Raw genomic sequence first — 72,089 nt, 5'->3', positions numbered from 1 at the left:
CTCAAAAATAAATAAACGTTAAAAAAAAAAATTAAAAAAAAAAAAGGGGGCGCCTGGGTGGCTCAGTCGGTTGGGCGTCCGACTTCAACTCAGGTCACGATCTCACGGTCCGTGGGTTCGAGCCCCGCGTCGGGCTCTGGGCTGATGGCTCAGAGCCTGGAGCCTGCTTCTGATTCTGTGTCTCCCTCTCTCTCTGCCCCTCCCCCGTTCATGCTCTGTCTGTGTCTCAAAAATAAACAAACATTAAAAAAAAATTTTTTTTAAATCTATGAACAATAATCTTTCTACCAATTTTCCTAGACACACTTATGCTAGTCTACTTGGAAGTAATGAATCTTTGGGTTTTACCATAAAATGAAAAATTCCAAAACACATAGGCCTCAATGTGCTGAAAACACTGTAACAATAGATTAAAGGCTAAAGTACAAAACATTCTAAGTATAATTATTATTAGCTCCATTTTACAAGAAGCTTTACATAGCAAAGAAACTACGGTAAGAAAGTTCACGTAATTTGCCCAAAGTAATAAAGCTAGAAAGTGACAGAGCTAGAATTCAAACCCAGGTTTGTATAAGCCTATGCTCCCTACTGCCACCATCCACGGCCTCCCTGATTCTCACCTGGTAAACATATTATCCTTGTCCACAATTCTAAAACCTCTACAGAAATGCATGCATATTTATTTAAACCTACTGTTAACTGTATTCATTAATTTGCCATAGTTTCTAAAGTAAAATCATTAAAAAGTTACCTGAAGAGTTACCACTAGAAAAATTCAAGAAAGGCAACAAATTTTCATAAAATTGTGACAGGTCAACAACATAATTTACACAACCAAACCTTCATTCATCAGAAGTGATCCTTCTTAAATTGATGTGAACAAAGTAAAATGAGAAAAATGTTTTTAAATTTTAAGAAAATTCAAATATGACAAACCACCAGCCTAAAGGCTAAAGAATTTATTTCACAAGATCATGTTACCTTCAATACTTAAGGATTGATTTGTGAATATTATTATTATAGTCTACTCTTTATCTGAGGTTTTATGATCAGCCAAACAGGAAAAAAATGTAATCATAACTTGCACAATTTTGAATTTCTGAATAACTATTATCTCTCATGTACCAGTGTTTCATATTTCTTTATATAAAAGCATGTCTAAAAATAGGTCAAGAGTAACATTCCCCAAACATAAATTCTTCAATCTATTAGAGTTTGAACTTAAATCTCTAATTTTTTAATGTATAAGACAGTTAAAAATAATATATTCTTTTGCTGTTATCAGACACTTTCATTAGATTAGTAACAAGACAATGTAAGAATCATTGTCTAAGATATGTCAAATAATAGAACAAGTCTTACCTCCATTGCTAAAGCAGCTGTCTGTTGGTCATAGTGATTCAGAAGATTAGGCATGAAGGTAGTATTATAAGGCAAATCTTGGCACATCCTCAAGGTAATAGGTTCGCAAGAAAACAAACTGTGCCCACCTATATGCCCCACAAATATAGTCAAGGGCCAAACGTAGAAGACAATCCAACTCATAGCCATCCTTCCTGGATCTGAATGAGATTCGGATGATGAGGCCTACTCAATATGTATTTTAGATCTTTATACACCTGCAGGTCTCAGCTTGAAAGTTTTTCTTCTATATCTTACTGTTAAGTTCTTCAAACAGTTAAATACTCTGCACCGTCAGAGGTTTGTTAGCTTGATCTCACAAAAGGCATTTGTTTTTGGTTTCACAATATGGGAAAATGACATCATCTTGTCTCTTCTTTTCATTTTATTACATAGGGCACATTTGGCCAACATATCAAGTTGATCAACCACATTCCCAAACAACAGATTCCATCTTAGGAGAAGAGCTATTTCTTCCTCTGATTGAAATATCTGAGAAGTATTTTTTAATGAAAGAAATTAATTTCCTCTCAAAATCTTTGATGAGTTCAGTGACGTTGCAGGATACAAAATCAATATACAAAAATCTTTGTTTCCGTACACCAACAATGAACTAAGAGAAAGAGAAATAAAACAATCTTTCATGAAAGATGTCATACTGACCTAATAGATAAAATACATGAGTATTTCAGAGACACAGTAGAGTTTTTGTACTTATCATTTATGCTATAGATATACTAAGACAATCCTCAACCAGAATTTAAAGGCAAATTTTCTTCCCTCAATTGCCAACATACGGTTTTATTTCTTATCCAGAATGGCAGTTTTTCATTTGTCACAGATATAACTGATCCATTTTAAAAAATGCTTATGCTATTGTCCTAATTTAAATATGCCATAATTGGAACTATTAAATTTAAAATTTACTTTATGTGTTTTAATCATTAATAGTACATTTTTACATGAACTGGCTTGGCAGAATGTATTTGTGAAAAAGGTGAAATATAAATAAATTGAAAGATATGAATTCAAGTCCCTTACTAGCTGTGTAAGTGTAAACGTACTATTTAACTTCTCTGAACTCAGAATTTTTCTTCTGAAAATACTACCTCCTTTACAAGGTGACATATGAGTGAACTGAGATAATATATGTAAACATACTTTATAAAATGGTAAAGCAGCATCAAAGATTAGGTAATTTTATTACTGAATCACAGTTATACAAAGGCTACCTCCATCAACCAATAGTGAACTGGCAAATAGAAGGTTCTAAAGTACTATCAGGAAATTTTTCCAACATTACATCATCTTTTTAGATAGTACAAAAACTTTGTACCATAGATGTAGAAATATTTGACTAACAAATGTTTCATTGCACAGCCAGGCTCCAAAGAATAAAAATCATCCCTAAAAACAACAACAACAAAAAAAAAACACAGCAGGAATAGGATTCCCAGTTATGATTTCCACTAAGCTTTATAGTATTTTCACTTGCTCCTACTTTTCCAGGGGCAAGATACATATCTTATTTGGAGCTGAGAGGTAGTGGACAGGGTAGAAGGTAGGTCTGGTAGGAAGAAAGCATATACTAAGTTGTTATACTTCCACTTGGCTTAATAATGATGTTGAATTTACTTTAATTTCATTTTGTTTTATATGCATTGAGTATTTCTAAGTTTGTTGTGGAAAGCCTGAGCTCGGAAAACATGAGAATGGTCAGGTTCAGAAATTCTCAGAGACACAGGTTAATAAGACAACTTAAATACTAGGGCCCATGACAGTTTAGATCTTGAGACCTGGACTGGTTTCACTGAAGCAGGGAAAGAAACTGTTCTTTGTTCACTCTCAATGCTTGGGACCTCTGCATCCCAAGCTTTAGTTATTAGGCAGAAAAAACTATTCGGATAAAATAAAGCAGTGGTTCAATCTTTCTAGTTTCTTCCTGTAGTACATAGTATTGAGTGGAGGAAGGGAAAAGGAGAGTCTAAGAATTAGAATTTGGAATATTAAGGTTATGAGCCTATCTTTGCTCCAAATGACTAATCTCTCTATACAAAATCTCTAAGTTAGAGATCTTTGCGACAGCTTCTTGGCCTGCCATATTTTTCCTTCCTTCAAACTGGCCCCAGAAATGTGGGGTCTGGCTATATAAAACTGGTAGTAAACATAATCATTTACAATTAAGCTTAATTACATGCAACACAGTAACAATCATGCATACCATTAAATGTGTGTCAAAAAAAACTACTGAAAGCTTTATCAGTTTACAACATTAAAATATCCGTGTAAGTTCAGTCTTTGTAGTTTGCTGCTTATGCAGCATGTTCATCTGCTTAGAACTTAAAAAAAAAAAAAAAAAAAAAACTACTAAAGAGAACACTGCTCCTTACTGAATATATATATAGTAATACCAAAAATTTTTTGAAGTTCATTTAAACTGAAGAGTTTTTAAAATTTCACTGTTTCAAATTTGTGGTTCAAAGACAACTACCATATAAAAGAAGGAATGAAAAATACCTGAGTTTTTAAAACTAGATGAGACACCTCCTGATACTTCTTCCCACTTTATTTTACCTGATTTCCTCTCGGTTACTTCTTTTCCTCATGTAGAAGTGAAGCTTCCCACCGCCTTCTAAAATGGTTTCCTTTGTGTACCACAACATCCAAATTACCATATATCAAAACACTCCTGTAAAATCTATTGTTAGGCTGAAGTAGGATGACAATCTTAATATTTTAAGACTGTAGTTTATGATTATTGAAATAAGAAAAAAGTGAACTCAATAAGACAAAAAGAGTAAAAATCTTACTTTATATTTCCTCCAAATCAGAGGTTCTCTCTAATTTTAATGTGTAGCAGATTCATGAATCCCCTCACAAGTCTAAGAAATCTGAATCTCTGGAAAATGAACTGCATTTTCTAACCAATCATCTCAGATACTATTACAAGTTAAGTGGCCCGTAAGTCATGTTTTGAGATATGCTATCCTAAAAGAGTAACAGAGTATAGGTGTATTTAAAAATAATTAAATGCTTAGCAAAATACATAAAACAAATTTAAAAAATAAAAGCAAATAAAGAATAACACTTTAATAGAAAAATGGGAGAACATAAACTTATAACCGAACTGCAAATAACCAACAAATATGTGAAAAGGTATTCAACTTTACTCATAAAAAAAATGCAAATATGAGAGAACATTTTCACCACTCAGGCAAAAAGAACAACGAAGAGAACACAGGATGGGAGAGGGTACAGAAAAAAAGAACACTTTCAACATTCTAACAACTTGAAATACTACTGTAAACTGGTTGGTATTTTTAAAAAATGGCTACTTACATCAAAAGCCCTTAAAACGTGCACAATTTGATGCAATAAATATATTCTCTATTCTAAGTAAACACACAAGTACATATGATGCATAAACAAAATGTTAGAGTAACACTGTTTATAAAATAAAAAACTAGCTGGGGGGCCTGAGGGGCTCAGTCAGTTAAGCAATCCCGCTCTTGATTTCTGCTCAGGTTATGATTTCACAGTTTGTGAGTTTGACCCCACACTGGGCTCTGCACAGGCAGCATGGAGCCTGCTTGGGTCAGTTTCTCTCTCTCTCTCTCTCTCTCTCTCTCTCTCTCTCTCCCTCCCTCCCTCCCTCCCTCTCCCTCTCCCTCTCTCTCTCTCTCTCTCTCTCTGCCTACAGCATGGAGCCTGCTTGAAATTCTCTCTCTCCCTCTGCCTCTGTTCCCTCCCCCACTTGCAGTGTAGTGCTCTTTCTCAAAAAAGAAAAAAAAAAAAAAAACCTTGAAACAACCTAAAAGCCTACCAATAAGGGACTTGTTAAAAACAAACAAACAGGGGCGCCTGGGTGGCGCAGTGGTTAGGCGTCCGACTTCAGCCAGGTCACAATCTCGCAGTCTGTAAGTTCGAGCCCCGCGTCGGGCTCTGGGCTTATGGCTCAGAGCCTGGAGCCTGTTTTGGATTCTGTGTCTCCCTCTCTCTCTGCCCCTCCCCCGTTCATGCTCTGTCTCTCTCTGTCCCAAAAATAAAATAAAATAAAAAAAAAAGAGAGAAAAAACAAACAAACAAACAAAAAAACTATGGTACAGGGGCGCCTGGGTGGCTCAGTTGGTTAGGTGTCTGACTTTACCTCAGGTCATAATCTCACGGTTCAGGAGTTCGAGCCCCACATTGGGTTCTGTGCTGACAGCTCTGGGCCTGGAGCCTGCTTTGGATTCTGTGTCTCCCTGTCTCTCTGACCCTCCCCTGCTAGCGTGCTCTCTCTCTCTCAAAAATAAATAGATATTTTAAAAAATTAAAAAACAAAATAAAACACTAAGGTACAGGGGTGCCTGGGTAGATCAGTTGGTTGAGTGCGAAACTCTTGATTTTGCCTCAGGTCATGATTCCAGGTCATGGGATTGAGCCCTGTGTAAGTCTCTGTGCTGAGCATGGAGCCCGTTTAGGATTTTCTCCCTCCCTCCCTCTCTCTTTCTCTCCCCCACTCTCCCAGCTCACTTCTGTGTATGTGTTCTCTCTCTCTCTCAAAAAACAAAAAAACCCACTATGGCACAACCACGTAGTGAAATATTACGTAGTCACTAAAAACAATGAGCAAGATCTGTATCTACTGACATGGTAAGACAGTAACAATAGGTAAAAAATAAAATTAAAACAATTTCCTAAACAGCATATATATCCCATTTTTGCGAAAAAAAAAATGCACAGAATAAAACTATTTCAATTACTTAAAAAATAAAATAAATGCTCTGAGATTTTATGAAAGAACCTATGGTATATTACTCTGTGTATGAAATAATTAGCTCTGCTAAATCTATAAATGTGTACTGACTGGCTAACAAGAATAAACATTGGTGAATCACTGATTTATTGGCTGCTAATTGAGCAACAAGCCAGGGGACACTCTAAATGCCCTACTGCAGGTAGAAAGAAAAGCAAAAGAGCAATGATCAATTTAGTTTGAGTAAAAACTGATTTTTGTTAAGTTTATTTATTTTGAGAGAGAGAAAGAGAGACAGACAGACAGACAGACACAGAATCCCAAGCTGACTCCCTGCTGTCAGTGCAGAGCCCTATGCAGGGCTCGAATTCACGAAGCATGAGATGATGACCTGAGCTAAAATCAAGAGTTGGACACTTAACTGAGTCACCAGGGGCCCCAAAACTGTTTCTCAATATATATATTTTTTAACATTTATTCATTTGAGACAGAGCGTGAGTGGGGGAGGGGCAGGGAGAGAGGGAAACATAGAATCCAAAATCCACACAGAATCCAGAGCTGACAGCTCAGAGCCCTATGTGGGGCCAGAACCCACAAACCGTGAGATCATGACCTGAGCCGAAGTCAGATGCTTAACCAACTAAGCCACCCAGGCAGCCACCTGATTTTCAATATTAAAAAAATCAGATGACCTATCAGCTGAATCAAATGGTATGCACATTTTAAAAGAACTCTTCAGGGGTGCCTGGGTGGCTCGGTTGCTTAAAGTGTCCAACTCTTGATTTCAGCTCAGGTCATGATCTCAGGGTTCATGGGATCAAGCCCCACATCGGGCTCTGCACTGACAGTGCAGAGCCTGCTTGGGATTCTCTCTCTCAAAATAAACAAACACTAAGAAAAAAACCAAACAAACAAAATAAAAGGGGGCACCTGGTGGCTTGGTCAGTTAAGTGTCCAACTTCAGCTCAGGTCATAATCTCATAGTTCGTGAGTTCAAGCCCCACATCAGGCTGTGCGCTGACAGCTCGGAGCCTGGAGCCTGCTTCAGTTTCTGTGTCTCCCTGTCTCTCTGCTTCCCCACCCCTGTTCCTGCTCTGTCTCTCTCTATATATTCAAAGTAAATATTAAAAAAAAATTTTTAATAAATAAAAGAACTTTTGATACATATTCCAAATCTCTCTTTAGTAACAATGAGATACTGCTTCTAAACAGGATTGTGTGGGTAACAAAAGTGATTTTAAGGTTTTCCTAAAGTACAACCTAGGAAAAAGTTGCAAGTTGAAGTTACAGATCTATAGAAAATAGAGAAGATCATGGACCCAAAGAGGTCCTGCCAATGTAACAGCAACTCTTAAACAAAGATTAACAGTCATTTTGGCATTCTTACTGATATTACATTGTTTACTATAGGAATCTGCAATATCTCAAATAAATAAAGGAACCTGCTAAGTTAACATAATTGGAGTAAACACCATCAGAGACCAGGGCTCATCAGAAAGTGAGTGATATAGCAATAGCTGTTCATGCCCTACTTGTAGCAAAAGACACACACTCCTTTGCAAAGCAATGAAAGATGCTTGGAAAACTAAGTTACTTGATTATCGTTCCATTAGAAAACAAAAGGACTTGACACTTCTAATTTTCATGAAAGTGTAACATCAGAAATCTGATCTTACCAGCTTTCCTTTGAATATTAATTTTAAAAGCCCTTAAAATAGGGGCACCTGGGTGGCTCAGTTGGTTAAGCTCCAACTTCAGCTCAGGTCATGATCTCACAGTTCGTGGTTTGAGCCCCCGCATCAGGCTCTGTGCTGACAGCCTGGAGCCTGCTTCAGATTCTGTCTCTCTCTCTCTCTCTCTGTCCCTCCCCCACTCATGCTCTGTCTCTCTCTCTCTCTCAAATATAAACATTAAAAATTTTTAAAAATAAATAAAAAATAAAAGCCCTTAAAATAAAATAAGCCAAGTATCTGTCCTGAAAAACAGCAATAAAGGGGTAGGAGGGGCGCCTGGCATAGCTCAGCTGGTTGAGCATCTGACTCTTAATTTTGGCTCAGGTCATGATCCCAGAGTCATGGGATCAAGCCCTGTGTGTGGCTCCACACTGAGCTTAGAACCTGCTTAAGATATTCTCTCTCTCTCTCTCTCTCTCTCTCTCTCCCCCCCCATCCCTCTCTCCCTCTCAAAATAAAAAAAGGGGAGGGGGGTAGGAGATGCAACTTTTAGGAGGCTGTTTTCAGGCTGGCTACAAAGCCAGACCCAAAAAACACAGGTGGGAAAAGCAGGATGCAGCAACTGAAGAGGAAAGCAGACTGAATCCAGAAATACTGACAAAGTAGGCCCTGAGGGCTGTCAAGAGGGTCCCGCAAAAGATTATGTTCAGTAATTCTATTTCAATTCACACTGTCTGTACAGAAAGTGATCCATTTCATCATTCTCAGTTCAGATTTAATTTTCTTGACACCTTATATGTATATACAACGTTTTGCATTTCCAATTCAGAAATACCATCCAAAGGTTGTCTCACACACAGGGGCTACAGTGGGAACAGGAGGGATATTCTTTGTCTTCTTTCAGTTTCCCAAGAATGCACTGCAAGGACCAGCAATGACTATTTCTTGATAATGAAGTTCCTCCTCCAAGGAAAATTACTGTATTGTTAGAGAAAATATACAGTCAAAGCATATTCACTGTTCTAAGTGTTACTTTCCTTTTCCTAAAATCCGTATGTCCTTCGGCCATTTGTTTTCCACATCTTATTATCTAAAAAATAAATTCAGTCTCAAAATTTTGTTTCCTGGTTGCTGAGTTTATATAGTTTCATATTTAATTCAAGGGCCTCAATTCCTATTAATCTCAGAATGAGAATTTCTTTTCAGGTCTATTTCATCTAATTTTTAAAGTCCATCTGTGCCACAAATAACCTAATCATACAATGTGCTCAGTGATGACAGGGTTTAAAAACCCAAACAAGAAAAACAAATACATTTAGGTTCAAAATCAAAATGAATGGTAGACATCAAAATATAGTCTAAAGAAAACGGAAAAGCTTTTACAACCAACTTGAAAACAAAATGGAAAGTTAAAGGGGTGCCTGCCTGGTTCAGTGGGTAGAGCATGTGACTCTTAATCTTGGAGTTGTGAATTCAAGCCCCACATTGAGTATAGAGATTTTTTTTTTTAATCCAGGGGTACCTGGGTGGCTCAGATTAGGCATCGACTTCAGGTCAGGTCATGATCTCGTGTCTCATGAGTTCGAGCCCCATGTCAGGCTCTATGCCAACAGCTTGGAGCCTGCTTCGAATTCTGTGTCTCCCTCTCTGTCTCTCCCCTGTTCACACTCTGTCTCTCTCTCAAAAATAAAACAATTTAAAAATTTTTTTAAATTAAATCTTTAAAAAAAGGAAAAGTTAAAAGATGGCCAGATTCTGAACTAAAAAAAAAAAAAAAAAAAACCTCAGATTGCAATTCTAGCCCAGCTTCCTCTTCCAATTAAAATCTATTAATCAGGGGCGCCTGGGTGGCGCAGTCGGTTAAGCGTCCGACTTCAGCCAGGTCACGATCTCGCGGTCCGTGAGTTCGAGCCCCGCGTCAGGCTCTGGGCTAATGGCTCAGAGCCTGGAGCCTGTTTCTGATTCTGTGTCTCCCTCTCTCTCTGCCCCTCCCCCGTTCATGCTCTGTCTCTCTCTGTCCCAAAAATAAATAAACGTTGGAAAAAAAAAATTTTAAATAAATAAATAAAATAAAATCTATTAATCAGAAAACTCTCTAATATCAAGCCCGATTTTTCCCTTAGCAAGGCTGTATGGTTTGTATGCTTTGGCTATAAAATTATTTCAGTAAGATAAAATTTAGAGACCAGGATTTCAGTTAAAACCTCTTTCCTGGCCAGTAAAGAGTTGTCACTTTTTTTCCCAAATCTATATTGAATAATTTCTTCAACATGTACTTTCCAAATCATTCTTTTTATTTGATTTATTGCTCTTTTATGTGGGCAGCTACAGCTTTAAGTAGCCATAGTTCTAGAGTTTTAGGGGTTAAAAATACCATAAAGACAACATCACCTCTGTGAAAAATAAAGATGTACCACATGTCTCCTAAAGAAAATAAAATCAACAGCAGCCTAACATCAACAAATTAATATGCTCAGAATTACTTTTGAGTATACAATCTGATAGTTTTACTAACAAACTAATATGAAATTTAAGATAGGTAGAGTTTTTCCTGAAGCCAAATGGGAAACAGAGGACTTATTATGAGTTAAACTCCTTTCTCCTTCTCTAATGGCAAAGCCTTCCACGCTGTACAATACAAAGGAAGAATGTGCACTTTATTAAGTTGCTCTCAACATTCCCTACTTCAAATATTTCAATCATGGAACTCCCAAGAAAAACCCACCTAAATAAATGCCCAAAGCACAAAATAAAGCTCAAAGGAATACAGCAGCTAAAATGGGGAAATGAATGATAGAGCTCACAGTCATTTCTTCTATTAATGGGACACTCTTACAGATTTAGAAGAGGTGTAGAGGTAGAGAATATTAGTAAGTGGATGAGATTCAAAAAAAAAAAAAAGTAGGAAAGGAAAGGGAGGATGGTAGGTTTTATTATTTACTTACTCTACTAATAGTTTCAAAACATTTGGGGGGCTGAGGAGGAACATGTTATTTCACTAAATAAAAGGCAACAGGGTAAGAAAAGGGCTGCATCTTAATTAAATCTTGAGCTCCATCCTTCCAAGCCAGCCCAGTTAAGCTTTCACACCTCTTTCCTACACTCCCTAATTCTGAATCTTTTTACCTTTTTGTGGTAGCTTGTGGCTTAGTAGTTCACGTAAATGCCTTGTTTATTTTTTCCCCTGGAGGAAAAAGATAGTATTGATTTGCTTAAAAGTATGTATGGAAAGCATTATCTTTCTTAATAACAGAATTAAGGATTTGTCTATTCCTTAGACTGTCAGCACACCACTGAAGACTAAAAGAGGCTGAAGAGGGAGGTAACATCCCTCATGTCAGTCAGGTCTTTGTTTCCTTGCTCTTGTGGTGTTGGCTCTGCAAAGTAACCCAATTCCCATAAATAAACATTACAGGTCTATCAAAGCTACTTTTATGAAATAAGATTTTAAGATACTTTTATTTTTTATAGCTGTTAGTCTGCTCTGCTGCTGCATCTGCCCAAATTTAGGGAACCAAAATTAAAAATTTCATTTTAATACAGGGCAAAAAATTGGATTTCTTTTATTGAGTAGATAACTTTCAACTTCAAATCTCTCCCGTGCCTAAATTGATGGCATGCGCTTTTGTTCTAAAAAAAAAAAAAAAAAAAAAAAAAAAAAAAAAAAAAAAAGGAAAGAAAGAAAAGAAAGAAAAAAGAAAAGCTTTCTCCTAGAGAGGAGCCGCCTAACTCCAAGTCTCCTGAGATTTAACGAGCCTCTAGGAAGATGTTAAAATGTCTTGAAACGTTTTTACAGCACCTTTATTTGCGAGGCCGTCTATTAATTACCCAGCAGTACCCCCACGGCAAATGCACATTAGCATAAAAGAGGGCAGCTGGGGGAAGCGTTGGGGAGGGAGCGCAGACTTTGCAAACTGATGGGATGGAGAGGACAACTTTTAGGCACTGGAAAGAAGAGGTCGGCCAAATGCCAACACAACATCTAAACCTGAAGCAATTCTAACGTGGGTCTCCGGCCGGCCCCAGACGCCCAGGGCGCCAGAGCCCTGGATGCATTGTCCTCCCCCCGGCCGCCGCCGCGTCCTCCACCCACGCTCCGGCGAGCGGGGAGCGCCACACGCCCCCGCGGCGCCGACCCAGGGAGCGGGCGCCTATCGCGGACGCCCTCCTCCACCAAGGATTTGGGCAAGGGGGAGGCGGAAGGGGAGCCGCGGTCCACACTCGCACAGGTTGCCCAGCGCGGGCTTAGGAGACAGAGGGTTAATAATCTCCCGGGCGTCTGCCCACCTCAGCCCTCACCCCAAACTCGGCTCCTCCGCACCCCCTCGGCCCGCCGTCGGTCCCAAGGAGCCCCTCCGACGCCCCGCCACAGCCTGGCGCCGAAGGCTTTTGTTTTGGCCGCGACGAGAATAACGATCCCTGAGGAGGAGGAGGTGCCGGAGCTGCTGGTGGCTCCTCAGCACAGGGTTAGGCAGAAGAGCGGGCAGCCGCGGCGGCACCTCCTCATTTCCCACACTCCCCGCGCCCTTTTCCAGCTAAGCGGGACTGGGGAACCGCTCGCCTCGTCGCTCACCTCACATCTCGGGGCCGGGCTCCAAGGGGGCTGTAGCGCCGGCCGGGGGCGGCCACGGGTCCCTCAGGTAAACGGAGCCAGCGAGGACCGCCGACGCGCGCGCCGCTTCGGAGCAACCGCGAGCTTTCGTGAGCGCCGGAGCGCGCGGCCCCGGGAGCGAGCGCGCGCGCGCACGCACGGCGCAGGCGCGCTGCGCACACTCGGCCGCACGCACCCATTTTGAGACCCACTTGGAGGTGCCGGCTCGGAGCTCTCGGCCGGGCTCTGCCTCGTGTTTGGGTGACGCCTTGCGCTAGTTATCCCGCTCCGGCGGAGTGGTTTCGAGCTCTGGAAGCGTTTCTCTGAAATGCGCTCAGCCCTCTTTGCAAAGCCCTCCCTCCCCCGCTGAAAAAGCGTGGCGACTCTTTACCCAAACTGGGGATTCTGTTATTGCAAGACCACCAAAACCTGTTCTACGAACGAGGGTGCTGACCTAGGGATCCGGGGTTGAAGGTGGTCAAGAGTAGGAATACAGGTGTTGAGGGTGGCACTGGGTGCAGATAGGAGTAGGCATCTGACCTGTTGCAGAGCTTCACGCTTAAACAACAGACTAGACAAGATACTTGCCTAGGAGCAGTTTATATCCCCTTTGCCAGCACCTTAGTGCACAGGTGGAGATTGTGGTTATTGGTAGCATTTCCCATCTTTTTCTGCATAAGCCATTTCAGAGCTGAAAGAGTTTTTAAAGGTCATCTAAACTCAACCTCTCATTTTTCAGACGAGGAAAATAGCACTCAGAAGGGTTAAATGACATCCAAAGTCACGCAGCTTTTTAAGAAAAAGTCTGGATTCATTCAAGGCCAGGCAGTTCTTTTTTACTATACTGTTTTCCTTTTTGTCCCTTTTCAAGCTAGACTTAATAGGCATCATCTTGTTCTGTTGATAGCCATGGAACTTAAAGTATATTGATCCTGTTGCACAACAATGTGAATGTACTTGCCACTACTCAACTGTACATTTAAACAATGGCTAAAATGGTAAATTTGTGTTAAGTGTATTTTATCACAGTTTTTAAAAGGCACTGAATAAGTGTTAAGTAATGAGTATTGAGCTTAGGCAGCCATAAATATAGTTTAACATCAGAAGGTGAGCTATGGGGAAAAGCAAAATTTAATATATGAAGCAACATTTTCAATTTTCATAATAAATACTTGTGCAGTAACAGTTTTGGTTTTTTGTTTGTTTTTTAAAGTAATACTGATCCTCAGGCTGATTCTAAGCAAGACAGTGTGTCCTGTTGAGCCAACACTGGCTCTACTGAGGAGGAGTGAGGAGGCAAATAGTGTATGTGAAAATCTGTATGCGGTATGTACTTCCACATCCCTTGTCCCTGCAGAACCTCTGAAGATGTGCAGCTAGATGTACTTTTATGCAGTTTGCACACCATCCTGTGAAAACTGTGAGGCATAGGACATATCATAGCTCACATGGGAAGTGAGAGTGATGTAGAAATTATCACTGCGTGTGTCAACATGATTAAATCTCAGAAATATAACATTGAAAAAAGTGAACTACAAGATATGTAAATTATGGTATCGCTTTAAAAACAGCCATATTGTTTGAGATCAAACATGCATCTATAAAAAGCATAAAAACTGGAAAAGGAGGCTACACACCAATTTCATAGATGGTGGTTGCCTCTAGGCAAGCGGGAAGGGAAATAAGATCTGGAAAATGTACAAAAGGAGGCTTCAACAGTTAATCACACACATGAAACGAAAATGTTAATGTTTTTTAAATTTTTGGTGGGGATACAAGGGTGTTTCTATGTAGTCTCTACATTTTTCTTTATGTTTGAAGTAATGTTGAAGTATTTCAGACATTGAACTGATGTGCTCACTGTGAATATAGCCTGAATGTTGTCATTCAGAACAGAAGGTAAGGAGTGTCTTCAGTTAGATGATAAGGTGACAGACAAGAGGAAGCCTAGAGAGTGCTGGTTGAGAGGATAGTCAAAAGGGAGCTTATTTTCACGTATAAGATTATTCAAATTAAACAGGGGTAACATGAGATGGTTTCTTTTATCCCATCTCTCTTTCATTCAATGTTGTAACCACCAATAGAAAGTCTTTAATGAGTGAGAACTTCGCAGAGAGACATAGCACTCAAACGGAATGTTGTTAAAACTGGTCTCTTGATGAACCCGTTTTGAAACCATAAATGTTAACTGGCAATGCTGCACATGGTAATTTAGTATTGCATCTACTACCTCCCCCGAGGTCTCCACCCCCCACCAAAGGCTTTGTTTACTCATTTATATACAACCTGATCATGTGGAAAAACCACAAGGCTGGAATTCAAACAACCTGGGTTCTAATTTCAATTTGGCCACTCACAGACCCTTTGTTAAGTCAAGGAAAGCAACAATCTCTATGAGCTTCACTCTCCTAAGCTGGAGGTATGCAAATGTTGCCGATTTCAAAACTACAAAACACAATACAAACATAGGTTTACATTTAAGTTGGAGGAGAATATATTCTTACCTATTTTAGGAATGTAAGGTAGTGAAGTTTTGGGGTTTTTTTGTTTTGTGTTTGTTTTTGGGATTTTTTGGTTATTGTTTTTGCTTGCTGCCCATAGGAACTGCTTTATATTTATCATGGAGCTCCTTCTGAAATTTTGAATTTTTGGTTGTTTTCTAGCACTTGTTTATAAGTTCTATCACAACAGTTATCAGTGTGGGCCTTATATTAGGTATTTACACATTGCATCTTCCAGTCTTCCTCATTTTTTTATCCTTGTGTTCTCACCCTGCCCTTTATTACGTGGTGGGTACTCAATAAATTTAATTAGACTGGATTGTAAAATTTTCTAAATTTGGAGTTATTCTTACTAAGCCATGCCATCTGCTGGTTCTCCGGTGTATCTGTCAGTCAGCCTGAATTCCTCTTGAAATTCAGGATGAAGCATTTGTGAATTTGTGTGTTGGGCAATTTTCCCGTGTCCTCCCACTTCCTTTTGCAGGTGCTTTTCTTTAATTGAACCAGTCGCGAATTCTTTTTCCTCCTACCCTCTTTTACCTGTTGGCCACTCTTAAAACCTGGAAAAGTGGAGTTTGCATTTCGGAGCCTCGGAATGACCAGAGAAATATAATTGGGCATGCTCAGTTGGTTGTCCTGATTTGGAACACAAATATGTCTTGAGTGCTTGTCAATTCTGTTTGATTCAGGATCAGATGCATTTTCCTCCCAGCATTATATTGGGAGATTGCAGCCCCTCCCAACCTCTTGCGCTCTTGCTTTTTAATTTTATCCGTGTGCCCAATTTTGGAGCCAGCCCTTCTGAATCTCTTGGCCAATCAAGAGACCACACATTGTTGCCTAAGAGACCCCGGATGCCAGCGAAAGGATTTATAGATGGTGATTGGACTACTGACTGGAAAGAAGGGTGGGGGCTGGACAGAGTCAAAGGAAAAGCTGCCATGGCAACACCAGAGCTTGAGGCTTGAAGAAGGAGATGAGCTAAAGAGGTGAGAGCAGTGGGCAGTGCATGAAAAAGATGGAGACTTTTTTGAGAGCTCCATTCTAAGATCCTCCTGGGCCTCTCACAAGCCTTGTTAGTGTTCCTGGGGATTACATTTCGCTCCGTTTCAGCTGCAGTTAAAGTACCAGATGCCTCGTACTTGCGAAATTAACAACAACAATGAATTATTTCTATACCTAGCGAACACTCGCTCTTTGTATTGCAGTATAGTTTTTGCTTTGTCTCTACCCAGTTGAATGAAAGATGAATTCGTATTTAAATCTGACTATATACCTTGTTGCCTGATAATTTCCTGATACTATCTGATATCTTCTTCTCTGATGATACTGGAGTGCACAATGAGTTGTGTGTTGGCAGAGAAACTCAATCTTATTCTCTGTGTATTCCAAATAAAAATCCGATAACCTTGAGTATAATTCCAGTGCTCAACTCATAATGTTCTGAGTTTTATCCTACATTCCTATTAGTTTTCGTCTTTAAACTGCTTCCCCACTATTGTATTCATTCAGTTGATTTAACAAATATTTGAGTACCAATTATGTAGTACTGGGATTCAGATTCAGGTGAGCAATGTAAGAAAATGACATGGGCCAAGAAGCCTCAGAATTTTGTACTAGTTGTTTTGTACCAAAGTTCAGTGTGTCTGGGTGGATAGTGCATGGTGTGAGGGGCTGGGAGATGAGGCTGAAAAGGTCAATTGAGGTAAATTCTTAGTGGACCTAGACTTCCATGCTAAGGAGTCTGGTTATGCTGTAGCCCTCAGAGAGCCTCTGAAGGTTTTTGAGCTGAAAAGTGACACAATCAACTGGTCCTTCAAAAAATACTTCCATTAGTAGAATGGTGGTTACCAGAGGCTGGGGGATGGGGAAAATGGGGAAACATTGATCAAAGGGTACAAACTTTCAGTTATAAGATGAGTAAGTTCTGGAGATCTAATGTCCAGCATGGTGACTATAATTAATAATAATGTTTTATACTTGAAACCTACTGAGTAGATCTCAAGTGTTCTCACCACACACACACACACACACACACACACACACACAAATGGTAGCTATGGGAGATGATGGATGAATAATACTTTGTAATCATTTCACAATATATACATACACCAAAACATTAAGTTGTACATCTTAATTACATACAATTTTTATTTATAAAAAATAAAACAAAAAAGCAACCCTTTCTGACAATAGATTGCATGGTATATTAAAGCAGAGACTCTTATCTTTGTACCCCCTAACTCGGGGCTAATAGGTCCTTAGTATAATTGAATAATGGTGACAGTGTGAAGAATGGCTCAGAAAATGGGATTGGAGATTTGTGACCACTGTAACTTTACCAGAGGACCCATCCTTGCTGTTGGACATGGAACTAGAACCATACCATACATTGGGGGTTAGGGCCAAAGACCCTCTATCTTCCTTTTTATTCAAAGAAAACTTAAAGGTCAACATTCCAGGATAGCAATTAAGGTGGAAAGAGGTCACACACACACACACACACACACACACACACACACAACAGCAAGCTTTATATGTGTAAGGAGAGGAAGACAACTTGCTTTGTCTTGCTGAAAGAGTGGGGATAGTTATTTCTTGTGCATGTTATATACAAGTGTCTGTCTTTGTAATAGTACTGAGTGTTTATACCATGAACATGTGTGTGCATGCAGATATGTATACTGCCCATCTGGAATGGAAGGAGGAGGAAAACACAAAAGGATAATGATGAAGGCAAGGGCAGGACAACCCCATTTGAATGCTTCAGCAGAACTGTATTACCAAGAGGGCTGTTTCTCCTGGCCAGACCTATCTCCTTAAAGCCAAGTTAATTGAAGAGAAGCTAATTTAAATAATTTCTAGCTGTTAGGCACCAGGAAAAAGAGAATAGCCAGTGCAGGGCCTTAGGGAGGCCCAAGAGAAGTTACTTTGCCCTAATTCTGAAATTGTACCTAGCTTGTTTCCTATACAAACTGGAAAGTTCTCAGCTTACCGCAGGAATTTTTCACCTGGGGTAAGCAAAATGTTATATTCATGTGCATTTTTCTACAGAAAGGATTCCTAGCTGTTATCATATTCTCAAATATCTTTATGGCCCTCAAAAAAAAAAGATTAAAAATAACAACTGGTTTAAAGAGAAAAAAGGTCAGACATAAATAAGAACAATACAAAAAGAAATATGTAATTTTTAACTGGGCGGATCTAGGCTCCGAGACCATGCTTTGTATCTATAATTTGCCCACTCACGTACTTTTATAGCTGCCAATTAATAATACTGTAATGAAATAATTTCCTATACCTTTTGCAATTTGGCTAAACATGTGTGACTCAGATAATTAGCTGTTAGAGGTAGGGAAGAACGTGAGTGCTGATCTGGGTCCTCTTTATATCAGTGGTATGGTGGCAGTAGGCTACTGCCAAGAAGGAATTGTGTAATGATGAAAACCTTGTGGTTTTAAAATATTGGCTTTCTCTTCAGCTATAACTCAACCCTAAGAGAGAATATTACCTGTCGAGTGAAAACCTCAAAGATTTCAGATCTAGCATTTGGGGGAGCCCCATATCAGCCTAAAAGTAATGGTTTTTTTTAATTGTCCAAATTGTCCAGCCTTTGCTACCGTAGAATAATTTTTGGAGCCCATAAATCAGGCACGCAAGCCCTAGCTGCCTCGGTCACTACTGCTTTTTAATATGCAACCCATCTTTAAAGAACAAGGAAGGCAGAAGCAAACAGAAACACTGAGGATATATATTGAAACTACCATCAGTCTGCTTCAAATGGTTCCCACCTTAAAATATTTTGCTATGGCTCTCTAATGGGTTTCGAGACACTCTGTAAATGACAGGAAGTTCTAAGAAAGGTTGCAAGGAAGCTACCACTTCTTGAGACCGCTCATCTGTCAGACACTCTGCTGGACCAGTTTAATCTTCAAAACAGTGGTTGATGGTAGATGCAGATAGATTAAATGCTCACATAGATTGGGGGTCCCTGTGTGGCTCATGCAGTTAAGCATCCAACTCTTAATATCTGCTCAAGTCATGATCTCATGGTTCATGAGTTCACGCCCCAAGTTGGGCTCTGCACTGATAGTGCAGACCCTGCTTGGGATCCTCTCTCTCCCTCTCTCTGCCCCTACCCTTCTCTGTCTGTCTCTCAAAATAAATAAATAAACATTTTTTATGACATGCTCAGATAGATCGAATAACTTGTAAAAAGTTATACAGCTAGTAGGTTTTAGAGCCAGGATCAAACCTGTATGAGGTAAAAAGTTTTGTAATTTTTTAATGTAAGCAAATGTAATATTTTCAATGAAGCAAATAAGTGAAAGAGGAAATTTATTGCAAGAATATCAGGTGGCTCACAAAATGGACAAGAAAAGACAGGGGGCTTCTGAGGGGTGAGGCAGTGGGAGCAAATTAACAGAACATCAGTGCTATTGTGAACAACCTTTCAGTTGTTAGGTAAGGATGAGCTAGCACCAGTCCAGCCCAGCTGGCCTAGCTTGGTCTTATGACCCCATCTTGCCTGGGAAAGGGGAAGCCACCTTGATGAACCAACCCAGCAGACTCTAAACAATGAGAAGAAAGTAATTCTTCATGGAAATTAAAGGGTTTGTTTTCTTTTTTAATTTTTTTAATGTTTATTTATTTTTGAGAGAGACAGAGCACGAGCAGGGGAGGAGCAGAGAGAGAGGGAGACACAGAATCCGAAACAGGCTCCAGGCTCCGAGCTGTCAGCATGGAGCCCGACATGGGGCTCAAACTCACAAACCGTGAGATCATGACCTGAGCCGAAGCCGGCCACTCAACCAACCGAGCCACCCAGGCACCCCTAAAGGGTTTTAATCAAATGAAGGCAGACATATACTGGGCATCTAAAAATAGTACATTTTCCAACCCAAATCTGTCCATCTCTAAAGGCTTGGCTTTGTCCATTATACCATTCTACTTTTTTTTTTTAATTTATTTATTTTGAGAGAGAGAGGGAGAGAAAGTGCACATAAGCAGGGAGGGGCAGAGAGAGAGAATGAGAGAGAATCCCAAGCAGGCTCCACACTCAGCACAGAACCTGACACAGGGCTTGATCCCACAACCCTGGGATCATGACCTGAGCCAAAAGCAAGAGTCGGTCACTTAACTGACTGCACCACCTAGGTGCCCTTACACCATTCTACTTCTTAAATATGGTGTCAAGCTAGAACCCTTGTTACTTAGAGATCAGAAGGAGGAGAGGAAGAAAGACACAGGGGCAAAGATGGAGTGCTTTATACTGCACTATGGTTTTATAAGTTAAAATACTTCTTTCTGGCAAATGGGGTATATTTTTACCTGGGAATGATTTTAAACAGACCTGATCTGATTTCTAGTTCCAGCAGTTCCTGCTTCTGTAAACTTTGGCAGGGTGTGTAACTTCGGTGAGCCTCATTTTCTTCATGTGTAAAATGGGCTAAAATCTACAACCTCACCAGATTGTTGTGAGCTTTAATTAAGCATGCATGTAAAGTGCTTGACATGTAAAATGATCCCAGTAAATGTTCTTCCCCCCATTTCCCTCTTTCAACATACTAAAAGATGGTATGGTATTAGTATTTTTCATATTCTGAAGATTATATGATTCATTTCTTCTGATAGGTATGGTTTTTCTTATGGAAAGTATTCAGTTATTTCATGATGGCATTTGCACCTCCAAAAAGCATAGATGGCCCCAAAATGCAGACAAAGATGAGTACCTGGACACCCCTAAACCATCAGCTTTTGAATGACCGGGTAAGTGACCAGAGCTATTTTATCAATGAATCCATGCCTTAAGGCTGGGGGGGGGGGGGGGAGTATTAAAATGTTAGTTATCAAAATATGAACAGGAATTGTTTAGGATTGTGTAATGGGTTAAAATAAAAGACAGATGTAGGATTTTTTCCAAAAGCTTTTATTGAGCTCTTGCTATATGGGCAAAGCTGGTTGTAGACAGAATCTTTGCCCATGATGAAAATGTCTTAGATTTGCTCTTTCTTCTACTGTCGCTGCTCCTCTCTCTCTCATCCCAAGTGCCTTTTTTCTCCCATCACTGGTTCTCTGCTGGAATAGCCAGGAATGAGAGAGAAGAGGGTACTCTGTGAGGAGTTCCCCAAAAAGATTTTCTTGCTATAGTTGCGGTTACTGGATAATGGTGGACATTTAACCAAATAAATAAAATGAGTAAATCTCAACTGATGACTCACATTACTAGGCTTCTCCTAAAAAGTTTCTTTCTTACCTGCATTCTGGGGAAGCACGAGTAGAATACACCAAAGGACTGCAGAGATGGGAAGCTGAGTATCATGCTGGGGTGTGAGATTGGCCAGCCTCTGGGGATTTCCATTCCTGCTTCAGTTGGAGGCAGAATTTACCAACAGGCCTGTGAGCTCCTATTATCAATACCTATTCCAAGGACCACACCTCGTTGGCAGTAAAATACAATCAACATCAATAAAACTGACTTCATTATCTTGCTCCTACACACCAGTTCCTCCTCCTGGTAAAAGGCATCACTTTACACCAAGTCACTCGAGCCAGAAATCATCCTTCTCCCTGCCAGCTCTGGGTTGGTTTTCTCCAATTTACAAGCTCATAACTTAGCCTGTTATTGATGGCATAGAAGACATTACTGTTTCATAGTAAAACACAAGATTCTTGGAGAGACAAAGAACTTCGTTACTCACAGTGCAGCAAGCAGCTGTAGCATCATGTTTGCATTGTTTCTTGCCCACCTTGTCCCACAAGAATGCTATAGAAGGCCCAGAAAAATACTACACACCATGGATTTGTAGCACAAACCCTTACTGAGGAACAGTAAACCCACTGCTTTTCTTTCTTTCTTTTTTTTTGATCCAAGTTAGTTAACATATAGTGTAATAATGATTTCAGGAATAGAATTTAGTGATTCATCACTTACATATAACACCCAGTGCTCATCCCAAGTGCCCTCCTTAATGCCCATCACCCATTTAGCCCATCCCCCCCACCCAACACCCCACCAGCAACCCTTAGTTTGTTCTCTGTATTTAAGAGTCTCTTATGGGTTGTCTCCCTGTTTTTGTCTTATTTTTGCTTCCCTTCCCTTATGTTCATCTGTTTTGTTTCTTACGTTCCTTATATGAGTGAAATCATATGATATTTGTCTTTCTCTGACTGACTTATCTCGCTTAGCATAATACATTCTCATTCCATCTATATTGTTGCAAATGGCAAGATTTCATTCTTTTTGATCACCAAGTAATATTCTGTTGTATATGTATATACCACATCTTCTTTATTCATTTATCAGTCAATGGACATTTGGGCTCTTTCCATACTTTGGCTATCATTGATAGCACTGCTATAAACATTGGGGTCATGTGCCCCTTTTAATCAGCATTTTTGTATCCTTTGGATAAATACCTAGTAGTGCAGTTGCTAGGTCAGAGGGTAGTTCTGTTTTTCATTTTTTGAGGAACCTCTATACTGTTTTCCAGAGTGGCTGTACTAGTTTGGAAGGAATCCATTGCTTTTGTAGTAAGCAGTAAGCAAGTCTGCTCTTGGTCCCAAAAGGAGACAGTACCTCATTACTCAAAGTTGCCTTGCTCCAAACATAACTTGGAGAAATGGCCCAAGGAAAGAGCAATGACTCTCAGTATTCCAACACATTTAGGAGTATGAGAGGGAGGCCCAGGGAGGTATGTCTTCCAGCACCCCCTCATTTCCATATCCAATTCATTTTCAAGTTCTAGGAGACTTCCTTTTCATCCAGGCCTCTCTCCATTATTCATCTATATGCCTCCAGCTTCACCTTGTCAGTTTACACTCTCATCACCCTTTGCCTGATGCAGTGCTGTAACCCCTAACTGGCTTCACTCCCTCTAGTCCTACCAGTCCGTCTTCTGCACTGGTCCCAGGATGATTTTTCTAAAATATCAAACTAAAAAAAATTAAAATAAACATAAATAAAATTTTAAAGTAAAATACCAAGCTAATCCTATTATGTAAAACTGATAACACACCCTGCTCCAAAGAGTAAATTCCAAACCCCTACACATAGCATTGAGGATCTTTCTTAAGTTGACCTCAACCAACCTCTCAGTTCCTACCCCTGCCACTGCTTCCTCCCATCCTATGTCCAGGCTAACTAAGTGGCCTCCAGATGAGCCATTGTTGCCCCCTCTAAGCACTAACTCCAATACGATTTTCTCTGGAAAGCCTTCTCCTGCTTGCTTTTCTTTGCTCTCATCACTGTTTACCAACTTTCCCACTCAACTGCAATGTGTTGAGTTGAGATTCTGTCTTTTCTCTCTGTATTTCCAGTGTCTGATAACATTCCTGAAGCACAAAAGATGGAGTCAGAATTCAGCCATCCTCCCTGGGACCTCCTTCAACTGACTCTCTTGCCTTCTAGTCCCTAAATCCCTCCTTTCTTAGTCTGGATTTGACCCTTGCCCTCTAAACCTAACTGATGTGCTAATCACTCTGGCAAAGCAAGAGCTTCAGTCCTGACCCCTCCTGTTCAGTACTTTCCTGTTTCTACTCTTCTGGTGTGAAACCTGAGTGACTTTGGGAGACAGATAAGCAGCCAGCACAGCAATCAGAACAATGAGAAATAAAAGGGAGAGAGACTGAAAAGGAAAAAGATTTTTTAAAAAGTGAGGAAAGAAGAATGAGACATAGAATAAAAGGAGGGACCAGGAGAAACAAAAGGAAGGCAGAGAATGAGAGAGAGAAATCCAGCCTTCATCTGGCCATGAACACAAGTCTATTGGGAGTATTTTTTATTCAGCTCAACAACTGTTTATTGAGCACCTGTTTGTAAATGTTCATAACTTTCCAACAGTTTATATCACAGCTTCTCTGCTTTCCCCCCTAAAAGTTCAATGTTTAGATTTGAAATCTGTTTCCACATAGAATTGTGAAGATTTTACACATATGTGAAAAAGTGACTTGAATTGAAATACATATTTGTTGGATGCCTTTATTTTCAGAAATTTTCTTTGAAAAATTGGAAGTCTTGATCGATTTAGCAGCTATGGAGAAAAAAAGTGTCTTAGTTGCCTGATTGCCTGTTGCAGGTTGGTTTACTAGAGAAGCAGACTCTGGTATAGCATATAGAGCATCCACTGTGGAAGGCTTTCTGGATCAGCACTAAGGAAGGGAAAGGAGTAGAGGTAGGTGAGGGGGGAAAGAGAGGAGAAGGGAGAGAAGGTCGCAAGTTTGAGGCCTGGCACCGTAGCCACCAGCCTTTATACTTCCATACTGGAGTGCCTAGCTGGCTCAGTCAGTGGAGCATCCTACCCTTGATCTTAGGGTCATGAGTTGGAGTCCCACACTGGGTGTAGAAATCACATACATACACTTCTACACCGACCATTCAGTAGATGCTAGCTGCCCCGTGGAAGAGCCTGACCTTGGACAAAGCAGAGCTCTCAACCTCATGGTTAACAGCCAGCAGCACTCCCCAGCAGGTGGAATAAACCCAGGGCAGTACATCACAGCAAGCATTACATTGTCTTATCTTGGTCTTTGAAAAGGTTTTGTCTAGAAATGATAATTTCTAGAGATAATATTTATTTTGTTCTTTAGAGCTCTCATTTTTTACCACAAATTACTTTTCGGTTTAGTTAGATTTTAGTTTGGAGTAAAATTATTTTTTTAAATCTTTGCATGTGTATATACACATATGTATCTATTTATATAAATGTGCATAGACACACACATAAAATTTGTATATGGGTATATCAAACTATTAATAGTCGTTTCCCCCAAAGAGGTGGATGGCACTGGGGGAGGTGGTCCTGTAAAATGAAAGCTTTCATTTTTTGCTTTCCATAGTGCAATAAAATTACAAATCTTAAAACAATTTTAAAATTATGTAAATAAAAATAAAGAACAGTAACTGTGAATTGGAAATTCTGGTTTCAGATCACCGATAATTTCCTGCATGACTTGAATAAGTCACTTACTTTCTCTGGGTTTTACCATCATCCTTTATAAAATGAGTATGTTCAAAAAAAAATAAAAAATAAAATGAGTATGTTCGACCAGATTACCTTGGAGGTTGCTTCCAGATCTAACATTCTAACTGTGCAAAAGGTATTAAAAAACAGATACCAAGGATACAGCTGGCCAGAAGGTGTCCACACAATAATTTCAAGGAAAGAAATTCTTCTTTTTTTTTTTTTTTAATGTTTATTTATTTTGAGAGATGGAGAAAGCATGAGCAAGGGAGGGGCAGAGAGAGAAAGGGAGAGAGAGAAACCCAAGCAGGCTCTATGCTGTCAGTGCAGAGCCCAGCACCGGGCTTGATCTCACAAACCATGAGTTCATGACCTGAGCCAAAACCAAAAATCAGACGCTTAACCCACTGAGCCATCCAGGTGCCCCTCTTCACTTCTAAAACAGGGCATTTGTCATCAATGACCACTGTAATTTTGAGGTCCTGTTTTCTGTTTTTGTTTTAATTTTGTCTTTCTTCAATTCTGTAGTAAAATGTAAAAGACATAACTATTTCAGACTGAAACAGGATCATAGACTTTTTTTTAAGTTTCTATTTAAATTCCGGTTAGTTAACATACAGTGTAATATTAGTTTCAGGGGTACAATATAGTGATTCAACACTTCCATACAACACTTGGTGCTCATTGGGTCACGGGATTTTAACTTCACAGCAGACTTTAAGCAGAGAGATTGAATTCAAATTTGGGTATCTAAAAAATAGCATGATCAGCATAGGCAAATGTAACAGATTTCAAATTAATTTAGGCATTATGATTTTTGAGAGGAAGAATGTTTTAAACATACACATTTCTTTGCCATCTAGTGTTTTTTTTTAATTTTCTTTTTTTTTAAGTTCATTTAATTTATTTTTGAGAGAGAGAGAGAGAGAGAGAGAGAGCAAGCCAGGGGAGGGGCAGAGATAGAGAAGAGAGAGAGAATGCCAAACAGGTTCTGCACTGTCTGTGCAGAGCCCAATACGAGGCAAAGCTGAAACCAAGAGTCAGATGCTTAACAGACTGAGCTACCCAGGCACTCCACCATCTAGCGTTTTAATTGAAAGTAACCAACATTTCTTTTCAAGTACAGTTTACAAATGTAGTACAGTACATGTTAAAAGGGTGTTCTGAGAAAAACACCTAGTTGCCATCAATCAGTCATAATTTAGGAGCCCCTAAATGTCTTACTCCTACACTGTAATGATGTCACATGGTGAAATATGTAACTTCAGTGTCAACAGACTAAAATACAACCATAGGATTTTGACTTAACAGCAGGCTCTGAGTAAACTGTGATATAAACAGACTGCAGTGTTCTGCGAGGAAAGAAGATCCATTTTAATATTTCTATTTTGAGTCAGTACTTTGTTTTCCAGCTCTTTAAAAAGACGATGAACCTGATTGCAAATCTTAGGAATGAAGACTTGCTCCAAACCAGAGATTATAAGATTCTGAGTCTGACCGAGGACCTGACAAATAGCATGTCCCAAATTATATTTCTTGCAAGGGTAGAACAAGAACCATATCTGAGCTTGTCTAGTGGTTTTCCTCTCCCCACTCATTCCCATCAGTTTCTACTTGGGTCTAGATGCCTTTGGTAAGAACTGGATTTGCTTGGACCCGCTTAGACTTGGTCATTGGCCCTCTAAAGACTATTGTTTTAGCCTGAGTGACACTCCCCACCTCCCACCCCATTCCTTTCCTCCTACCTTCTTGCTGACTCTTCTCTCCCCTTCAAATCAGTGCCCCTTTGTTTCCAAATGCCCCGTATTGTCATTGGGCACCATGATGGTCATCTCATCCTCCTTTTGAAAGGAGGTTGTGGTCTTGGAATCTAACCTTTTCTTATTCCCACTGTAAGGCCCAAGTATGGGCAGCAGTTCATTGTGAAAATAGGGCTTGGAGTCAGGACAGGGGAGACCAAGGTTTAGTGAGGAACCCAGTACAGAGTTGAGCTGAACAGACAGACTGGAACCAGTGATTCTTAAAAAATTATAAATGTAATCCTTCAGGCCTCTGCTTGTCCTCTCTAACATAAGGAAATGAAAAGCTCTTAGGGATTCCTTTTAGCTCTAAAATTCTATGACTTTTGAAGCTTTTTTATTGTTGTTCAATCAGCAGATGCTCGTTGAGGGCCTGCCATGCAACCCATACAGATTATAGAGAAATCTGTAATCCACATGGGAACATAAAATGACTGGAAGCAACTAGACAGCCATAGCAAACCCTATAAACCCCAAGTGGAGTGTGGGCTGTAAGTGGAATATGAGTTGAGAGGAGCCAGATCCCTAGATATCAGAGAAGTGCTGGTGCTGGTGACTTGGATTGGGCGAGAGATGATTGACAGGCTTTGGTTAGATAGAGGGCGAGAGTCCAGGAAATATTTGAATCCAGATTTTTAAATCTTCTGTATTCTATAGGTTCTCTTCTGTTTTCATCTAGAAATCCTGAGTTTATCTGTTGCCATTATTTGAGAGTCCTAATAGCCCAGGTGACAGTTAACAGGGGGAAGGGGAGAAGGGCATTCTTTTTCTTCTTCTTTAATGTGCGAAAAGTGTTTACCTGCAATGTGTGAGATCTTCTGGCCAGGAGCAAAACCGATGTTTCACAGGCCATGAGGTTGCTGTTGGACCGATTATTTCAATTCTTATTTTCCTATGCCCTTTGAAACTAGAGTTTGAGAGTCTAAAAAAGGAAGGAAAGCATTATCGGTTAGAACATAAAACCAGCTCCTCACCCTCCTCCGCAAAAAGGGAAGAAATAGGCCTTAGCTTCTCTCCAAGGGGGAACATTCTTACAGGGCTGGAAAATCTAGGCAGTGCTAAGAGGAAGGGAGAAACATCAATCCCAATTTTGAAAGCTGCCAGTGGGGGTGTGTGTAGGAGTGAGAGAGACATTCATGTCTGCTCATGACTCTCCCTTGCTTCCTGTCTCCATAACACCCTCCTCTGCCACACATTCTCACATCAGTCTCCTTCCCTCATTCATTCTAATGCACACATGACTCCTGAAACCAATACTACACTGTATGTTAACTCATTTGAATTTAAATAAATTGATTAAATTTTAAAAAAACAATACACACATGACTGATGCTCAGAAAAACACCTCTGCGCTAATATATAAATCCATCCACATTGCACTGATACATCCATAAGGATATTCATTATCCAGCAAACACAAGTATCTGAGTATCTGTAATATGCTTTGCACTCTATACTGGAAATGTAAAAAATGGATCAGACGTGGTTTCTGTCCTAAATAGTCTATAATAACAAACCTATACAGATAAACACTGACTTGTATGTCCAGAGGTGTACATAAACACATTTCTAAGCCCACAGACATTTCAGTGCAGGTACACCCACTGAGGGGTGTACATACCAAGATATAAAAACAGAGCTGCTCATTCATAAATTTCACAGGTTCTCGTACGGTTGATATTTGGAGGAGGATCTCCATTTTCCTGTTTTTCCTTTATCAGGTCTTTCATCTCTTTTCAAATTCTAAAATTGATTTCACTTTACAATTCCATTCTTTTCTTATTTCTTGCCTTTAAAAAAAGGATTACTTTTTCTTTAAGATGAATTATTCCCCATGGATAAACTGAAAAAAATGATACCTTCCCCAAGTTAAAAATAAGTAAAGTACCCTCTCAGGAATGAAATCTGTCTTTTTATACTCAGTTGGTACAGTCAAAAGACTGTCAATTTTTATTTATTGGTACTTTAATGATGTCTTTCTTACAATGGGTATTTTGAACCATGAAATATAAAACCATTCCATTCTTTTTTATTTATTGCAGGTATTTGAAGAAAGAAGAGCTCTGCTTGGAAAATGGGTAACCATTCAAAATATAGTTACTTCAATGTTATGTTATGTCACATTATCATAGAGCCCAAAGAATTCAGTTTGAACATAAACATAACTGAACACTTATTGCCTGAGAAGTTTAACTGGTACCATCTGTGTGAATCGGTTAGGGTTCTACACTCATGAAGTAGGGTTCCATCTCTCACAAAACAGCGTTCAGAAAGGTGAGTTGGGATATGAGATGACCACTTAGTAACCAGCACGGTTCATCCATTGAGCTGCTTAGCATCCATCTACACCCTTCTGCCTCTATTTAAATTTCCAAAGGAAAGCTGTAACAACTTTATGCTTTTATTTAACAAGATACCACTATTCTTTACACAACTGAAAACTTTCTCACCCTTTCCTCAAGGGAGACACAGAGTCCCAGTGGTCATTGTCCTTCCCTGGGTCATGATCAATCTCTAAGCAGTGTTTACTACTCATCAGATTCCTCTCTGAGCCCCACCTGTCTCTACCACCCAAGAGAACTGAAAGCATACAGTCATGCCAAAATGTGTACATGAATGTTAATAGCAGTATTATTCCTAATAGTCAGAGTGTAAATACCTAAATATCCATTAACTGATGAATAGATAAACAAAATGTGGTCTATTCTTTTTTTTTTAACTTATTTTAAATGTTTATTTATTTTTGAGAGAGAGAGACAGAGCATGAGTGGGGAGAGGAGCAGGGAGAGAGGGAGACATAGAATCCTAAGTAGGCTCCAGGCTCTGAGCTGTCAGCACAGAGTCCGATGTGGGACTCAAACCCACAAACCGTGAGATCATGACCTGAGCCAAAGTCATATGCTTAACTGACTGAGCCACCCAGGTGCCCCAAAATGTTATCTATTCTATGGTAGACTATTATTCAGCCTTAAAAGGGAAGGAAATCCTAATACCTGCTACCACATGGATGAACTTTGAAGGCAATATGCTAAGTGAAAGAAGCCAGACACAAAAGGACAACTATTGTATTGATTCCACTTATATGAGGTACCTAGAGTAGTCAAATTCATAGAGACAGCAAGTAGAATAGAGATTACCAAGGGATGAGGACTTATTATTTAACAAGTACAGAGTTTCAGTTTGGGAAGATGAAAAAGTTCTGCAGATGGATGGTGGTGATGGTCACACAACAGTGTAAATGTACTTAATGCCACAGAACAGTACACTTAAAAGTGGTTAAAATGGTAAATTTTATGTTACATTTATTTTGCTAAAATTTTTTAAAGGTAAGAAAATTTTTAAATTTTTTGAAAGGTAGGAGAAAGGAATAAAGTAATGATACATGCTACAACATGGATGAACCTTAAAAATAATATGCTAAATAAGGGGCACCTGGGTGGCTCAGTTGGTTAAGCATCCAACTTTGGCTCACGTCATGATCCCGTAGTTTGTGAGTTCAAGCCCCACATCGGGCTCTGTGCTGACAGCTCAGACCCTGGAGCCTGCTTTGGATTCTGTGTCTTCCTCTCTGTCTCTGCCCCACCTCCCCCCTCAAAAATAAATAAACATTGAAAAAATTTTTAAAAAATAATAATATGCTAAGTGAAAAAAACCAGACATAGAGGCCGCATACTGTATGATCCCATTTATATGAAATGTCCAGAATAGGCAAATCCATAGAGACACAAAATAGATTAGTGGTTTCCAAGAGCTGGGGGAATGACTCTAATGGGTACAGGCTTTCTTTGGGGAGATAATGAAGATGTTCTGGGGGCGCCTGGGTGGCTCAGTTGGTTGGGCATCCGACTCTTGATTTCAACTCAAGTGGTGATCTCATGGGTTTGTGAGATTGAGCCCCACATGGGACTCTGCCACTGATAGCAGAGCCTGCTTAGGATCCTCTCTTTCCCTGTCTCTCTGCCCCTCCTCTGCATGTGCTCACTCTTTCTCTCTCTCTCAAAATTAATAAATACACATTAAGAAGAAAAGAGGGGCATTCACTTTCAAATATCCCCTCTCTATAAGGAGAGCTTTTCTACTATTCTTTTCTAATCTTATACTCTGTTAAACTTTTGCCTGCTGCTCAAAAAAAAAAAAAAGTGTTCTGGAAATAGATAGTAGTGTTGACTACACAACCTTCTGAATACACTAAAAGCCACTGACTTGTAAACTTAAAATGCCGAATTTTATGGCATGTGACTTATATCTCAGTTTAGAAAATAAATTAGGATTACTTAAAAAAAAAAACTATCCGGGGTGCCTCCATCTCGCAGTCCGTGGGTTCGAGCCCCGCGTCGGGCTCTGTGCTGACAGCTCATAGCCTGGAGCCTGTTTCAGATTCTGTGTCTCCCTGACCCTCCCCTGTTCATGCTTTCTCTCTCTCTGTCTCAAAAATAAATAAATGTTAAAAAAAAAAAACTATCCTTAGATTTCTCTAACTCTTGTTATATGTAATATACTTGAAATACCCCATTTTTAAGCATACCGCTAACACTTTTTCCTTAAGAGAGCATCTCTGACTAGAATGTAACTGGACAGGATGCCCTTTCCTATGAGTTACTGAAACTCATTTTCCTAAGGAAAATGGAAAGTTTTAGCCTGCTATAACAGCCTAAAGTTCTTAGGAAAGTTCGGGCTGCTATAACAAATTACATAGATTGGGTAGCATATAAACAGCAGAAGCTTATTTCTCATAGTTCTAGAGGCTGGGAAGTCCAAGATCAAGGCATGGGCAGATTCAGTCTGGGAAGATCCCACTTTTTGATTCATAGATGGCCTTCTTTTCACTGTAGCGTCACATGGCAGGAGTGGGGAGAGAACTCTCTGGGGTCTCCTTTTTAAGGACACTAATCTCATTCATGAAGGCTTTATCCTCATGACCTAATCACCTCCCATAGGCCCCACCTCCTAGTACCATCACCTTGTAGGTTAGGTTTCAACCTATGAATTTTGGAGAGCTACAAACATTCAGTCCATTGCACTAAGACTAACATAAATACTATGTCTTAATGTTCTTATTTGTTTTAGTTGGTCACCAATTCTTTTTTGTGTTGGTCTACAAGCTCCTGTCTAGGATATTTATTAGCCTAAGTACATTTTTAAAACTTATATACATAGTATATCTGGAAGGATACACAAGAAAAGAGGCAACATTGGTTTCCCCTAGGGAGAAGGATGAGTCTGGGACAAGGTGGAAGGGACTCCTTTAGCTGAATAGCCTTTTGTACCTTTTGATATTTTTAATCATATGAATGTATTACCTATTCAAAATAATAAAATTTTATAAATACGCTAAAAATTAAGAAGTGAAAAACACCAAAATTTTAAACCTAGCAGAGTTTTTTCTCATATCCTATTTACATTTTAAAACTAACTTCATACTTGTCACCAACAACTTAAAAAAAGACTTACTTAGAATAACTGTTTTGACACTATCATTCCAGTGGAAATCCCTGAATTAATATAACCAAGGCCAGTTCAGCCAGTGTTTGGTGTGACCAGCTTTTGAATGGTTGGTGGGATTGCCAGTTGTTAAGTATTTTTAATATCACCCTGTATAAAATTCAAGGTCTTTAAACCTTTAAAAATATTTTGTTTATTCTTTTCTTTTACCATAGCGATAGAAATATATTTGCAAAGATCACTATCTCTCTTCTCCAGTAGACTAGTTTATATAGGGAAGGCATAGTTCTATATCTTGCTCTTTGTATATTTCTTGACACGCCCAGACATTTAATAAATACTTTCTAAATGAATAAGTGATAATTACTGGTTTTTCTCTTTTGTCCAACATCAAACTTATACCCCGAATTTACTATGTCATGTGGTAGTCTATATACCTCCACAAAAGCCACATGAATTGAGTTTGAGGGGATTATTTCCAATTTGCCCTATTAATTTTCTATCTCCATTTTAGTTTTTAGATTTTTTTTGTTTATGTTTCAGGAAAACCATGAGGCTGATAACATAAGAAATGCAGTGCCAGGGTGCCTGGACAGGTCAGTTGGTTGAGCGTCTGACTCTTGATTTCAGCTCAGGTCATAATCCCAGGGTTGTGGGATTGAGCCCTGAGTTGGATTCCACACTAAGTAATACTTAGCATTACTTGGGCTTTTCATTATAGGGATCAAATATTGGTTTTAAAGCGCAATCTAGTATTAGAAGTAAAGTCATTTTTTAAAAATAATCTGGACTGGGGTGCCTAGGTGGCTCAGTTGGTTAAGCCTACAACTCCAGCACAAGTCATGGTCATATGGTTCATGCATTTGAGCCACGCATCAGGCTCTTTGCTGACAGCTTGGAGCCTGGAGGCTGCTTCAGATTCTGTGTCTCCCTTTCTCTCTGCCTCTCCCCCGCTTGTGCATGTTCTCTCTCTCACTCTCTTCCCTCCCTTCCTCCTTCTCTCTCCCCCCCCCGCCCCCCCGTCAAAAATAAATAAATAAACATTAGAAAAATTTAAAATAATCTGTTCATTGTGAAGTAAGACATAATATAAAACCTATCCAATAATAGTCCAAAATATATTTGGCCATAGAATGTCATTTTTGTTCATACATAAGTGCATAGTCTTATCTGATATTCTGTATAGTAACAAACAAAATAATTAAGAGAAACTGCAAACCTCTTCTACTTTACTTGCTCCCTGCTACTACTTACTCCTTGATGTCTTAAATCTTCTCTGCCCTTCAATCCTTGTTAGAAAAGGCAATTGCCTCTCAAGAAAAACAACTCTCCAAAACAAACACAGAACTATTTTGGTTGAAAAGAAAGCATCTCAAACTTTTTCTCGGCTTCTGCATTGTTAACAGAAATAATAGGGGGAAGCCTGGCTGGCTCAGTCAGTAGAGCATGTGACTCTTGATCTCAGGGTTGTAAATTCAAGCCCCATGTTGGGTGTGAAGATTACTTAAAAATAAAATCTAAACAAACAAACAAACAAAAAGAATGTGTTATAAAGAGTTTGAAAAAAGTAGATGGCATCACTTTTAATTTGCTGGCAACAACCGTAATCAGAGCTGAAATTCAAAAGAGAAACAGCAGAAAATATTTTGTAAATTGCATGATAGGTAAAGATTAGTATCTAGGATTGTAAAGCATTTCTACAAATCAATAAGAAAAATACAGATATTCCTATGGAATAATGAGCTAATAGAAGAATGAGAAATATACAAAAATATACAAATGGCCAAAAAACTGAAATTAGAGAAATACAAATTAAAACAATGAGATTCCCAGTCCCTCCCTTTGCCTATGTGACAAAAATTAAGGAGATAGAATATTCGATATAAGTAAGGATTTATTGGAGAGTAGGAGGATATGCTTAAACACAATTGGAGGGACTGTAAAATGGTAAAGACTTTTAAAAGACAATTTGACAGGATCAATTAAAGTTTTAAAGGCAAACGTCCTCTGAACCTGTAATTCCACTTCTGTGTTTCTGTACTAGAGAAATATTCACACAGGGCATGAAAAGGCATGTTTTGGAATAATGCAGTTGGTTTGTTTTTGGGGTTTTTTTGGTCTTTCTTTCTTTCTTTCGTATTGGAAACAACCTAAATGGTATTGGTAGTAAATTGAGTATGTAGATCATGGTATAGCTATAATGAATGGATAAATGAGAAAATGAAAATACTATGAATGAATGAGAAAACAATATGCTCCAGGTTCATTAATATAAGGTCATTTATGGCTATATCTTGTTTGTTTGTTATTTTATTTTATTATTTTTTAAAATATTATTTGAGAGAGAAAGACTGAACAGGGGAGAGGGACCAAGGATGAGGGGGAGAGAGAGAGACAGAGAGAGAGACAGAGAGAGAGAGAGAGAGAGAGAGAGAGAGAGAGAGAGAGAGAGATTCTCAAGCAGATTCCATGCTCAGCACAGAGCCCAATGAGGGGCTTGATCCCACAATCCCAGGATCATGAACTGAGCCAAAATCAAGAGTTGGATGCTCAACCAACTGAGCCATCCAGGTGCCCCCTGTTTGTTTTTTAAACTGCTTAGCAGTATCCCACAGGATAGGTATACTCTAATTTACTTAAGTGTTTCCTTATTGATAGCTATAAGTGTATGCAAATGCATAGAAATGCACAGCGGTGGGTACCTGGGTGGCTCAGTTGGTTAAGTGTCCGATTTCAGCTGAGGTCATGATCTCATGATTCATGGGTTCCAGCCCCACATCAGCTCTGCACTGACAGCTCAGAACCTGGAGACTGCTTTGGATTCTATGTCTCCCTCTCTCTCTCTCTGCCCCTCCCCTGCTATGCTCACTTATGCGTGCGTGCTCTCTCTCTCTCTCTCTCTCTCTCTCTCAAATATAAATAAACTTAAAGTGGAATTGCATGGTGGTTATTTCTGGGGAATGGAATGCAATTAGATGGGGAGGAGCAGTTACAGAGGATTTTCGTGTTTAATTGTATATGTGCCTGTTTGAAACTTTTTAAAAGTTTATTTATTTATTTTGAGAGAGAGAGGGTGGGTGCACAAGCGGGGGACAGGCAGAGAGAGAGAGAGGGAGAGAAAGAATCCCAAGCAGGTTTTGCCCTGTCCACACAGAGCCCAACATGGGGCTTAATCTCATAAACTGTGAGATCATGACCTAGGCTGAGATCAAGAGTTGGATACTTCACCAATTTAGCCACCCAGGCACCCCATGAAACTCTTGAATAATAACGTATCCATACCTTAATTGTGAAAGTCAGTTTTTGGTAACAGGACTCAGAAACTCAACCAGATTGGGATAAATAACCAATAAGCCAAAAATAACAAACCTTCTTCATTTTGTCCCCCCACTCACAGTAAACTTTTCTTTGCCAGTCTGTGTGAGGTGAGTGGAAACTGATGGCTGTGGCAACTGTCCTGATGTCCTGCAACTGCATTAAGGATCCTTGGAACAACTACTCCAAACATAGGATTTTCACAATTCTGTTAAGTCCAGAAAGCCCTGTAAAAAGGCATTAAAATAATTATAAAATATAATTGTGATAGAACATAACGTAACATAATTGATTTAATGTAATATAATGTAAACAAAGGAACTAACTGTGAAGGGAGGTACCATCTGTGTGATACAGGATGGAAGAATGGTCCTAGCTACTCCCCAAATTTCACATATTGGATCCCTGGCTACAATGTTATGGGTATTTTTACTTGAAAGGAGATTATCAAATTCCTGGACAATTAACTCTTCCATGGATTATTTACTTTTTGGATTATTCCTAGCACCTTTTAAATTCCAAAGGGATTTCCCCCAACTGTGAAGCGTTCTTCTGAGTCATCAACCCACCTTCAATTGGTAGGAGTTCAAGGAATGCAAATTCATTTTGTATTAGCCTAAACAAACACAATTAGAAAGGAAAATCCCTCGAGGCAAAAAACACCTATCAACGCCAGAGATAAATTACCTTTGACCATTATAATCAGGGAAATAAATGAGAAACCAGTGTAATTATCTTTTTAATCTCCAGAGGAAAATGTTTTAATGTTTTCTTTTATAGATTTCTTCAGCACTTTATAATCCTGGTGTTCTTTTACATTCGTTTTAAATCACTGTTATTCAAGCTGAGCTCATTCTCTTTTTGTGGGCAGCAATGAAAGTAGATGAGCTAACCTCCGTCATTCTAAATGGAATTCCCATCCTTGCCAATGCACAGACATAATTTCATGCTTTTTAATTTAATTGTTTGCATATATATTCTTTTTACACTGGTTTAACCCACATACTCATTATTTTTAACATCACTTTGATATTTTATAATAAGCTGCCATGTATAATGAGACATAAATCCTATTAAGAATTTTATACATAGATTATTTAATCCTCACAACAACCCTACCATTTAGATATAATTATTCCTAATGTATAAATGAGGAAATTGAGAGGTTGTTAGTGGTGGAGCTGGAATTTAGTGATTTATTTCCAAAGAGTATTGGAAATAATAGAATACTGGAAGTAAGACTTCCAATAGTCTCATTACCAAACCCATCATCAATCTGTAATGCCATCCTCTATTAGGCATTTTTGATTATTTCTGATTTTGTGCAGTGATAATAATATCTCATGAAAAATTTTTTTGTAACCATAATCATCCTGGGTCCCCATGTGGCTCAGTTTCTACAGAACCACAGAGCACTGCCTATAAGTCATTTTAAAAATGAATTCCAATTTTCACTTTGTGTCTCAAAGGAAAATCACAGCAGAACCAGTTTAAAACTCATAGCAGTACTTCTCAGGTCTCCTTTTGTTAAACAACAGAAATTCAGCCGAGTAATTTAAAAGATCAAATTGGCTTTATTGAACAATTTGTGAATCAGGCAGCATCCTATGTAGCAGATAGGAGCTCCATCAAGCCGTAGAAAAGGAAAGGTTTTTAAAGGTAGAGAGGGAGCCTAAAAACAAAATTACTAGCAAAGAATGCATTGTTTTAGGCAAGGTTTTCTTCCTAAGTGGAATGGAAGGGATCCGTCAGTAAATTGCCTAGTACTAACTGGGAAATTCCATGTTGACTGGTTAAAGTTATATTCCTGGGGAATTTATGATATGCAATTAGGTTAGGTATTAAATCTTGGTTTGCTGAAGTGGGGCCCTTAACATAGGTGACTCCATGGGGCGCCTGGGTGGCGCAGTCGGTTAAGCGTCCGACTTCAGCCAGGTCAAGATCTCGCGGTCTGTGAGTTCGAGCCCCGCGTCAGGCTCTGGGCTGATGGCTCAGAGCCTGGAGCCTGTTTCCGATTCTGTGTCTCCCTCTCTCTCTGCCCCTCCCCCGTTCATGCTCTGTCTCTCTCTGTCCCAAAAATAAATAAACGTTGAAAAAAAAAAAAAAAAACATAGGTGACTCCATTTTGGTACTGTGGTTTTCTAGTTAACACCTTCCTTCATTCCTCAGCTCTCTCGTTCTCTAATTGCTATCTAAGGCAATGAATGACTGTCTGAACCCCCAAACCCCCAACAAGCCAAAACCTTACTGCTTTTCTTTCTCCTCACACTTCCCCTTTGGTTCTTTATTTTATAGATCAATGCAGCTTCTCAGGCATGGTCCTTCCCCTGGCCCCAGTCATTCTGGTCTGGCTTCTGTCTCTTCAATGTAATAATCCATCCCAAAAGGAAAGAAGTCCTGTATTGTGAGAGTTGGAAATATGGATTGTGCAGAAATAGGGATAGGAGAAATCAGGGAACACTCACACACGAATAGATTTTTATTCATTTATTTGTAAGTTGAGGTTTTGGGCTTTTTCTTCCCTGCCATGAGCACACCATAAAGGCCCCTACAGGAGTTGTGTCTTGACAATGTCAGGATTCCAAACTCAATGACAATTCACTACCCATTTAACTTGGCTTCATACACGTCACACAAAACAAAGCATAATACAAAGTCACCCAACAAAGAAGATACAACAGGGGGCAAGAAATTAATGAACCAAATGTGAAGTCAGTCAGTCCCTAAGGGCACAGTTAGGGTGAGGCCGCGGTCCGGTCTAGGTCATCTCTCAGCTCACACTGCTTATTATGTTCAAAAAGTGGGAGGAACGCCTGGGTGGCGCAGTCGGTTAAGCGTCCAACTTCAGCCAGGTCACAATCTCGTGGTCCGTGAGTTCGAGCCCCGCGTCAGGTTCTGGGCTGATGGCTCAGAGCCTGGAGCCTGTTTCCGATTCTGTGTCTCCCTCTCTCTCTGCCCCTCCCCCGTTCATGCTCTGTCTCTCTCTCTCTGTCCCAAAAAAAATATAAACGTTGAAAAAAAAATTTTTTTAATAAAAAAAAAAAGTGGGAATCTCTGTTATGTTCAAGATCAATCAGTAGGGGCCTTTGGCAGCATTTGCCTTTCAAATATGGTCAGAAGTTGAAGGGTTAGTGCCTGGAGTGTCTGACAGTTTGCCGTAGAAATTCCCCCTTTTGAAAGGAGTTTAATTGGGGCGCGTGGGTGGCTCAGTTGGTTAAATGTGCGACTTCAGCTCAGGTCATGATCTCACAGTTTGTGAGTTTGAGCCCCGTGTCAGGCTCTGCGCTGACAGCTCAGCTGCTTCAGATTCTGTGTCTCCCTCTGTCTCTGCCCCTGCCCTCCTTGTGCTTTGTATATCTCTCAAAAACAAATAAACATTAAAAAAAATTTCTTTTGAAAGTTTAATCAGTCTTGGGCCTTTGCAGGCCTCTTCTGGGTCTAGTGATTATCAGCTCTTGGTTCTTCCAGGTTCTTATCAGTTCTTAGTACTTCCAGTCTGTGCCGGTTTGGGTGAAATCTGGTCTTAGCTGCAACACCCTTCACTGCTTATGTCACTGTTTGAGAGGAGTGACTCTATCTTGCTTATTACATTCACCCTCCCGTCCTTGAATTATAGTCTGCAAACTGAGATTCCTGGGTCATTAAATAGATCTATAATAGTGAATAGTTTTTGATTAAGAAGTATTCTTGCCAGGGTGCCTGGGTGGCTCAGTTGGGTAAGCTTTCAACTCTTGATTTCAGTCCAGGTTGTGATTGCATGGTTCATGAGATCAAGCCCCACATCAGGCTTTGTGCTGCTGGTGTGGAGTCTGCTTGGGATTCTCTCTCTCCCTCTTTCTCTGCCCTTCACCTGCTTGCATTCTCTCTCAAAATAAATAAGCATTTTTTTAACTTTAAAAAAATAAGTATTCTTGCCAATTAAATATAAATACATATGACTATAATGAAGTTGATTTGTCATGCTTTATATGCCTTTTTAGGTAGTGTATTTTATGATTACAACTAAAGTTCCTTATAAAATTCTCATTACTTTATGATGACTGTAATAAATACCTATACATGAAATGCAATAGTATACAGAATACAGGTAGCCCCAAACTTTCCTATTTCTCTTCTCTAATGGGCTAAGGAAAAAAAAAGACAGATTTAGACTCTGGTAAACTGACTCATTCAATTGGTAGATGTTCCCATAAGAGCCTTTCTCTGGGTTTTGGCCAGCCCTCAAATTCTTACCTTTCATCAGTCATTGATCTTGGAACTGATTAAGGGTTATCTCTGGGGAAAATTATGAAGTAACCAAAGCTTTTGTTTGGCATGCCTCCAGATTACTCTGGCATCTACTTCCTGTGTCTGGCAGTCTTTTTTCCAGGTCCTCTTATTGACATTTTCTCTCCAATCAATCATTTACACATTACTGGGGCTTTAACCCAATATACTCCCCTTCTCAGGGATATTTGCATATTTTACCTTATCTCCAATTGTGAGTGCAAAGCTTTGTTTCTGATCCTGGAGTTTGGCACTAATGAGCTAATATAGAAACTCTGGTGGGAAAGGGGCTGCCCAGGTGCCTTCTCTTGAAATTGTATCTTTAAGTATATATTTTCTCAGTTTACAAATATGGCCAGCTCCCAACTTACTGATCTTATATAACAGCAAGTTCTGAGGTCGAGTGCACTTCTGTGTATGCACTCAGGTCTTGTATATGCTTGCATGTATAAATGTGAGAAAGGACAGGTAAGTGGCAAAACATCAATTTACTAATTAGGGGAAGAAGTACATGCTATTCATTAGTAATAAAATATGAAACTTACTTTCTCTGCCATTCTTCTCTCTTCCTCTAATGAATCTCTGGTATCAGACTGAACCTGGAGGGTTTTTTCTTTCTTTTTTCCAGTTTGACAAATGGACAGACTCTCAACGGAGAAGAATCTTGACAGGCCTGTTAGAACGTTGCTCCCTGGCACAGCAAAAGTTCTGCTGTCGAAAGCTTCAGGAAAAAATTCCAGCAGAAGCTCTGGATTTTACTACCAAGCTTCCAAGGGTGTTATCTTTATACATCTTTTCTTTCCTGGACCCCCGAAGCCTTTGTCGTTGTGCACAGGTAAAGGCAAAGAATTAGTGTCCAACATTTTATAGTGATAGCCTAGAAAACTCTAAAATGAGAAGAAAAAAAAACACATGCACAAAACCAAGAAATAAGATGAGATGGTCAATATGTTTAGTCTATATAGTTTGAATTAATCCCCATCTTCTTTGTACCTAACTCTGTATTTAGTGCTCAAAAGTAGATATAAAATAATGTAAGACATCATTAGCGTCCACAGAATAGTATCTGCTGGTTGGGGAGACAGATACACATATATGAAATGGTTCATCAGCAGGATAGTCTTACAGTGCATAGCATACAACTAGGATAAAATTCTAAATTGTATGGTACAGGCCATTCATAAACAGAAGAGCTCAAAATAAGGTGCTAATAAGATATGTACCAAAGACTATGAGAGTAAGAGTTCAGAGTGAGTAGACATGCTTCCAGTGGCCTTGGAAAAGGGGCTGCTGTTTTTTTATAAGTAAATCCACCATGTATTAAAGTATACTTCAGTCACTTATGAGATAAACTAGTAGCCATTTTATTAAGTGTTTCCATAGAGGTTGGTAACACTAGAAGTTACTAGTCACCATGCATTCACATATGTGTAACATGTTAACTTTAGTTTTTAAAGTTAAGAAGATGGATGCAGTAAGAAAGATGAATTAATAAATGGTGTTAGGACAATTGGGCAGCTATCTGAAAAAAGTATTCTAGTAGGATAAAAGATTGGTATGAAATCAAAGGAAATCATAAAATACTCAAAGAAAACATAAGGAAGGAGGGCTTTGTGAGTATTCTATAATACCCAGAAGCTTTTAAAGAAAATACACAATTTAGGGGCACCTGAGTGGCTCAGTCACTTAAGCCTCCGACTCTTGATTTCGGCTCAGGTCATGATCTCACATGAGTTTGAGCCCCTCATTGGGTCTCCACTAACAGGCTTTCTTGGGAGTCTCTCTCTATCCCCGCCCCTCAAAATAAATAAATAAACTTAAAAAAAAAGAGTATCATATAGCTATATGATGAATTACTGTGGGAACATTAGAAAACATGTTTTCAAAACACAAAGATGCTAATAATATGTAAAATGAAGAAACACAATTTAAAATTGTGTATATAGAGTTTCCCAATTTTGTTTCACAATGCCTAGAAAAAAAAAAAAACTCTGTCAGGTTGTTAATAAAGGTAATCTCTGATTTAGGGGGTTATGGGTATTGTTTTTCTTTTTAAATGATTATTTTATTTATTTATTTATTTATTTATTTATTTATTTATTTATTTATTTATTTATTTATTTATTTTGAGAGAGAGAGAGAGAGAGAGAGAGCGAGCGAGTGAGCACACAGGGGGAAGGACAGAGAGAGAATCCCAAGCAGGCTTCAGGATGTCAGCGCAGTCTCTTTCTTAGGACTCAATCTCACATGGGATCACCACCTGAGCCAAAATGGAGACACTTAACTGACTGAGCCACCTAGGTGCCCCGGGTATTACTTTTCTTTAAACTTCTTGGAATTTTTCAAATTTTGCACACTGAGACTGTTTTCATTTGAGGGAAATGTTATTTGAAATCACTAATCCTATCATATATGTGTACCATATGTCAATCTTACAAGATCCTGGCATTATGTTTTTTTTCCCAGTACTGACTGTGAAGAAAACACAGGCAGTTGTTCTTCAGCTAGATTTAAACAATAATGTCATTGCACTAAAATGAGCTTTGAGTTGTTTAAAAAGATGAAGGCAGGAAGGGTCTGATAATTTTGAAAGCTCCTACCCTCCTACCTACTCTTCAATTTGCCTCATTCCTGTCTACCTTAAAAACAAGCAAAAAAACACCAAAGAGCAAAAACAAAACATACAAAAACCTTATCTACCCCCGGGGAGTGGGGGAGGGAGGGAAAAACTTAATACCCAGGTCAAAACAAGGTGTAAGGAAAATGAGGGAAAGAGTGAGAATTGAGATATTTTTTTCCTCATCCCATCCCTCCGAAATCCCACCTCTCCACTGAATTCTGAGTTAATGAACCATATGGGGATTAAGGTTGCTGTTGTTTCATTTCTGCATTGAACAAAGTAGATGTGATTTCTGTTCCTGCCTGCAGGGCTCTGTCAGATTCTCTACCCTTTTTCATTCTTCCAGCTCCTGAACCTGTTATTTCTTGTAATTGTGCCCTCCCGTCTCCTGTTTGTCTCCTCTTCAGCCCAGAAAACAATGCTAAACATAATGGAACTCAGTATTTGGTAGATGGAAGGAGGAAGAGAGGGCTAGATAAATGGATGGATGAATATTATAGTGTTCTGCCTTTGTGTGTGTGTGTGCTCAAAAATTATTAATGACTTAATCTTGAAAAAGCGGCTAATTTCCCAAGGTTGAAATTTAGGTTTGAAGGTTAGATGTTGTCTTTGCGACTCTTACAACACGACACAGAACCCCTGGGCTGAACTTTATATATGAACTAGCTTTCAGCAAGACTTGTTCAAAATCTGAAGTAAGTTACTATAAATACTGCTGCACCATAGTAGGGTCATCTCCAACATTTGCTGGATGTGTGAGAATGACCAGAATGCCATGGGAATGGAATGTAGAGAATAAACAGTGTATGCTCTATGGAATCTTAAAGGCTACATAGGGCACACCATAAGATATCAGTAATTGCGTTCTGTTTATAAAATTTCTATTTAGTTAAATCATAAGAATGGAGGGAAAATGGAAGCATACCAAAAATGAGTAAATAATATGCAGACCTGAGTTTCTATAACCCTCCTATAACTTTCATATGAACTTCTAGGAAGTTCCAAAGTCTATTTGAGCCACGGTTGCCTTGTTTGCAACATGAGAGTAGTAATAACACCTACCTCTTTAGGTTGCTGTGGGGATGGTTAATAGGTACTCAATAAATATTAGTTGACTCTGAATCTAAGTGTGATTTAACATTTACAGAAAATCCTCCTGCCTAGGTAGAGAGCATTTCAGGTAGATAATTATTTAAGTTGTGATTTGCAGGAAAAGAACAATAGAGTTATCTCAGGTCCAGGGTGACAGCTCAAGACCTAGAAAAAATGGGCATGTAAACTGAGTTAAGTTTTTTTTTTCTTTCCAATTACTTTTTTTCAGGTGAGCTGGCACTGGAAGAACTTAACTGAGCTGGATCAGCTCTGGATGCTCAAATGTTTACGATTTAACTGGTACATCAATTTCTCTCCAACTCCCTTTGAGCAGGGTATATGGAAGAAGCACTACATTCAAATGGTAAAAGAACTTCATGTTAGCAAGCCTAAGGTACATTTGGGGCGAAAAGCAACAAATATACAAATATCAGCTATTTAGGAATACCAGAGGGGAGATGGATGGGGAGGGGGCGGGGAATGGGTTAAACAGGTGATGAGGATTAAGGAGGGCACTTGTAATGAGCACCTGGTGTTGTATGTAAGTGTTGAATCACTATATTGTACACCTGAAATGAATATTACACTGTATGTTAACTAAGTGGAATTTAAATTAAAACTTAGGGGCACCTGGGTGGCTCAGTCGGTTGAGCGCCTGACTTCGGCTCAGGTCACGATCTCATGGTCTGTGAGTTTGAGCACAGTCTGGCTCTGTGCTGACAGCTCAGAGCCTGGAGCCTGCTTCGAATTCTGAGTCTGTCCTCCCCTGTTCTCATTCACTCTCTCTCTCTCTTTCAAAAATAAATAAACATTAAAAAAAACTTTTTTTAATAAATTAAAACTGAAAAAAAAGGGAATTCCAGAACTAAGACTAAATGATCAAACTTGAAGTTGGGGAGGGGACTTGGTTGAAAGGAAGTACACTATTAGGTCAAAATTTTCCATTTCTGAGAACTTGATAGCTTTGTTCAAGACATCCATGCTAGTTGAGAGTCCTCATGGGACACTCCCAAAACCACAGTTCCACCCAGGAGGCTAGGACTGCGGAACTCCTCATTCTGTTCAGATTCCTGGATTTCTGTGTCTCTGACTCACACACCAAGCAATTCTGACACTGAGACTCTGTGGAGAATGTGCAATATTTGCTATCAAAGGGTCATCAAATTTTACTTTATTAATTCAAGTTTTCTGATTCTATCAGGTGAGCTAAAGTTTATTTGTGTGTCATTTACAAAGAAAAGTTTTCCAATCTGTAATTATGGAAATGAGTAATGAGTATACTAAAGTTCTTTTTAATCCAGAAACTAAGCAATGTAAAGCATTTACATATGATCATAAAAAGTAAATAATGCAGGAATAATTTTTCTAGTTGTTTTGTCTGCATTATAACCAATGTTTATGTTCATTCTTATAGTCACAGTTAATTAGATAACTCATGGGAAAATTTTATGAGCCTTTTCTTTATGGTGTGATCTATACACATGCAGAGTTGTGCATCGTTTTGTACAATAGATAAGTTCCTGAAAATTATGTGTAAATTAAATTTTTTAAATGATTTTTAAAACCACAGGGGTATCATATCCTGTGAAAAAATTGCAGTGAATCCTTTTAAAATTGAAGAATCCTTTTGAGAGATGAATAGTCAGCTCCTAACTTGTTCATTTAGCTTTAGTTTTATTGTTTTAAAGTAGAATCCATCTACATTTAATATAGTAATAAACTATGCATAATTAATATTGTTACAATTGCAACGATAAAACTAGTCTTTCAGATTTCAGTAATGGGTGTGCTCCATGAGGATTTCTTTTAAAAAAGAAAAATTTAAGTTGCAGTGATGGAAGAAGTTATTTTCAAAATTACCATGGTAGTGACTTCTTTTCAGATCTGATAAGGCTTTTCTTGACTCTCATTTTCAGTTGGGGGCAGGGAATGTCATTCAATAGCTGAAGCTTGGTCACTTCTGGGGCAGAGAAGAGAAAAGTGATTAACCAGTTTGTAGAAGAAAAGAGGTTTTGAGTAGTACTTATAAAACTGACTTTACAGCTTTGTCTTTAGCAATAATTCTTTTCTATAAAATATGTATAACTGTATTTAAAAATAATGAATAGTTCTGATGAGAGAAAATTGCCACCTCTTTGCTTAGTATTACATTTCTTTAGCAAACACTTTGTTATATTAAACTTTAATTTTTCTGCTTGATAAATGGACCTAAATCAGAACGACAAAGGTTAATAAAATCTACTAATAAACTTATTGATTAAAGAAATAGACCTTGGGGCACCTGGGTGGCTCAGTCGGTTGAGTGTTCGACTTCAGCTCAGGTCATGATCTCGCAGTCTGTGAGTTCGAGTGCTGCATCAGGCTCTGTGCTGACAGCTCAGAGCCTGGAGCCTACTTCAGATTCTGTGCCTCCCTCTCTCTCTTCCCCTCCCCTGCTCATGCTCTGTCTCTCTCTGTCTCAAAAATAAATAAAGACATTAAAAAAAAATTAAAAAAAAAAAAAAGAAATAGACCTAAGTCAGAAACACTGAAGAGTCATGTGATTAAGGTTAATAAAGTCATGTGACTAAGGTTAAAAAGTCAACTGTCAGCACCATACATACTTAAGTAATTTGTGTAGTTTTCTGTGAGGTTACTTCAGTGATGGTGAACGTAGGCAGCCACTGGAGTTTACCTTCACTCAAGCACCTCCCCCTTCCACCTCCCCCCAACCCCCAGTACCTTGTACCTGGCATGTGCTTCAGCAGAGCTTTTGAAAGCATTTTATGAGCAAATGGTTGTGGTTAATATTAGTTTCCTCAAGCTTAACATGAAGACTGGACTAGAATGATCTTTGTAACTATCTGCAAGGCTCTGCTATCCACCCTACACAATATAATTTCAAAAAGAAATTATATAATCTAGAAAAGGAAGAGTAAGCTGAACCCAAAGTAGATAGAAGGAAGAAATAATAAAGGGCTAAGATCAATGAAATCAGAGTAAACAATAGAGAAAAATCAGTAAAACCAAAGCTGCTTCTTTGAAAACATAAATAAATTTCATAAGTTTCTAGCTAGGCTGATCAAGGAAAAAAAGAGAGAAAACATTCATTACTCATAACAGAAATGAAAGAGGGGGCATCAGTACAGATCCTGTAAACATGAGAAGAATAATGAGAGAATACTGTGAATTAGTCCACATCACTAAATTTGACCACTTAGATGGAACACAATTCTTGAAAATACAAATTACAAAGAGTCTCAATAGGAAATAGAAAACATGAATAAATGTTTATCATTTATGAAATTGAATTCATAATTTTCCATAAAACTCTAGACCCAGATAGCTTCATTGGTGAATTCTATCACAGATTAAAGGAAGGAATACTAATTCTTTTTTTTTTTTTTTAATTTGAGAGAGAGAGCATGAGCAAGTGGAGGGGAGGGGCAGAGGGATAGAGAGAGAATCTCAAGCAGGCACCACACTCAGCATGGAGCCTGATGCGGGGCTTGATCCCATGACCCTGGGATCATGACCTGAACTTAAATCAAGAGTCAGACACTTGGGGCGCCTAGGTGGCTCAGTTGGTTGAGCAGCCGACTTTGGCTCAGGTCATGATCTCGCAGTTTGTGGGTTTGAGCCGTGTCGGGCTCTGTGCTGACAGCTCAGAGCCTGGAACCTGCTTCGGATTCTGTGTGTGTGTGTCTCTCTCTCTCTGCCCCTCCCCTGCTCATGCTCTGTCTCTCTCTGTCTCAAAAATAAATACAAACATTAAAAAAACATTTTTAAGAGTTGGATGCTCAGGGGCAGCTGGGTGGCTCAGTCGGTTGAGCCTCCAACTTCAGCTCAGGTCATGATCTCGCAGTCCAGGGGTTTGAGCCCCGTGTCAGGCTCTGTGCTGACAGCTTGGAGCCTGGAGCCTGCTTCTGGTTCTGTGTCTCCATCTATCTACTCCTCCCCTGCTTGCACTCTGTCTCTCTCTCTCTCTCTCAAAAATAAACATTAAAAAAAAAAATTACATCTTTAAAAAAAAAAAGAGTTGGACGCTCAGCCAACTGAGCCACCCAAATATTAATTCTACATAAATTATTTTATAAAATGGAAGACAGGAACACTTCCCAACTCATTACCTTTATAGCAAAACCAGATAGAACCTTTATAAGAAAACAAAACAAAACCCCAGACTAATGTCCCTCATGAAAACAAACATAAAAATCCTTTAAAAATATTAAATTAAATCAAGTTATTTATAAAGAAAGAATAATACATGATGATCAAGTGGGATGTATCCACGGAGAGTAAGGTTGGCATAATATTAAAAAATTAACCAATGTAATTCACGGAATAAAAGAAAAAAGATGTATGATCATTTCAGTATATGCAACAAAAACATTTAACAGAAGTTCAACATCCACTCATGATTTTAAAAATTCTCAAAAAGGCTTTAGGTGAACAACATTTTGTTTACTTAATACAGAAAAGCATCACAGTTTCTATTCTGTTTTGTTAAAGAGTCAAACATTTTGTTACTTTTCAGAATGAATAATGTTTGTATAAAATTACTAACACACTAATTTTCTGCCTGAAATTGTTTATTGTTGTGTATTATTTATTCCCAGTAGTATTAAATAAGGTCTTCTTCAGCAAAAACAGAAAGATTCTGTTTGATATAAGCTCAGAGAAATGAAATGAATGACCATTCTAAATGAGACCTGAAGAAAATATTGAATACTAAACCAATAATGAGCTATCAATTATATAAATATGAAAGGTCTTCTTAACAATCATTCATTAAATTAGTAAATATTTATTAAGTACTGTTACATGCTGGGTGCTGAGTATAAGGGTCTTAACCCTGCTTTCAAGGAGCCTAGTCTAGTGGCCTAGGACATAAACAAATACATAATTACAACACGGAGTAATACATGCTATTCTGTAATAGAAATGTATACAATGAACAGTTAACACAAGGATAAGAAACTAACTGATTCTGCTTGAAGAGATTGGGGAATTTCTTAATTTTCACCAACAATTCAAGCAAACCAATTTACCATGCAAAGCTTTCCTAATCTCTTAAAGAACAAAAATTAAGCCTTTAATGGCTTCTCAACATACCATTACCACTTCCCTTAGGTTACAACCACATAAAAAACCTTATGAATTTCACACACAAAAATAGACTTTCAATTTGGGAAATTAAAGCAAAAGTATTCTTTGGGAGCAGTTAAGGTTTTGAAAACCGATAAAATCTATAGTTTACCCCCCATATAACTCGAAGTTGTCCCTGTGTGTTATAGATAATTAAGCCTGGAGTACCTTTTTTGGAATGTGTACATTTTTAGGAATAAGTTCACTGCAATTGTGGAAAAATTATACAATGATGTGGTAGAAGAGGTGGCAGTACAGGATAGAGAGGTTTAGAGCAAGGACTTGAAAGCAAGACAGTCCTAGATTCAAATTCTGACCCTTTGGGGTCCCTGGGTGGCTCAGTCCATTACGCATCTGACTTCAGTTCAAGTCACGATCTCACAGTTCATGAGTTTGGGCCTCGCATAGGGCTCTCTGCCATCAGCATAGAGTCCGCTTTTGACCCTCTATCCCCCTCTCCCTCTGATCTCTCCTTCCCCTGCTTGCTCTTTCTCTCTCTCTCTCTCTCAAAAATGAATAAACATTAAAGAAAAAAAATTCTGACCCTCTGTCTTACTACTTATGTAATAGTGGGCAAGCTCATTGGTTTATCCTATCTTCAGTTTCCGCTTCTGTAAATGAGAGTAGTTAACTATTACCTTTTAGAGTTATTATGAAGGTTAAATAAAATAATGCATGAAAACTTCCTGAGAAAGTACCTGACACATACAAGTACTCCTGGATTGGTGGCTGCTGTAATTATTGTCACCATTATCATTGCAGTTGGGGCGATGATGATGATGATGGTGGTGGTGTTTTGTTTTTTGTTGTAATTATTATGATGTTTTAAGAACAGAAGTAATTTTCTTCTTCTAGACACCTCCAAAAGACAGGTTTGCGGTTGCTGACATTCAACCAGTTACAAGCAGTTCTCCAGAGGAAAAGCAGTTTCCAGCATCCGCTTTCCGGTCCTCTTCCTCTTTGAGAAAGAAGACTCACGGGGAGAAAGAACTCCCACCCTGGCGATCCTCTGACAAACATCCAACTGATATCATTCGCTTCAATTACCTGGACAACTGTGATCCCATTGTGCAAATCTGGCAAGGGTGAGAAGCTCCGTGCTCTTTTCTACTTATTTGCCATTAGACACAATTTGCTGGCACTTCAGTATAGGAAAGGATGAAAATAGAATTTACTGTGAAAAAAAATGCTTTTCAATGAATAGAAGCAAAAAGTAATTGAGAAGTAAACCATTATTGGTAAATTTGCCTTGTTCATTAGGTTTTGTTTGCATTTTGTAGCTCTTATAATTTCACATTACAGCTTCTTTTGATATATATTTTTTTAATGTTTATTTATTTTTGAAAGAGAGAGAGACACAGAGCATAAGCAGAGGAAGGACAGAGAGATTGGGAGACACAGAATTTGAAGCAGGCTCCAGGCTCCGAGCTGTCAGCACAGAGCCCAACACGGGGCTCAAACTCACGAACCATGAGATCATGACCTGAGCCAAAGCTGGACACTTAACTGACTGAACCACCCAGGCGCCCCTTCTTTTGGTATTTTAATACTTCAGATTTCAGTCTAGCACCATAGAGTTCATTCTGGTCTTTTCCTTTTCCATATTTACACCTCCCTTCTCTGAAACCAGACTCTCATATTTATTTATGCAAGTTATATATGTACATATATAATTTTGATTATATACTATATATATAATTTATATAAAAATTGCATACTATACACACACACATATACATGAACAGTATGTATTTACTTACAAATACTGAAAGTAATTTTAAAATTGCTAACCTATTTCATTATTAAAACAAATCTGCTAACTAGACAGTATTTGCTTATGGTTCTTTTTTTTTTTAATGTTTATTTTTGAGCAAGAGAGAGTGCAAGCGAGGGAAGGGCAGAGAGAAAAGGAGACACAGAATCCAAGGCAGGCCCTAGGCTCTAGGCTCCAACCTGTCAGCACAGAGCCCAACATGGGACTCAAACCCACAAACCATGAGATCATGACCTGAGCTGAAGTTGGACGCTTAGCCAACTGAGCCAGGCAACCGTGTTTATGGTGCTTTTTGACTTTAGTCTGAGGGCATATATTCATAACACTGTGTTCAAAAGTTATGTGGGTTCTTTTTTTAAATATCTCCCTTCACTGTGGTTTGTTACATAGTTTTAAAGTTCAAACTACATAAAAGCAAACAAGAAGTGGGGCGCCTGGGTGGCTCAATAGGTTAAGTCTCTGTCTCTTAATTTCGGTTCATGTCATGATCCCAGAGTTAGTGAGATCAAACCCTAAATCGGGCTCTGTGCTGACAGCGTGGGGCCTGCCTGGGATATTCTCTCTCTCTCTCTCTCTCTCTCTCTCTCTCTCTCTCTCTCTCTCTCTCTCTCTTTCTCTCTCCCTCTCTCTCTCTCTCTCCCTCTCTCTCTCTCTCTCCCTCTCTCTCTCTCTCTCCCTCTCTCTCTCTCTCTCTCTCTCTTTCTCTCTCCCTCCCTCTCTCTCTGCCTTCTCCCCCCAATAAATAAATAAAAACTCTTTTTAAAATGTATACGGAAAGTGCACAAAAGGTATACTCAGAGAAGTGCCACACCCCCATCTCTTCCATTCCTCTCCCACCCTGTCATCTTTTCCACCCCATTCCCACTAACAAACCTAATTATTTTACCATTTTTCAACTATCTGATTGGCAAACAGTTTAAAGGTTGACAATACATTCTGTTGGTGAGGCTATGGGCAAACAGGTACCTCATACATTGCTAGTAGGAATATAAATTGGCACAAACTTTATAGAGGGATATTTGGCAATTACCCAGCAAAAATACATACGTCTTTACATTTTGACCCCCAAATCCCACTTCTAGGAATCAACCTTGAAAATGAGAAAAGTAGGGGCACCTGGATGGTTCAGTCAGTTAAGTGTCTGACTCTTGATTTTGGCTCAGGTCGTGATCTCATGGTTAGTGAGTTTGAGCCCTGTATCGGGCTCTGCAGCGTGGAGCCTCCTTGGGATTCTCTCTCTCTCCCTTTCTCTCTCTGCCCCTCCCCTGCTCACACTTTCTCTCTTGTCTCTGAAAATAAATAAACTTTAAAAAAAGAAAATATGAGAAGTATATCTGTATAAGTATATTTATTGCAGGGGTGTTTCCTATTTTAAAGTATTGGGAATAACTTAAATTTTCATACATGGAGAATGTCTGTTGAATAAACTGGGTATGGTCCATTCACACAATGGAGTACTAGGCACATATGAAAATGAGGAAGAGCTCTCTGAACTGATTGGCAGTAAGAAGGTACGTTGTTAAGGGAGAGAGGCACATTTCAAGAGAGTATCTGTAGTATGCCACCCATAGTACAGAAAGAAGAGAAAGTAAGAAAATATACATCTGTGTCTGTATATACACGTGTATCTGTTTGTTAATATACACATACATACATGTTTACAGGATAAATAAGAAATAAAGGAAATAAATTTTGAAATGTTTTGTAATGTTTTAATATGTCTGCTATGTTTTCAGAATATATTTAAACAGAGTAACATCAAGGCAGCATAAGATAGTGAAAGTGTACAGGCTCTGGAGCCATACTGCTTGGGTTCAAATCCAGACTCCCACATTTCTAGCTTTGTGATCCTGGGGAGTTCCGTAACTTCTCTGTGCCTTAGTTTCCACACCTGTAAACTGGCAATAATAGTAATACCTAACTCATAGGATCCCTGTGAGGTAATCCTCATGTATGCAACATGCTTACGAAAGCGCCTAATACATAGTAAGTAAGCACTTCTTTTGTAGGATGGTTTACTCAAATTATATTATGTGGCTATAGTAAAAGAAAGGGTAATCCCACAAAATCTGCTGAGTTGGGGACATTCAGATTACTTGTGTATTTTGTATTTTCAGGACTACTCGAGTCCCTTTGGAGGTGAGATGAGAGTGGTATCCCTAATTAGGCAAGAATCAAGCTCTTTGAGGGTGCAGACCATGTGCCTTACTCATTTTTATATCATCACTGACTAGCTTTGCAATACTCATTAACTGATTTTGCAAGAAGTGTAGCCTTTCTGTTCATAAACTTTAAATTTTAGTTGCATCAGAAAAAAATCTAATTGAGTTGCTAATAACTTAGAAAGTACTGGGCAAAAAAAAAAAAAAAATCAAGGTACAAAACAGAGTTTAAGGAGTGCCTAGGTGGCTCAGTTGGTTGAGCATCCAACTCATAATTTCAGCTCAGGTCATGATCTCATGGTGGCGAGATCAAGATTGAGTCCCATTTTGGGCTCCACACTGGGCATGGAGCCTGCTTGAGGTTGTCTCCCTCCCTCTCCCACTCCCCCTCCCCCTCCCCCACTTGCATGCACGCACACTCTCTCCCTCAAAAAAATAAAATAAAACAAATTTGGGGGGCACCTGGGTGGCTCAGGTGGTTAAGCGTCCAACTTTTGGTTTCAGCTCAGGTCATGGTCTCACAGTGTTCATGGGTTTGCTGCGCTGACAGTATGGAGCCTGCTTGGGATTCTCTGTCTCCCTCTCTCTCTCTGCCCCTCCTGCATGTGCTCTCTTTCTCACTCAAAAGTAAATAAATAAAACTTAAAAAAAAAAAAAAAGCAGAGTTTAAAAGAAATACTACCATTTATATTAAAATGGGTGGGAGGGTGCCTGGGGTGGCTCATTTGTTAAGCCTCTGACTTTGGCTCAGGCCATGATCTCACAGTTCATGAGTTTGAGTCCCACATCAGGTGAGCTTGAGCTCTGCTTCTCTCTCTGTCTCTCCCTCTTCCTCCGCCCCTCATGGGATTCTCTCTCTCAAAAAAAAAAAAAAAAAGAAAAAAAGGTGGAGGAGAAAGAATATATATATATACATATATATATATGTATATATATACACACACACACACACACATACATACATACATATACATATATCCATAAAATATCTATACATAAAGTATCTTTGGAATATACATAAGAAACTGATACTATATTGTTTGCCTTCAAGGAGAACTGTAAGTTGGAGATAAGAATAGATGGAAAAAATTTCACTGTACATCCTTTTGAACTCTTGAATTTTGAATCATTGTGAATGTATTGACTATGTATTGATCAATGTATTCCTGAAGATAGTATTTAAGAGTTTGTGTGTGGCCCTTATACTGGACTATGGTGGTAAATAGGAGAGAGACAAACTTAGATACCCAGGCATATGAATGGTACATTAACATGAGATAAACTGATAATGTCCTGAGTTTTCTGTGAAACTCAGATACCATTTATGAAAGGCAATAATCACATTAAGTGTTAATGCACTGAACACCCAATTAAAAGGCAGAGATTATAGAATGGGTAAAAAGGCAAGAACTGACCATATACTTTTTACAAGAGACACACCTTAAATACAAAGACACAGATAGGTTTAAAAGTGAAGTGATGGAAAGAGATGTACCATGCAAAGAGTAAGCATAAGAAGGCTAGGATGACCACTAATATCAAATAAAAGAGCCATCAGGACAACAAATATTACCAAAGATAAAGAGGGACATTTCATAATGATACAGGGGTTAACTAAAGAGGAAGATATAACTGTTACAAATGCATATCTACTTAATTACAAGGCTCAAAGTAGTTAAGAGAAAAATTGATGGATCTAAAGAGATAAATAGACAATTCCATGAACACCCTTTTTTAAGTTCATGTGCTACATTCACCAAGACAGACACAATGCTTGGACTCTTCAAAAAGTCAGTGCCATGAGGAAAAAAAAGAAGTGGGAAAAATGTTCTAGACATAAGAAACATAACAACCAAATGCAGTTTGAATCTATATAGGATTCTGATTAAAAAAAAAAAAAAAAGACTGGGGTGCCTGGGTGGCTCAGTCGGTTAAGCATCCGACTTCAGTTCAGGTCATGGTCTCACAGTTTGTGAGTTCAAGCCCCGCATCAGGCTCTGTGCTGACAGCTCAGAGCCTGGAACCTGCTTCAGATTCTGGGTCTCCCTCTCTCTCCCCCTCCCCTGCTCACTCTGTGTCTCTCTCTCTCAAAAATAAATAAACATTAAAAAAAAAAAGATTATAGAAGACATTCTTGGAACAATTGCAGAAATTTGAATATGAATTGAATATTAAATGATATTAAAGAATTACCATTCATTTTCCAAAGTATGATGACACTAATGTGGTTAGGTAGGCAAATACTCTCTGAGGAGATGAGTATTGAAGTATTTAGGGGTGAAGTGTCTGTAGTTTATTTTCTTACAGTATGGGAAAAATGCATACATACATATATATACACACATACATATATACGTGATGTGTGTATCTATATATATGTATCTATATAGAGAGAGGGATAAAGCAAAAATATCAAAATGTTAGTAATTGTTGAAATCTAGTTGGAGAGTATATGGGTAATCAGTGTGCTATTCTTTCAAATGTTCTTTATATTCAAAAGTTCTTAATTAAAAGTTGGGGGACATTTTTGAAAACTAAGCAACAAGAAATATTTGAGCAAAGCTGGACTTTTTAAATAAAAATTTTTATACTGGATATTCAAATATCAAAATACAACCACTTGTAACCATCAGCTAGCATTAACAGTTTTGAACTCATGACCAATCTGGTTTCCTTTATCCCTCACCCCTTCTTCCCTTTCCCCAGGTTACTTTGAAGACAAATCTAAAGATTGTATTATTTCATTCATATATATTTCAATATATATTGAAATTGTGGTATTTCATATCACATCTAAATCCATGGATGATTTCATAATAAATCAAATATCAAGCCAGTTTTGAGGTATCTTTGTCTCATAAAAGGTATTTTTAAACAGTTGGTTTGTTTAATCAGCTTCCATATAAGGTTTGCATATTGTATTTAGTCCATGTGTCACTTAAATCTTTTTTTTGCTTTTTTCTTTTTTTGGATCTATAGGCTTATCCTCTGTCCTTTTTTTCTCCCCTTGCAATTTGTTTGTTGTAGAAATCAGGCTATTTATTCTGTAGAGCTTCTCACATTCTGATTTTGCTGATTGTACTCCCAACGTGCAGCTTGGCGTGTCCCTCTGTCTCCTGTACTTGGCCATACTGGTGGTCAGAGCTAGAGGCTTGAGGAGATAGGATCATGTACTTCCATCATGAGGTGCAAATCTCCGGTTGTCTCTTTTTTTGTGATGTTAGTGGCTATTGAGGATCATTGCTTAGATCCATTACTTCAGGCAGACTTTTTTAGAAAGTGCCAGAGAATAAACGCTTTACAGGATATATCTCTGTCACAACTGTTCGACTTTGCCATTGTAGTCTGAAAACAGTCAAAGACAAGATGCAAAAAAATATAAGCATGACTATGTCCCCATATAACTTTATTTACAAAAATAGGCATTGGGCCAGAGTTCACCTCTGGGCTGCAGTTTGCTGATCCCTACTTTATCCTAATATATATGATAGTTTTAGAAAATCAATACTAATATTAATACAAACAATAGGATTACTAAAAAACAGTTTAGGGTTTCTTTGCCTGTATTTTTGTCCTTAGTTCTTAGTAGAATACTACAAAGAATATGCGGACAAATTACTGTGTTAAAGTCCCATGAACTAACTAATTCCTCCAGGTGTATTAATGCCACTAACTCCATAGACAAGGTTGTTTCTTTTATTTGTTCTTAGATTTTAGGGATTTTCTTCCTTTGTTTTATTTTATAATTTTGAGAAAAATTGAGATGGTTCCAAAGTCAAATATATAAAACAAAGTATATTTGGAGAAGTCTAGCTTCTGTTCCTACCCCTCCATACTGTTCTTTGTTCTTGATTGGATCACATAGGGATCCTACTTATAGGTAACCATTTTTCAAGATGTTATGGTGTCGTCCTTCCATTTAAAAAAATTTAAGCAAATACACACAGGCATTTTTGAAATAAACATACCACTTTATTCACCTTTCCTTTTTTTTTTTTTAACATTTTTAATGTTTATTTATTTTTGAGAGAGAGAGAGAGAGAGAGACAGAGTGTGAGCAGGGGAGGGGCAGAGAGAGACACACACAGAATCCAAAGCAGACTCCAGGCTCTGAGCTGTCAGCACAGAGCCTGACATAGGGCTCAAACCCATGAACTACAAGATCATGACCTGACCTAAGTCAGAAGCTTAACCAACTGATCCACCCATGCACCCCCACCTTTCTTTTTTCATGTAACAATATATCCTGGTGATCACTCCACAGTTGTATGTAGAATTACCCTGCCTTACTTTTTATAGCTCATGGTACTCCATTGTGTGGATGCATCAGAGTTTATTCAACCAGTTCTCCTATGATCTACATTTGGCCCATTTCCACTTGAGTGAAAACAATCATTTAAATCATAGGAACAACAAAATCAAACAGACAAATAGCCATGCAAATTTAAAATGATTGTTTGTAATTTTCCAATGATTTCTAATTTACAGAAGGAGGAAAAGACATGAAATGAACCCAGATTTCAGCCGACAGTCACATGATAAGAAAAATAAATTGCAGGATAGATCTAAACTAAGGAAAGCACAGTCACTGGTAAGTATTGCTTACAAAAGCTTCCCCACCATAACATTTGTGAAGATTGCTGGATCTTGAATCCTATTTGTGAAACTAAATTTGTTTTTTTTTTTTTTTTAATTTTTTTTTTCAACGTTTATTTATTTTTGGGACAGAGAGAGACAGAGCATGAACGGGGGAGGGGCAGAGAGAGAGGGAGACACAGGATCAGAAACAGGCTCCAGGCTCTGAGCCATCAGCCCAGAGCCTGACGCGGGGCTCGAACCCACGGACCGCGAGATCGTGACCTGGCTGAAGTCGGACGCTTAACCGACTGCGCCACCTAGGTGCCCCTAAATTTGTTTTTTTTTAATCAGAATCATCAAGTGGTGGTTTAAATTCTGGTCTCTGACAAGCTGTGTGACCTTAAAGACATCTTTTATTTAATTTCTCTTAGGTTCTATTTAAAAAAATTTTTTTTGAGTATAGTTGACATACAATGCTGCATTAATTTCAGGTGTATAAAGGAATGATTTAACATCTCTATATGTTAAGCTTTGCTCACCACAAGTTGTAGCTACCATCTGATGACACCACACAACGCTATCATAATATCAGTGCCTATAATCCCTGTGCTGTACCTTTTATTTATTTATTTTTAATTTTTTAAGTGTTTATTTTTGAGAGAGAGAGAGAGAGAGAGAGGGAAAGAAACAGAGAGACATAGAATCAAGAGCAGGCTCCAGGCTCCAAGCTCCAAGCTGTCAGCACCAGCCCAACACAGGGCTTGAACCCACAATCATGACCTGAGCCAAAGTTGGACGCTTAACCAACTGAGCCACCCAGGCACCCCTGTAGCTTTTATTACCATGAGACTCTACACCTCTATTTTCTTATCTGCTAAAAAAATTAAAAAAAAAAACAGACTGGATGAAGTGAAATGGATGGATCTGCTTTGAAAGTATACAATATAAAGGGAGCACAATTATCATTGGTTCTTTCTTCTGCTGTGAGTCTGTTGGGGTGGGGGGTCTCTATAGATTATTTCCTTATAGAGTGAAGGTTCCACTGACCTAGGAAAAAGGTATGCTTTCCTGCTCCCAGTGGGGCATGATTATAAAAGTGCATTTGAAGTAACTTCAGAAAAAATGAATTAGGAATTTTTCTTTCCCCAGTTAAAAAATAGCTAATTGACTACCTAATAAAGTCAGTGATTGTGATTAGGGAACATTATTATTTCAGAGCAGAATTTCCCAAATTGTGGTTCTGTACCCCCAGTGGATCTCTCTCAGCCTGTATGAGTCTTTGGAGCAAAGTAGAAGAGAATAAGGATGGAATAAAAAGTTCATTTTAGCAGTAAAGATTTAGGGAAAAAAAGCTGAGGATACACACGCAAGGAGAATTAATGTAAAGTGGATGTCAATTGGGAGAGGAATAAGTATGTACTCGTGAATAAATCACTTTTATAGCTCTCTTTTAAAGCTCTATTACTTTCTGTTTAAATGTATTTTCAAGTGTTATGTTTCAAAAAAAAAAGAGAGAGCTTTTATAAAATGAGCTTTTTTAAAAATAGGGCAGTCTGTATTCTGAGGGGCCAATTTTGTTGGACTGGATGAGGCTTATCACAGACATATGTACAGATGCCCAAGGGAATGAGGAAGCTGAAAGCAGAGCAGTAAAATTGTCAGTGAAAACCATTAATTGAGAAAAATAACTTTATGAGGCTTATCACATAGGCCATTTAGGCATGCTTCTGCCTGGTTTCCCGGCCCCTTCTGGGCCAGGAGTAGAAGAGAAATCCAGGGGAGAGCCAGGAATTTAAAGCACATAAAAGTTGATGGTTGATGTATGCTTACAAATTATCAGCACAGTCAAACATTTCTCTGGCCTAAAAAACAAAACAAAATCAAAGGCTAAACAGAAGCCTTCCCCATGGGCTTTTGACATTAACCATCTGTCACACACTAGAGGGGCTTGCTTAAGTTAAAAAATTCATTATATTTATAAACTTTAAAAGTTGTGCTAATTAAAGCTGGAAGGGAAACCAGGGCAAATTAAACAATGATGGAGAACAACGAAGCTATTAATAAAATGAAGTGTGCAATGGTAGTGATCTACTTGTGTTGTTTATGTAAATGTACTAATTATAATCACTATTTATGCTTCGTACTTTTGATAAGGAGCAGAAAGCACAATTAAACCCTCCAAAAGTGTGCTAGGATCTTTTTCTCAGTCTGATCTGGCCGTTTGGGCCACGAGGCTGCGTGTGGCTAAGGTTTCCCCCTCTCCAGGCGGTGGCAGTTTGCTCTCTCAGTGGGCCACGTAGCTCAGAGGAAATAAGCAACCTCCTAAGTGATGCAAGGCGATTGTGCAAATTTTGGAAATGCTGGATGTGGGACCATAGAGAAGAGGAAATGGGTTTTGAAGAAATTAAATTAGGGTACAGAAGGAGAGAAGCAAGGAAAACTCTGAGAATTGCCACTATGGAGAGGGTGGTGGACAAAGCCCCATGCAATTGCAGCAGAGGGAACCCTGTGTTCATTTGATAGAAAGGTCTCACATCATTAAGATAGGTGTATGTAGGAAGATTTCAGGAGGAACTAGAGAAACGGGAGCAGACAGAACTCGGGAACATATTATTAAGGGGAGGATGAGAAGGACAGACCCACAAAGCTCTGCCCAGCAGGTGCCTGACACCTGAATACTGAGTCTTTCTTGCCCCTGTAAGCAGAAAATACTTGGATACTTGGAAAAGGTAGAGCTTTGTGGAATGGAAGGGTTGAAACAGAACAAAGCTCGGGAGTATAAGAGAATACAGAGAATATTCCTTAAGTCATCTCTCCAGGACCGTGGCCATGAGGCTACTGAGACCCGTCTTCTTCACTTTTTGTCTGTCACGATTTATAGTTTTCAAATATGAGAAATGTCTCCAAAAAGAGAAACCTGCTTAGGGAAACAGTTTCAAATCCACATGTATTACTGTGAACTTGTGATGTTTTGTATTATTTATTAGACTTGAGTTTTCAAAACCTGCCCATTTAAAGGGTACCTGATTTCCATGTATGGCTTTCAATTCTAAAGCTGCCTCTTTATAGCTGCTTCATTTAACCCCTTCTGGTGTGAATCATTGATAGAAGATGGGAATAAAGCCTAGGTCTGATCACTAATGCTTTATAATTTTGAAGATTGTTTATTAAAATTATATAAAGAAATGTCCATTGCTCTTAGTTATTAAAATTTCATAAAGAACAAAGCAATTTAAATATATAAACGCCACAGTACAGCAAGTACTATCTTTTTAAAAAAAATTTTTTTTAAGTTTATTTATTTATTTTGAGAGTGAGAGAGAGCACGAGCGTGCGCGTGTGCATGGGAGCAAGCAGGGGAAGGGCAGAGAGAGGGAATCCCAAATGGGTTTAGAGCCTTCAGCACAGAGCCAGACATGGGGCTTAACACGGGGGCTCAAACCCAAGAACTATGAGATCATGACCTGAGCCAAATCAAGAGTCACCCAACTGCCTGAGCCACCCAGGGACCCCAGCAAGTACTATCTTAAGAAAATTTTCCATCTTGTATAAAGACATGGGAATTTCTTTTTTTTTTTTTTTTCTCCAAATCTTAACAGCCAGACCTACAATGCCTGTTCAGGAAGGGGAAAGAGGGAGCTGTCTCCTTGGGGGAAAGCTTTGATGAGCTTGTGGGGAGGGATGCCACCTTGAGGGCTTGGATGTTACAGGCACCTGGTCTCCAGAGAAAGGGAAACCTGCTCTGCCGGAGATTAGAGGAAGTTTGTTGTTTCTCTTCCAGTTTGGGAGGAGGGAGAGAAGTGGTGGAGAAAGAGCCAGCCAGGTGCTGAGACAGGTCGGGAAGTGAGGCCAGGACCCATTCAGATCTGAATTTATTTGCTGTTACTGAGATGTAAACCCCGCCTTCCATCTCTACAGTAAATTCTCAATTTACACATGGAAGCAAGATCTCGAAAGTCTAGAAGACAGGAAAAACAAAACCTCCTGGGACAATTCACAAAAACTGAAGGGTGGTCTTTGGACTTCCTGGGACCTGGAGGTAGACTCAGAGGACCCCAGCTGACATCTTGTTTCATGTCATTTTTCTTTTTCTTTTTCCTACCAAGTTAAGTTTAAAAACATTAAGTACCTTTTAGCTCACACTGCTTTTTCTTGGCGATCAGAGAAGTCCTCACTTTCTAGGTTCTGATCTGACCACGGATTTCAAAAAGCTTGCTGTTTCAGAGCATTCACCTAAATGCTAGTAACAAAAAAGCCTTTAGTTGCCTGCTTACTCTAATTGCTTTAGATAAGACCTTATCTTTTTCTGTACTCTGCTAATTCAAGCTTCTGCAGTTACCTTCCAACGCTTTCCAAGCTAACTTGGTTTTTAGTGTCCTGATCTTTTAAATGCTTCTGTGAGCTTTGTCACCTTTTTTTCATCCCCTCTCTGAATCAGAAGAGGAGGAAAAAAGAATATACTCCAAAGTGATAGCTGATTCTTGTCGTGAAAGAACAATGGCTTAAGAATCAGGAAAGCCAGTTTTCTGGCCTCTGCTCTACAATTAACTAGCAGTCACTCAACCTTTGAGTTTTCATTTTCCCATTTATAAAATGAGAGTTTGGATCCCAACATCTTTAAAGTCCATTCCTGTCTAACTAAAGCCTGGAGCTGCAGAACCCCACAGTCCCCTGCACATTTATTCCCTGCTTTCTTCTGATGCGGAGGGACACAGCTGTGACTAAAGTGACTTTGCATAGAATACCAGAAAGAATCAATCACACTGGTGAGTTCTGATTATAAACCAATGGAAACTGGTTTCTGTCTCCTATCCTTTTCTTTGAACTTCAGAAAATACAATTAACTGTAACAGAAGTATTTACGAAACAAACCTATGCAGTGGTTTCCTTACAGGCAGTCTTTAATAGACTTCTTTCAAAGTCTGATGACTTCCCCAGGTGTTTGTTTATTTGGTTTGGATGAGCAGAATTAGAAATCTCAACAGGAGAGATCTTTAATTATTTAGCTCAATCAGTGAAACTCATGAGAGTTCCATTTGGAATACAGAGTAAGAAAGAATATGGGCTTTGTGGTCAGAGAGACCAGAGTTCTTTTACCAAATAGCACAATTTTGGATAAGTGAGTGGCCAAACCTTTCTGAGCCTCTATTTCTTCATCTGTAAAATGGGAATAATGATTCCTCCCTTGTAGGATTGTTGTCCGGACTAAATGCCAGGTGTATCTTAGGTATTCAATACTTGTTTGTGTTCTCTCTCATTAAATACCATCTTATCTTGCGGGGCACCTGGCTGGCTCAGTTGGAAGAACATGAGACTCTCGATATCCAGATCATGAGTTCAAGCCCCATGTTGGGTGTAGAGTATTACTTAAATAAACTTAAAAAGAAATACCGTATTATCTTTCACTTTGCTGACCAAGAGTATAGATTTGGGACTCAAACAGCCTAGGTTCAATGCCTGATACCACAATTTTATCTATTTGTTTTTTAAATGTTTATTTATTTTGGTGGGGGGAGGGGCAGAGAGGGAGACAGAGAATCCTAAGCAGGCCCGAACCCTTGAACTGTGAGATCATGACCCTACTGGAGCAGAAATCCAGAGTTGGATGCTCAACCACTCAACTGACTGAGCCACCCAGGTGCCCCTATTTTATTTATTTTTTTAAAAGCTCCAGACCCAGCATAGGCTTGAACTGGTGACCCCGAGAGATCAAGAGTCTCATGCTCTACCAACTGAGCCAGCCAGGTAGCCCATGGCACCAGTTTTAGTAGCTCAGTGATTTGGGTCAGTTATTAACCTCTGGGAGGTTCTGTTTCCTCATCTGTAAAACGGAGTTAGTAATGACACTAACCTCACAGAGTTACCAGAAGGGGTATAAGGCATTTAGTAGTGCCTAGCTCAAATAAGTATTCAGTAAGTAGCAGCTGGTGTAGGTAATAGCAATTACCAGTATCAAAATCCCACCAGGTCACTGCCTGAGGCTGCAGGAGAGAGAGAGAGAGAGAGAGAGAGAGAGAGAGAGAGAGAGAGAGAGAACACTGATGGTGAAAGCTGCAGAGAGGTCAGGCAGTAGCCAAGGGACATTGGCAGCAGGCTCTCTCCCCATGGAATAAGCTCTTTCTCGCTTGTACTTTTACTTGCCCTCAGTTTTAGCTCCCTTTGTCTTTTGTTTCCCCCATGGTTTCCACTATGTGAAAAGTGATTGCATCCATAGCGGCTGAAATGTGAGCTACCTATTTTTTTTCCTGCATGGTCTCTGTACAGTCTGCCCCTGCACATGCATACATGTATTCCCTCCTCAGTGACATTGGGTCTTTTATTCCACACTCAGACTGAACTGTGCATGTGTGTTGAACTCAATACTGTGAATTCTGTGCTACCTGTGCTCCTCTGCTTACTAATTACAATATTGGTTGTTAATTTTTGATGCCTATGAGAAGAAAGGGCCTAATTGCTAAGAATCCTGGGGGCAAAATTAACTCTCAGGAAGGACCACTACTTAGAGTCCTTGCATTTATCCTTTGCCTCTAAAAGAGCATAGTTTTCTTGTTCTGTCTTGTTATCTTCTTTGTGATGCTTTGCATAATAAATTACCCTGGCATTTCCAACAAGAGTGACTCTACCTGCTTCTCTTTTACTGAATATTTATTTTTATTTAAAAAAAATTTTTTTAATGTTTGTTTATTTTTGAGAGACAGAGACAGAGCGCCAATCAGAGAGGGGCAGAGAGGGAGACACAGAATCTGAAATAGGCTCCAGTCTCTGAGCTGTTAGCACAGAGCCCCATGAGGGGCTCCAACCCATGGACTGCGAGATCATGACCTGAGCTGAAGTCAGACACTTAACTGATTGAGCCACCTAGGCGCCTCTCACTAAATATTTAGACTGTAGCATAATGGCTACTTGTTTTTAAGAGTTACACACAAAATATTTGACACAAATTGGCTTCTCTTTGGGATCTATCAGAAGAGAAGAACCATGTTTGTGAGTTATGTAATATTATTAGTTATATACATATTAGTTATGACGGATATTTAATCACTGTTACTGCTGGGTTTAAAATATATATGTATGTGGGCTGCCTGGCTGGCTCGCTCAGTAGAGCATGTGGTTCTTGATCTCAGGATTGTGAGTTCAAGCCCCACTTTGGGCCTAGATCTTACTTAAAAAAAATAAGTATAGGGGCGCCTGGGTGGCTCAGTCTGTTGAGCGACCAACTTCGGCTCAGGTCATGATCTCACAGTTTGTGAGTTCGAGCCCCGCATTGGGCTCTGTGCTGCCAGCTCAGAGCCTGGAGTCTGCTTCTGATTCTGTGTCCCCCTCTCTGTCCCTCCCCCGCTCATGCTCTGTCTCTCTCTGCCTCAGAAATAAATAAAAATTTTAAAAAAGTATATATATGTGTATATATATATATACACACACACACGTATGTATATATATACACACACACACATTCATACATACACACATTTATATGTGAATGAACACATACATATATGTATGTAGTATATATATTTGGGTGTTGTATAACATGTAGTAATATAGCATTTCACCACAAACTACATTAGAAGCCAATTTTCTAAGACATGGCTGTTTTGAAATCCGAGTTCACAATCATTACTAACAAACAACCATTGGAACTTTATGGCCTATGCACATTTTGCAACACACCCCTACCTTACTTCACTTGGGAGACTGAATGGTGCCATCACATAGTCTTGGATTTAAATTTCAAAACCCTGCCTAGGGCTTGCTTAGTCTTCCTCCACAGCTCACAGCTCTACCCCAAGGTTCCTTAAAAGATAAACCAAGAGCAAAGACAAGCCTGTGACTTCTTTAAAACTCTGTTGATGATTTTTCCCTAACACCCTCCCTCTGTTTCTCATGGAAGCAGAGGGAGCAAGGACAAAAAGGGAACACCTTCTCCATAGTGTTGACCAAAGCAGGGACCCCCTGGAAGGGTGACCACACGGCTCTGAGCAGCAATCTGGGATCCTAAGCAGGCAGGAGGACAGCAGGGAGCCTTCTCACAGAATTCTCAGACTGAAAAATCCAGGAAGCAGCTCCATTCTGGAGATTAAGCATCCAGGACTCTAAGACTTTCTTCCCAGAAGGAAACCCCTCTCGGGTGAGCATTCCTCAGCCACCTTCTCTGTCCTCTGAACCTTTGTCCCCACCAGTGACCCTTACTTATTGCTCAACCCATATCCTATGCTGAGACAATTTCTAAGAGTGAGTTGAAGCTGTATTTATATGACTAAAACAAAATACTTCTGACTTTATTATTTTCAAATACAATATTCCATATTTACACATAGTATTACCACATTACTCTTGAACTGGGTGTCATAAGAAAGTGTTGAGTGTAGATTTTTGTAAAAGAGGAAGGTGGATAGGGTCTCCTACGGAGTGAAGATTGTTTACCTTTCTTCCTTACCTTTCTTTACCATATCACAGGCTTGGGAAGATTAAATGAAATAATAAAGGTATGACACGGCACAAGGCAGTCAGATATGTGCAATTGTTTTTACTGGTATTTCTAGAAGGATGATTGACACACAGCAGGGGCTGTCATTATGGTTACTATATCTATCTGTTTTCCATATCTAGACACTCCTTACCTAGTCTATTCTCTTAAATGATCCCTGGTTTTATCCAGTGGTGTTGTTTGTATCAATGATCATTTGCAAGTTTCTGCAGATAATGTGAATGGAGAACCAGAAAACAAAATTGAAGTGGGGAGTGACACCCGGAAGTATATTCAAGCTGCTATACACAATTCAAGCTGCTTGTTCCTGGGTTGATAGCCCTTCTTGGGTCATAGCCTCCTATAAGGTCCTACCCTTTCTTGGGTCACTCAGCCTCCATAGCCTCTCCCCATTCTCACTCTTCTGTGCCCAATAAAATGACCATCCAGTCTGAAGATAGGAATTTTCTATCTCTACTTCAAAGTCCACCTGCAAGGTGCTTTCAGCCATTGCCCTGAAATGAAAGAGGAAAAACCATTCATATATTTATTCATTTATCCAACAAATATTTACAGGTACAAGGGTGGGCATTAGGGATACAACCATAATAAGATACAGTCCCTGCCCTCCAGGGGCTTACAGGCTGGAGGGGGAAAGCTTCCAATCAAGGAAGGGGTAACTCCTAGGTATCTGGATTGGACAGTTGTGTTAATGCTCATACCACCCATCACTGAGACTGGAAATGCAGCAGGACCTGCTAGGTGCGAGAGACCTGTAGGAGTACCAGTGTACATATTCAGAAGAGAGCTGAATTTATGAGCCAAGAGCTCAGGAGGGACAGCGGGGCAAGAGATATAAAACCAGCAATTGAAGATGTAGGTACTGATTGCCTAGGAAGTGGGACAAGAACAGAACCCTGGAGACTTCTGTTATGTAAAGCATGGCCTTTACATATAAATGTCTTCCCTTTTAAAGACAGGCTGACGAGACATAGAAATATTATTGGGTAGGGGCACCTGGGTGGCTCAGTCAGTTGAGCATCCAGCTTCAGCTCAGGTCATGGTCTCACAGTTTGTGAGTTTGAGCCCTGTGTCGGACTCTGTGCTGACAGCTCAGAGCCTGGAGCCTGCTTCAGATTCTGTGTGTCCCTCTCTCTCCGCCCCACCCCTGCTTGTGCTCCGTCTCTCTCTTTCAAAAATGAATAAACATAAAAAGAAAATTAAAAAAAAAATTTTTTTAAAGAAATATTGTTGGGTAAATATCTCTAGAAAAAGAACAGTAAGGGGCTCCCAGCTGGCTTAGTTGGTAGAGCACATGCTCGTGACCTCGGAGTCATAGGTTCCAACAGTATTGCATGTAGGGTGTAGAGAAAAGAAAAGAGAACAGTAAGTTCAACCAGCAAGAAAAATGTATTTAAATGATAGATGGTCCCTGGCTTTGAATGGTTTGACTTAGGATTAACCATCAACTTTACAGTGGTGAAAGGTGATTCATATTCAGTAGAAACCATACTTTGAGTTTGGGATTTTGATCTTTTCCCAGGCTGGCAGTATGTAGTACAACACTCTCTTGTGATGCAGGCCGGGGAGCCACAGCTCCCAGTCGGCCACACAATCACGAGGGTAAACAGCTGATAGTTACAACCATTCTGTATCCACACAACCATTCTGTTTCTCACTTTTTAAAAAAATTCAACACATTATATAAGCTATTCCACACTTTATTATAAAATAGGCTATGTGTTTGATGATTTTGCCCAACCGTAGGCTAATGTAAGAGTTCTGAGCATGTGTAAGGTAGGCTAGGTTGAGCTATCTATCGTGGTCGGTAAGTTAGGTGTATTAAATGCATTTTTGACTTACAATATTTTCAATTCATGGTGTGTTTATCGGGACATAATCCCATTGTGAGTTGAGAAAGATCGGTAGCTGATTCCCTCCCTCTTCATGGGAATAGACTGAGGAAAGGCTACAGCAGATGGACCTGCGCGTAAGTAAAGATAATTTATAACAACATTGTTTGTAAGAGCAACTTCATCCATTTGGGATTCTTGTGGAGGCTTTGGCACCAAGGCACAATCAATTATTAACTCCATTTCTAGCTCCTCTCCCCTCTCTGGAGGATGGTCAATGGGGCTGAAAATTCTAAGCTTCTAATCATGGCTTGGCCTTTCTGGTGACCAGTCCCCATCCAGGAGCCCATCCAGAGTCCCCTCAATAAAACAAAAGATGCTTCTAGTGCTCTTATCACTCAGGAAATTATAAGGGTTTGAGGAGCCCTGTGTCAGGCACATGGAGCAGAGACCAATGTGTATTTTTCTATTATCTTATAACCAATGTTGGTATAAAACACATTGCCAGTTATTTTAACCAGATCATCAGATGCTGTGGATCAAGGTACAAGACTGTCAGATTTATACCCTTTATGTAACTTCCTCATGTTTTCCCCTTAAATCTTATCTTTTCTCTTGCAATGATGGAAATTAAAGCCTTAAAATGAAGAGGGTCTATGAACTTGTTTTCAGGGACAGAAAGAAAGGGTGGATGTATGGAGACCATCTTTCTAGAGCCAATCTTAGAGGAAAGAGGAACCCAACAGTCTGGATAGGCAATGACAATTACCAAGGGTGGGGGGGATGGTGGGTATGGGGAAGTGAATCCCTGGGACCTGCCTTGGCTAAAAAGGAGAGCTTGAGAGGAGCCTGCCTCAGCATGTGAACTTTCCCCCGGGGACTTAGGAGAAAGAAGATCCTCAAATGCAGTGATAAATAAGCTTTGCAGAGTAATAGGATTAAATTTGAAACTGTTACAGGTGAGGTGTGACTAGCCCATTCTTGTATCCCAGAGAACTAGTCCTTTTTTTTCATTCAACAAGTATTATTTTTATCTTCATTGTCACTAAAATAGCAGAAAGGAACACCTCTGTTCTCTTACTTTATGTTGATCTTAGAACAACACTGAAAATGCTTATTCTCCATTGCTCTTAAAACAACACTGAAAGCTGCAAAAGAGGGAAGATTACCTACTCCCTTTTCTTCCCCTTTTTCCTCTCCAAGTCTAACAACTTACTACATTTAATTCCAGTTTTACCTACTTTTTTCCAGAAAAATTATCAACAAAAATGTATGGATCTCCTATAGGCAGGAACCCATAGATTCACTGAAGTGTAAGATTCCAGCTTTGCTCTCAGGAAGTTTGCAGTCCTGTCAGGGCACAAATAATTACATCCAGGAATGAATACAAATGTCCAAGAACATATGTTTAATGCAAAGTCTGAGGTCTCAATAATAATGGCTTCAGGAATCCAGCTGAGGTAGAAATCCCTGAGGGTTAAGACACTCAAGCTTCTTGGAGAAGGTAGACCTTGAAGGATAGGCTAGATGTAGAGAAGGAATAGAGTGCATGAGGCTAGTTAGTGTAGGGTGTGAGGCAAGACCAGACAGTGTGGGGCATCTTTGTGGAATAATGAGGAACCTGGTTCCCTGGAGAAGAGAACAGGAGACAGCAGTCATTGGCTAAATCAATTTCTTTTTTTGTTTATTTATTTTTGAGAGAGACAGAGACAGAGCATGAGTGGGGGAAGGGCAGAGAGAGAGCGAGACACAGAATCAAGAGCAGGCTCCAGGCTCCCAGCTGTCAGCACAGAACCCGACTGGGGGTTCGAGCCCACAAACCGTGAGATCATGACCTGAGCCAAAGTCAGACGCTCAACCAACTGAGCCACCCAGGCGCCTTGGCTGAAGCAATTTTTGATTTGTCAAAGTCTAAAGTAGGATTACTCCCAGATTAACAGAAACTCTGCTGCAAACATACCCAGCAGAGCATGAGAGGGATATAACAAACCATCTGACGGCTGGGCCATGCCAGCTGAATATGGAGTCTTGTGGGATCAGGATTTTATTCAGGGAAGGCTACAGTGTCTGTATACCTGCCCCATCTCCTTGTGTCTCTCTGCCGAGTAGGGGCCAACGCAAGAGGGAACTTACAAGACTCCATTGCTCCTGCTCCTGCAAGCTCAGCTCGTATTCTTTCTTTCTCTTGTTCTCCCCATCTTCCCCTCTTCCCTTTCTTGCTCACGGCCAGATGTCCAGGAGATATCCTTTCTCACTGTGAGTTTTGGTTGGAATGTCAACCAAATATGTTGCCTTTGCCTTTTTAGAACGAATGTGTGCATGACCAGATTAGTAGTGAGTGAAAATATGGGAACTCTACCTATGCTCACCTGGCCTGAGAGTCCCAAGTCTCCAAACCAGGCCCTAAAACCTTTCTGGTCTGTGAACTTGGGCTGGCACGTAAACTGCTTGTTCTTCAGTTCCATTTATTTGTAAAACGGAGATGCTAATGCCTCGCTACCTACCTTGCAGAATTTTCTTGAGGTTCAACTGAAATTATGGTTGTGAAAGCACTTTGGAGACTAACAAACTTATTATTAGCTCAAGGTGAAGATTGCATGGGGGTTAAGGGTGGTCATATTGGGAAGTCTCATTAAATCCCATCCAGCCCTACAATTTGATAAAGCTGTTTTGTGTCATTAAAATAACTTTAATTATATGGCTTCCTCTGTGATGTTTTGGTGGCTGTCACTTGAACGATGTGTTTTTCCTCTCTAGATATCCCTGAGTGCAGAACCCAGCCCCGCTCTACAAGTTCCTGCTCATCTCACCTGGTCTCCTCATGGGTGGGCAGGGCTCCCAGCCACCGAAGCAGCAACAAAAATCCTCACACAGCATCTCCAGAGGCACTCTGGGCTTCAGGCAATACCCATCCAGTCTCCAGATCCGGAGTCAGTTTAAACCTGTGAAAGGATTTTGATAGAAATGACAAGGTGCTCTACACATTGGAGAGTTGGATATTACTTGGCTCATCTATTAGAAACTTTCTGCTTAGGTACCTTCTTGGGATAGTGAATTCTACAGTATTTCAGTGAAAGGTATTCATGGCATAAGTGCTGACATATTTACAAACTTAGATACAAATGTGATGATAGATACCATGTGGTTGATAAAGGGACACAGGTTAGCAGGGATGGCCTGCTTTTGAAGAGGCAAAAGGGAAAGAGCCTGTTGTTCTAGAACCCAGGAAGAGCTGTAGCCACAGGAGAGGGGCCATCCAACAGGATGTATTCTGTGTGGTGCAGGAACACAGCCACTTCAGAAACCAAGGCCTAGTGGGGAAGGAAGAGGGAGAAGACCCAACCCCTCTCACTCCCTGGCCCTCGACACTCTGACAGTGCTTGGCTTTGGTCAAACCTATCTGGAAGTTAGAGAACAAAGAAGGCTGGGGAGAAATGTGGCCAGGAGTGGGTCGGAGGGGTGTTTCCCAAGAAGGAATTACATTTCCCAAGAAGGAATTATAACTGATAGTCAAGCAACGTAAGTGGGCTTGAAAGAGTAATTTGGAAAACAGAAAATGTTACTTAGCTGCAAAAGTATTAGTCATACATTCTAAACTAAACCACCTACTCATGTACCATTTCAAGGTCCCAGAAGTTACCATTCTAAGATACTAATTTACTTAAGTAAAGCAGAATGATAGAAAAATAAATGTTTGTCAATCGTGCAATGCTGAACATGTTATGTTATTATATTGCATACCATAACATGTACTAATATACACATATTTGAATGTTTAAAACATTCAAATTCCATGGTCTGGAAGCATGGCCCAGGATACAGTGGTTTGGATGCCCAAATGATTAGTGTAGGACAAAACATGACCAGCTTACATTTGATTAATTTGCACCACCCAAGGTGACACTAATACAGGACTTTGAGGCAGAGAAGAAGGAAAACACACCCAGGATGAGACCTTGTGTTCTTCCCATGGGCAAAGCAGCTGGCTATCAGTTAAGATTTCCTCTTCCTGAAGACTGAGCCCTCATGGTCGGCCCCCAGGAGTCAGGTGCAGCTGTGTAGCTGGGATGGCCTACAGCTTCTGCCCTGCTTTGCCCCACTGGCCCCCCTGGGTTATGTCAGGATCCAGTCACATTGTGGGCATATGTTTGAATGGACCAGTCTGGAGTATGTCCCCAGTATCTTCTGAAATAAACCAGAATCCTCTGGGGCAAGGACCTATCAAGAGAAAGAAGGGCTCGTCTAGTACAAGTGGTTTTATCTTAAGCTGTATTTGAGTTACCTATTCCTATAAAACAAGCCACACCCAAACTTACAACAAGAGCCTGTTATTCCCCTCATAACTTTGCAGTTTGGGAGGGTTCTGGGGAAGAACTTGTCTCTGATCCACACAACACCCTCTGGGTATTCCCAACAGAGGGATGGAAGAGCCAGTTCCAAGATGGTGTAGGGGCACGGTTGGGAAGTGCATGCTAGCCTTCCACTGGGCACTCAGCCAGGGCTGAGGGCAGGAGCCACTGTTGTTCTTCATTTGGGCTGGGATTACCTAGCATGGGGGTTGGGTTCTAAGGACGAGCATCCCAAGAGAGAGACAGGTGGACTCTGAATCACCTCTTTTGTCTTAGCCTTGGAAGTATCTTGGTGTCACTCCATTGTTCCCTGGAGACCACAGAGGTTTGTCCAGTTTCAAGCAGAGCAGGCATAGAGTATGGAGAGTTGCAAGGT

General features: G+C 39.5%; 2 protein-coding genes across 9 annotated transcripts in view; one reads left to right on the top strand and one right to left on the bottom strand.

The window, feature by feature from the left end:
• The window catches only part of FZD3 (frizzled class receptor 3), a 97,122-nt gene extending 84,599 nt beyond the window's left edge, over positions 1–12,523 (bottom strand). For 2 of the 3 annotated variants that reach the window (XM_003984807.6, XM_045055614.1), the window contains exons 1-2: positions 12,386–12,523; positions 1,363–2,014 (exon numbers count right to left, since the gene is read on the bottom strand). In XM_003984807.6, coding sequence (XP_003984856.2) covers positions 1,363–1,551 — 189 coding nt within the window. In that variant the 5' untranslated portion in view covers positions 1,552–2,014; positions 12,386–12,523. The remainder of the gene's footprint in view (positions 1–1,362; positions 2,015–12,385) is intronic. The other variant, XM_019828620.3, reaches the window with a different exon arrangement.
• A 3,244-nt stretch (positions 12,524–15,767) lies between these two features.
• Positions 15,768–71,073, top strand: FBXO16 (F-box protein 16). 6 transcript variants are annotated; one of them, XM_011281554.4, is made up of 9 exons: positions 15,768–15,893; positions 20,542–20,676; positions 28,711–28,746; positions 40,320–40,526; positions 43,633–43,797; positions 49,386–49,615; positions 56,955–57,057; positions 69,595–69,620; positions 70,122–70,262. In XM_011281554.4, the coding sequence occupies exons 2-9, from the start codon at positions 20,578–20,580 to the stop codon at positions 70,129–70,131; spliced, it is 876 nt and encodes a 291-aa protein (XP_011279856.1). In that variant the 5' UTR covers positions 15,768–15,893; positions 20,542–20,577; the 3' UTR covers positions 70,132–70,262. The 6 variants fall into 6 exon arrangements, with proteins under 6 accessions (XP_011279856.1, XP_044911551.1, XP_019684174.1 ...); XM_045055616.1 differs by lacking the exon at positions 69,595–69,620 and having other exon boundaries at positions 43,738–43,797; positions 70,122–71,073; XM_019828615.3 differs by lacking the exon at positions 69,595–69,620 and having other exon boundaries at positions 70,122–71,073.
• The last annotated feature ends 1,016 nt before the right edge of the window (positions 71,074–72,089 follow it).

The sequence above is a fragment of the Felis catus genome, chromosome B1, assembly GCF_018350175.1.
Source record: "Felis catus isolate Fca126 chromosome B1, F.catus_Fca126_mat1.0, whole genome shotgun sequence".
In the NCBI taxonomy this organism is placed as follows: Eukaryota; Metazoa; Chordata; class Mammalia; order Carnivora; family Felidae; genus Felis; species Felis catus.
This window is presented reverse-complemented; position numbering and strand designations above follow the sequence as displayed.

What these genes read in the sequence shown, in the direction of transcription:
- FBXO16 (XM_019828615.3), top strand. Translation starts at nt 20,578, where the DNA reads ATGATGGCATTTGCACCTCCAAAAAGCATAGATGGCCCCAAAATGCAG. An exon ending in ATCAGCTTTTGAATGACCGG is followed by an intron (nt 20,677 to 28,710) that starts GTAAGTGACCAG and finishes TATTTATTGCAG; the next exon opens with GTATTTGAAGAAAGAAGAGC. An exon ending in TAAGGAAAGCACAGTCACTG is followed by an intron (nt 57,058 to 70,121) that starts GTAAGTATTGCT and finishes TTTCCTCTCTAG; the next exon opens with ATATCCCTGAGTGCAGAACC.